Genomic DNA, 71,051 nt, shown 5'->3' on the forward strand with positions numbered 1-71,051 from the left:
TCTCGAAAGCTAGTGGACCTTTGAGCCTCTCTCCTTGTGGCTGTGTGGACACAAGCAGGACTCTTCTGCAGATACGAATGCAAAATGCTGGGGAGGAAAGAAATGGGAGCCTGAGTGTGCTAAGGGAACCCCTGCAGGTTGTCTTCCAGACTCAGACGGAAAAAGTGGGTAGCAACACTGCAAGGCCAGCCCAGAGTTTTTGGAGACATTGGATGCCCCCATTGGAAGTAGAGGGAGAGAAGTTTTGTCTTTCCTGACCAGCTGGGAGATGAATGAGGTCCACAGCAGAGAGTGAAACGAGGCGGGGATGGACTCAGAACAGGAATTGCTCTTTCAGCTACCTCCATTCCGCCAAACCCGGCCGTCCAAGCTGGTCTGCAGCCTGGTTCTTTCTGAGGGCTTACTGCCTCCAAAATGAGAACAGAAAAGTTGTCCTGTGTTGTCCATTGGCCACCCCACAGAGGGGCATTTCCCCCTGCAGGTTCAAGGAGAAAGCAATGCAGCCCCCAAGTATTATTTAATGCTCTTTATAGTATGCCCACAATCCAACATTTTTCTCTCTTAAAGGAAAAGGAGTATAATTTATTTTTTCTCTCAATGAGATCTGGCAGACATTAATGCCATGAGTTTTAGCTCCTGGCTTTTCTCCTCCCACTTTGGAGACTTTTTCCAGGCAGGAGAAACCGTTGCCTGGACGGACGCGCGGGGAGCCTCAGGTGCCATGGGGGTGGGCAGTATGCGTGAAGAGAACCCCCTGGGATTCCTCAAGACCCAGGTCCCTAGCTGAGATGTGCCGGATGCGGGCTCGGATGAAAGTAACCCACCCGCTGCGTGAGCGCATGTCTCGGAGGTCATCATTCGCCATTCAAAGTGGGGGCTTTTGCTGGAGACCCGAACCTACCCAGCAGAAGTTCTACTAAATCTCGATTTTTCTCCCCCCGTTTATAAAAAGAGGGGAGTTTTTTCAATCCCTGCCGTGTTGAGCCCACTGAAGAGGCTCTGGGAAGCCAAGGGCGAAGCACGGAAGCGCCTTGCAGGCCTCAGGGCGCGCGGCAAAAGTGCGCGGCGATTGTCCTCCGGGCGCCCGGTGGTTGAGAGGTCGAGGGGACTCCAGGGTTGCCATGGCGACCAGGAAACCCAGGGCCCTTGTGGAAACAATTGCCGGGAACTTTTCCACCGTGAACCTCTGTCAGTTGCACCCCACGGCCAGCCTCTGTCGGTTTCACCCCAGTGTTTTCCGGGTGTGATTACGGCTGTATCGGAGGAGCAAGGCGTTTGGGGTCCCCGTTTCCGGAACCTTCTGTCGCTGTCGAGGCTGTCTCCAAAGGCCAGAAACCCAGTACAAGGAGCCCAGAGGCGACCCGCTGGGGCGCTCTCGGCCCGAGCTGAAAGGGAAGAAAAATTAGAGGTCTCGACCAAGCAATCGTTTTGGTGATAGATCCTTCCAGTTTGGGGTTTGGCCGCCCTCGTCATCCATGCCCCCACCCATCTCCCTTCACCTCCTCGAGGTCATTACTAGAGTTTTCCCTCGCAGCTCCAGGCAGGGTGGCCTCCTCCATCCTCCACCCCGCACCGGTGCAGAACTCCTTTCCGGCAAGTTTCTCCCAGAAAGAAACGAGGAAGGGATGAGAGGTTTAGCCCTGCAGATGAATCTGCCTCTTCCCGCGTCTACAAAACAGCCTCTAAGGTTCTCTTAAAACAGACAGGCCCAAAGCCTGATCAGACCTTAGGGTTTTCCAAAATCACTGGCCTGGCTCACCCCGGCCATAGGGTGAGTGTTACCTGAATCACTGGGCTGACGGGGAGATAGCAAGCTGAACTTTCTTAAAGGAGGTCAATATTCTCACAACTGCCATCTTCTGTATTTTCTTTGCTGTTACGTGTTCTGCCTCTCCGCAGGTAGACGGAGAGAAACCATGCCCCTTCCCCCTTAAATAAAACGCTTTGTGAAACATCGGATCGAATTGTCTCCGGTGGGGATGCCATGCTCCGTGAGACCCGGGCTGTCTGGAAAGAGGCCCGCGGGCAGCCAGAACTGGAAGAATCCGAGTTTCGTCTCCGTTTTGAATTCTGCCCTTTGAGCAAAGCTTAACACGTGTGGATTTAATTTCCCTTTCTTTCTTGCTTTCTTCCCCCCAGCCCGCCGCCCCACCTTGCGAGGAAACAAGAAAAATAGTCTGCCGTGTCGACAGCGCGACACCGTTCCCTTTGCCAAAGAAAATTTGTCTTTCCAGAGCCCCGGAGAGCAGCAGGCTCCCAAGTTTCCACCGCACCCTCCAGCTGAGGGAGGGAGTGTCCAGACAGCCACCTCCCGCCCCCCATCCCGCCTGCATCCCAGACCTGGAGGTATTAGCCTAAATCTCTATCTTTCCAGGGTCAGAGCCCTGGAATGTAGTCTCTTCCCCACCCCCCACTCCTTTCGGGGCTGTGGGGACATTGTGACCCTGCAGACATGGTGACTAAATGAGGAGGCCTTTCTACAGGTTCTAGGCTGCGGGTACGATTGGAGTTCTCAGGCTCAGAGCAGCCTACGGAATCGGGAGGGGGGGGTGTGATCCAGGTTTTCTCAGCTCAAGACCCTCGCCCTTCTCTTCCACTGGGGACTTGCCAAGGTGGACGGAGCAGCAACAGGGGCTCCTTTGCCTCCAAGTGTGGTACTGCCTTCTCTGTTCTTCTGCAGATCTCCGGCGCTGAGATGCTCCAGGCTGAGCCTCTCGAATGAAGTTCCCGCCCGTAGCCATTTCTTATTTCATTAACCTGACTGGGGTGGTGGTGGCCGTGGGGGAAATCTCGTCCACCAAACTTGGGGAAGTGGAGGGAGGGGAATATTTCCAAAGCACAGGGGGCAACCTCAACATGCCTGCTCAGTAAAGTAAGTAACAAAACTAATTCTTGGTGGAAATATTGGAGAATAGTGGATATTGAAATAATCATAACCGCCAGTATTCCCGGATACTTCTGGTCAAAAGGGAGGAAACCAGGAACGGAGTAAAACATTGGGAAGGAAGATACTGCAGTCCTGGAAAAAAATACAACAGAGCCATATTTAACTAGGCAGCAGGGAAAGTGACCGCCTGAGAAACGAGGGAATTTCCCACCCTCAGTCTGACCCTCTCTTCTGCAAAACGAGTTGGTCGAAGTTTGCTTTCGCCATCATTTCTACTGTTGTTATAATTCTTATTAATTTTCCCAGTCCCATCTGCACTTCTACCTACTTTTTGCCTTCGATAGAGATCCGAGTCAGGCGGGGACACATCTCGGAGAAAAACGGAAATGGGGTGAATTCTTAAGCGAGTTCTCTTTTGGGAGGAAAGAAATACGGTGGTTTGGAATGCGACTTTCTTTTTCTTTTCTTTTCTTTTCTTTTTTTGCGGTACACGGGCCTCTCACTGCTGTGGCCTCTCCCGTTGCGGAGCACAGGCTCCGGACACGCAGGCTCAGCGGCCATGGCTCACGGGCCCAGCCGCTCCGCGGCATGTGGGATCCTCCCGGACCGGGGCACGAACCCGCGTCCCCTGCATCGGCAGGCGGACTCTCAACCACTGCGCCACCAGGGAAGCCCCAGAATGCGACTTTCTTAAAAGTAGAAGGCAAGAGTGAAGGAAAAAGATCAACAGCGGTCGCCCTTGCTTTTATTGTTTTCGATTTTTAACATAGGAACTTCTGCTTTCCTATCCACTGCAATATTAAAAAGAAGGCAGGAATTTTGCAAAATGAGGAAAATACATTTCGGGAGAAAACCGAGCGCGGGTGGGGGTGGAGATGGGGGTAGGAATGGGGGTGGCAGTTCGGGGAAAGCATCGGTCCTCCGAAAGAAGGAAGGGAGGTTGAAGATCGAAGCCTCTCTTTCAAGTTAACCGTCCGATGACTGGGGAAATAATGGAGATTCTCAAACCTAGTTGAGGTCTTCAGTTTATTCTACCAGTGGTGCGGCCTCCGGACCCTCTGGGATAGCGGAGCATACGGAATCCTTTGTGAGTCGGTCCGGGTCGTTGCGGGGCCCGCGCCAGGGATGCGAGAGAAAGGAGCGAAACGGAAAAGAGCTCGCCCCGCTCGGAGTTTCGCTTTCCCCTTCCAGTCTCGGCGGGGCCCAGGCCTCCGTTTCCGGCCCACCTCGGCCCAGAGGTCAAATAGAAACCCATCTCCAGGTTCTGGGCGAAGGATTTGGGGTTGCGCTCTCGGGCATCTGGGAACAAACGCTGCACCCAAAGGGCCTCGGAGTGGGTAAAAGATAACTATTAATAATTTGGGAAATGAAAGCGAAGCTCGGGAAAGTCACTGCGGCCCGGCCGAGAGGAGAGACACGGGTTCTGCTTGCTGGAAGCAGCAGAGTCTGCCGCCCGACTGGCCCGGGCGCCCGCGTCCGGCGCTGGAAACCACTGCCAGGTCTCCCCGCGGGCCAGACCTTAGCTCCAGAGGCTGCCCGGTCGACTGCGTTCCTGCACTTTTTGTTGCTGCTCCAGCCCCAGACAGACGCGGCCTGGGGCCAAGCCGTGCTTCGGAAAGCCCGGGGGGTGGGGTGGGGCTGGGGGCACGCGCGCAACCCAGGCTCGAACCCCGAAGCTGCGGGCAAGTCCAGAGTCCGATGTCCGGCTCCTTCGGGGCCCCTAGGAGGGGAACTTACCCTTTCCAGAAGGCCGGGCGCTCGCTCGCTCGCTCCGTGCTGGGTAGGCCTAGCTCTCCTTTCAGCGCCGCCAGGGGCGTCTATGCGGTACGTTTCGCAACTGAACCTAGTGTGTTTCCAGTTGCGCGCAAAAGCTTGTGCGCATCCGCCACGCGGCTGCTTAGAAGGTATGCCCCCTGACGAGACTAATATTAATAATAATAATCGTCATTACAAAACAAAATAGAGCGCCTCGTCCCTCTGCAGGACCCGGCACTACAATTTTTCTCTGCACAAATCACCCTCCCGCACCCCGCCCCCGCCGGGCCACGCTGGGACCAGTTGCATCCCCCGACCTAGCAAAAGGAGGATTCGCAGAATGGACTTCTTCTAAGCGAGAAACGCTGCGGACGACTCTCTCTTGCTCCAAACGTCTCTGTGTCTTTTCCCCTCCGCGATTAACCCAGTAATTACTTCTATGCACGCCGGCAAGCGGGCAGTGAGTTATCGCGTCCCAAACTTAATCAGCTAGAGAGGCGCCTCAATAGTCATATGCCGAGAGCTCCTCCTGGGAAAAAATTGTTTTTAAATAATGAGAAGACTCTTACCTCCTGCGAGAGACCTCGATTCCAACCCCCCCCCCCAGCCCCCGCCAACTCGGTTTTTTTCCAATCCATGGGCTGATGTGGGCTCCCACCTCCCTTCGCCAAAAGACCCCCTCCCTCTCCCTAAGCAAATCGATCTTGTCTCTATTTGTGGCTGATGTCCGCCACCCCCATTTCCCCAGAGAGCGTTGGATTTGTTTATTTCTTTATTTATTCCCGTGGCCCAGGCGTCTGAGACTTGTGGCTGCGCAGACCCGGGCGGGAGTGATAGGCGAAGACGGAGAGGACGCAACGTCCCGCCGCTGCCCCCCAGTCGAGCGTGACAGCGCGCGGGCCGGTTGCGTGACTCGTGACGTCTCCAAGTCTTATAGGTGCAGCGGCTGGTGAGATAGTCGGTATCGCCTGGTTGCCTCTTTATTTTATTGGGGTATGCCTGGTAATAAACAGTAATATTTAATTTGTCGAAGACCACAAACCAACTTCGAGCTGGGAGGTACACACTACTCTTGAAAGACGCTGGAAGAAGGCTTGGCCTAAAAGGGGTCTCTTTTGGGGGGTCCTTTCCAAACTCTTCATCTGAACACACCCCTCCCAGCGAGGCGTTACTCTCGGCATCTGCGCAGGAAAGAAGAGGTAGGATTTTTGGAGGTGAGTGTCGCCCTGGAGAGCTCTGGGGTGGGGGGTAGAGGATTCTCTTAGCACTGGCCTGCCCACGGCCCCTTGGCTTCCCTCCCCAGCTCGGCCCTGATGAATCCACTCCACTCCCAGCCTTGCTTCTTTTTTTCACCGTGGAAATAAGAATGCACTCTCTTGCTCGCGAGAGTGTCACCTGGCAAGAATAGATTCGCCCTTGAGATGTCAAAATCCCAATTTAACTTGGTGGCCCGCAGAATCTGCACTTCACAAACTAAGTGAATCTGGGCCAGGCAATTACTTGGGGGAGTACAGATTCTCCCTCTCGGGAGGGACCTGCAGATTATTTATGGGACTTTATTTTATCCGCAAATCTCTGAGAATGTAAAGGGATTGGAGAGCTCTTTCTGGATTTCCCCTTCCTTTTTGCCAGAGATGCGGAGATGCAGGTTTTTCCTGAAGCCATGTTTGTTTTCCGTCGTTGGCCGGGGGTCGACCCCTGAGCAAGCCCAAAGTCCTCTGAGCTGACATTTTGGAAGGGTGAGGGTGTTTTCACAAATAAATAAACTGTCTCAGCAAAAGGCTGTTTGAAAACAAACCTGGAAGGTGGAGTGAGAACTCTAGAGAATGCTTGGGTTGGTTTTCTCCCCAGTTGCCCCACTTTTAGGGTTGGACAATCCACTTAGGAATTTTGCAGCGATGCATCAGGCCTGCGCTGGGATTTTAGTTCCCGGGGCCATAGAGGATGGCACTGAGGCAGCCTCAGATCTCCCTAGCGGTTCTCCTCCCTCCATCCCTCTCCCCAGACCTTGGCCTGCAGGCTTGAATCTCTAGACAGAGGCTGAGAAAAGAACAGGGTGACAGAGACATGGGTGAGAAACAACAACGGGGACCCTGACGTTTGTTCCAAGCACTAATTCTTGACTTTCCAAGCTGGGTCTGCTCAGGCTAAGACCTACTGACTGTGTTTACGCTTCTATTGACCTCTTCAACTCGACCCTCAAAATAATACATTTCAGATAGGGAGAGGGCAGGGAGAGGAGGCGAGTGGAGATGAAAACCCCAGCCAGCCCCCAGTGACTGTTTGATTATTTTAATAAAACTGGGCACGGGAGGTCTGGTGGCCCTGAGGGGGTGGGAGCGCAGGGCGATTTCTGGGCATCTTTGATCTTGGCCCCCATCCCCACGCACCTTCACCCTGCCTTCACCCCAGAGTCTCTCAGAGTCGGGGTGATGAGTGGGGATGGGGGGAGATATCAGGGCGGCTAGCGGCGGCAGGCTGGGCCAGGCGGGGTCAGGCAGTTCTCCGTCTTGAGGTCAGCGGTGGAGAGAGAACGCGGGCGAGGCTGCAGAGGAGGCTCCCAGCGCGTGTGTGCACGCCTCGTGCGTTCCTACTCCGTTCTCTGCACAGCCGCGTCACCCAGATTACTTCCCGGGCAGAAGCCGAGCGGGTTTGCGATGATTTGTGCAGGATTTTTTGCAGCCTCCGAGCCGCGCTCAGAGAAGCAGAGATGGATGGAGGTTGGAGAGCGGGTGGAGAGGAGGGGGTGATCTCGAGGTCTGGGTTTGAGAGTCGTGTTGTGATTTGAGTGTTCGGGAAATCTAATGGAAAAGGTGGTTGGGGGAGGGAGTGGGAAGGGAGAGGGAGGAGGGAGGAGGGGAGGGGGAGAGAGAGAGACAGACAGAGGCAGGCGGCGTGCAGTGGGAGCTAGTTGGTTAGGCAATTTCAGTACTTTGTAAGCATCAAGGCAGCCCAACGTCACCGAGCTCAGCTGAGTCGGCTTGTATTTCTGAGAGAGAGAGAGAGAGACAGAGAGAGACAGAGAGAGAGAGAGGGAGAGAGACCGACTCTTACCTCGGATTCCGGAACTTTAACCCTGGAAGCTGCGCTCAGAAAGGACGTCGACCATTCCCAGGCTCCCTCTTGTCTCCCAGTTTTCCCTCCCTGTGGGCACAAGGGAGAAGCAGAGCACTGAGATTATATTATTGGAGGTGCTCCCGGAGGCTGCTTGTTTTGCTTCCTTCGGAGCCCTTCTGGCGCCTGACGACTTGGAAGTCTTTAGGGAGCGCGAGCGCAAGCGGAGGAGGTGTGTGTTGAATTGTGGGCAGTCACTGCCGAGGCTCCCGCGGTGGGTCCTCCTTTGTAGGCAGCGGTAGCCGCTGGTCTGGGGAAGCAGTCCCCCCCCATACACCCCGGAGCCACCATGCCCGCGCCCCCGCCTCGCCGCCGGCTTCCCTGCTAGGAGCCAGAAGGGATGCAGTGAATGCACCGGCTTCACCGAGCGAGGTAACAGTTCCGCAGATGGCCCGGGAGGCTGGGGAGGCAGCCCGCCGGCCGAGCGGCTCAGGGAGGCGCGGAACGCGGCACTCGAAGCCTGGCCTCGGATTTTGCAGGGCCCGGCTCGCGGAGATTTTGCGCGGCCCGGAGCTGCCCGGCGTGTGGAGCCAAGGAGGCGGCCGGGGCTGGGGGAGAGGCGTTGAGGTTTGCAGGACGCGCGGCCCGGTTCTGTCAAGCCGCATCTCGTTCGGCCCCGCCAGCCCCGAGCTCCCCGGGACCCCGGCCAGGGCTCGCGGTGGGATTGTCCCTGCGGCCGGCGGTGAAATGGAAGCGCACGTGGGGCACGCCAGCCCCACTTTCTTTTGTTATGAGCAGGCTTCGGGGGCTCCTATCACCGCCTCTCCCAAACCCCAAGGGCGTGGTGCAAGAGGCAGCTTGGGTGGGAGTCGGGCCTCAGAAGCTTGTCTTCTCCTTGGCACCATTTCTGGGTCTCCGGCCACTGCAGACCCGGGGTGGGATCCAGCCTTTTGCCCAAGCGACTGCTAAGATTTGGGGGAGGGGGGATGCATTTCTTGCGCCTCCTTCCCAGTCTTCCCGGCTTTTGAGGGAGGAAATCCCTACTTGGGAACGTAGAGGATGTTGGAAGGAGATCAGAGCAGGAGGCAGGCTCCTCCAGGCTTGAACCGTTCTGCAGCTGTTATTTTGTGTGTTCCAACCTCACATGCCTGTAACCCCGGGCCATTCTGCAAGTTGTGTCGGACCTCAGTGGCCGGTTCAACGCCGGAAGCCCAGGATTTATCCGGGCACCACTCCAGCGTCGCCAACCCCGAGCTTGGGCCTGCAGTTCCAGCGAGCCAGGCCCGACGGAAGCTCGGAGAAGCTCCTCTCGGCCAGGCCGCTCGACAAAATGCCCGTCTCGGGCTGGAGAGCCGAGAAAACGAGGAGAACGCGCCCCCAGCGCTGGCCTCCGGCACCCAGCCGCGCGCCGCCCTCCGAACCGCTGCGCCGCCGCTTTCCTGCCCTTTCTGTTTGGCTCCTTTCTACTTTTCATGTTGCTTACGGTTGGGGAAAAGGGGAGGACTCAATGTTAAAGGACTTTTCATTTCAAGGCCTGTGACTGATAGAAGATGAACGTGAATTCTCAGGACCTGGTTTCTGGATCTCCAGCTCTTTCCTTTCCTATGTTTTTGGTTTTTGCGAGAGGCGGGTTCTTTCAGGCATTCTGCCTGCTGCAGAAAAATATTCCTCTTGTGAGTTTTCATAAACGGGGCTCTGCTGGCCTCTTGTAATTTGATGAAGAAAAAAAAAAATCTCAGAAGGGCACCGGGTTTGTGTTTTGTTTTGTTTTTGGTTCGTACCCAATGGCTTCCAAAAATACCCAGGCCTTATCTTTATTGGCTCTCCCAGAAGTCCAGACAAATTTGATGGGCAGCTCGCTTATCGCGGGGGAGCCTGCGAAGGGGAGATGCGGGCCTCGCCTCCTCCCGCTGTGACGCGGGTCTTTCGCAAGAGGCTGTGCGTGGTCTTAAAGTAATAGTAATGATAATCATAACGGGACCTTCTGCAGCTTCCTTCAGCTGGGGACGGAGGCGCTGGTAGCTGGAAACTGCGGGTGGCAGCCTAGTCACTGCCCCCTCCTGTCACCAGAACTGTGCTTCCAACCTTCTCTTTTTCTTCCTCTGCGCCCCCGCCCCCCGTCCCCCGCCATCTGTCTTTCTCTTTCCTTCTCGTCCTCAGAGCAGGACCCCGAGCGGTCACAGGGCCCCGGGCTCACCATGGCCGACGCAGACGAGGGCTTTGGCCTGGCTCACACACCCCTGGAACCAGACTCCAAGGATCTACCCTGTGACTCAAAACCCGAGAGCGCGCTAGGGGCCCCCAGCAAGTCCCCGTCGTCCCCGCAGGCCGCCTTCACCCAGCAGGTAAGAAGGGCCTCGGGGCCCTTTGCAGGAACCAAAGCCCCTCTTTCGAGTGTTTGGGCAAGGGGGGCGGGCAGTGCCCATGATCTGCCCCTTTTCTTTTCATCCTTGCTCAATTCCACCCTTCTCTGCCGTGCCTCCCTAAATGCCAGTATAGTCCCATCCACTTTATTGTGACGATTATCTTTACGGCCAGAGGATTTTTGAAATACATTGAAGTTGTTAGGGGAGCCTCAAAGATCCGGCTGTTTGGGGCCAGCGAACAATGGCCCAGATCATTTCTTTCCTGCTGCACTAGGTGTAAACTCGGCTTGAACGCCTCACTAAGGGTCGGGTCAGCGGCCGCTTCAGGCCGGCATGAGCGATGGCTTGACCCCTCTTCAGATCTTTCGTAGCCTTCGCCTCCTCCCGCCTCCTCCGCGCCACCGCGCAACCTCGCGCGCTGCACCGTTTGTCTGGCGGCCGGGGCCTGGTGGGCTGGCTCCGCGGGGCCGGCGGCGGGGAGCACGCACGGCTGGGCCGGGAGGGCGCGGGGAGCCCGGGCTCGCCTGGCTGGAAGCTGGGCCCGAGCCGAGCGTGAAGCCTCGCCTCTCGCCCTGTGCCCTTCACCCCCGGCGCCCTGGGCGCTCAAGGCGTCGTCCGCAGACCTTGATGGTTTTGGAATGGGGTGTCAGAGGGCTGGAAGCGGGGTGTCTTGACCAGAAAAGATATTTGCACACAGCTAAAACCCTTCTTTGGAATTTAGATGTCCTTCCTGGCTTTTTCATTGTCTCTCTCCTTTGCCCTTCACATCTCAGGAAGATGCGCGTATATCTGTAGTGAGACAGTGGGCACGCGTTTTCAGAAACTTAAGAGGTTTTCTTTCAGGGGAAAACAAATGTACTTGTTAGACGTTTACAGATTATTGCGAAACGAAGACTTTGTATGTAATTTTTTGGGTATGGGTTTTGTAAAATAACTTGTAGTTGAAGGTAGAAATGTTAAATCGCTTTGCCCATAATCCAAACAACTTGAAATGAACGAAGCTGGATGCGAGGAAGGCCTAGGACGTATGCTAATAGAGACATTTGAGAATTAATTTTTGTTTGGGATTGTGGAAACCTATTATATAAATATTTAAAATTTTATATTTCACCTGTGTCTACCTATGCACTGCCATGGTGAGAATAAACACGCATATATACAGTGCACGTCTGTCTCTTTTCGTGTGGACATCTGGGTGTCTGCATAAGAATATCCTGGGTGGGTTTTTCAGGATTGAGGTTGGGTTTCTTTTTTTCCTTTTAGCTGCCCCTTGGCTAAAGCGGATGGGGATTGGTCCCATTTTTTTCTCAGCCCCGTCCTCCCCATGCACATACTGGAACACTCTGATGGCTGGGTTTTTTTTCGCTAGCCTTGTGTTGGTGGCATTAGAAGGAGACAGCTCTGCACTGTGGGGTTAAGACCTGCCCGGGAGAGAGCATACACAGGGCAGGGGCTGCTCCGGAGCCCAGACAGTGCTGCCGTGGGTTGGGGGCCGTTTTCAGCCTATGAGCCCACTGGCTCGAGGGGGAAGGAAGAGAAAGCTCTTTGTTTTGGGGGAGTTTGGGGAGGGAAGGCTCATTGACTTTTCCTCTCCTTCTTCTAGGGCATGGAAGGGATTAAGGTGTTTCTCCATGAAAGAGAACTGTGGCTGAAATTCCACGAAGTGGGCACGGAAATGATCATAACCAAGGCTGGCAGGTGAGATGGTCACCTCTGTGGAGAAGGTACAGGAAACTTGTGGGAGAGACTAAGAAAGGTGTGGGAGACCAGTAAAAGGGGAGAATAGAACCAGAGGTGGGGGGGAGAGACAGAGCGAGAGCGAGCGAATATGAATATATTTCATTTGACCCTATTCTGGTTAAAGAGGAGAACGGTGAATTCCTCCAGTGATCTCCCATTGTGAGGGGAAAAGCCTGAAAGATTCAACTCAGGGACTTGGGCGTTTCTTCCACCTCGTATATAGAAGCAAGAGCTTGGGAGGCTGTGCTCTCTGGATGGATTAGTAATAAGAGAAGGAGGGATGAGGTGGGAGAGCCAACGGGAGAACAGAGAGTTGCAGAGACACACAGAGATGAGACGGGGTTTGGGTTTCATGGGATCTCAGACTTGATTCCTGGCCCAGACCCTCCTTCCCACCCTCCCTGACCTTGGAGCGGTTCCAGAGTCCCACCCGATCGCCAAACTCGGAATCGTTGAATGTATTCGCTACCTCTTTCATTGTTTATAGAAAGCAGGCGAAGCCTTTGAAAGGGAACCGGGCTACGCCGGGCTCTATATACAGACACCGATAAACACGGCCGTTTCATCAAGACACTCACCCCGGAGTTCCTCTTAAAAGCTCACAGTTTTAGCTAGAAATGCGAGACTTCTGCGGGAGGGGGTAGGAGGGTCGTGCAACTCGGTATCTCGGCGTCTGAGTGCGCCCGGGTGCGGGGACAACCCCGCCACGTCCCTACCGGTGCTGGTCTGGCCCTCCGCGTCCCTGAGGGCAGAAAGTCCCAGTCTGCGCACAGCAGGCGTGTGAAGCCGAGCATCCGGTAGGCCGAAGCCACCGAGTGTGTGAAAGGGGCGGGTGGAGCCGCCTCGCCAGACGCCCACCGCTTCTGCAGCCCAAGCCTCTCGCAATAAACTGACAACAGTGACATTTATTATTATTTGAAATTAAACAATGTGTGCTCCCCCGCTCGGCCCGAGCGAACAGGAGGCGCGTTCTGTTTATACCAAAGAACTCAGGTCCTCTTCCCATTCCGCCGAGGAAGGAAAGGGCGGCCGGGGCCTCCTTTTTCCCTCCCAAGCCTGAGCCAACGGGATTTAACTATAAAAGGCCTGCGAAGCCTCCGGCGCCTCCGCCTCCAGGCGCGCTCGCTCGGGCAGATAAACACCGCGAGGCGAGGCTCCAAGGCCAGAGGGAGAGGTCTCCACTCAGCCACCCCTTCCCGCCATCCCTGAGCGAGCCAGGTTCCAGCAACAGGTCCTTGCGCCCCGGGCGGCCTTGGGAAGGCTTGCTTTCCGGGGCGCCCTCCTCCCGAGGCCGGATGGAGACGGGGAGTGCGCCTGTGCGCGGAGAGGGAGACGGGCGCGGCACACGCGGGGCGGCGGAACCTCCTTCCAAGCACCAGATCCTCGCGCACGGCCCGGTTCCTTCCGAAACTAAATTTCTTTGAGGAGGGCCAAAGCGTTTGGACTCTCTAAGGAGGAGTGCCAGGCGCCTCGGAGATGCGGTGGGGGCATTTAGGGAGAAATTCCTGCGCGACACTCGTGTCAGAGGTAACGCACCGAGCTGTATCCTGGGGGCGGAGTGAAGCCGGGACGTGCCGTGGGCACCCACGCGCGGGCAGCCCCAGGGAGCACCCACTTGGGTGCCCACGTGACGCGCAGCGCTGCTCAGAGCGGCCAAAGCACCTGGCTGGGCGGAGGAAGCCAACTTTTTTCTTTTCCTTTTTTTTTTTTTTTTAACAAGCCTTTTCCTGACCCCAAATTTAAAAAGTAGGTGTCTGGTTCTGAAAAGAGTCTTTAGCAAGAGTTGAAATGAGGGGTCCCTTTCAGGGCTTCCTCGAAACCAGTCTGTAGAAGTCCTCGCCTTCTGCTTTCTATTTCCTCTTGTAGATGGTATAGTCCCAGCCTGCTTTCTCATCTCTTGGCCTTTCTCCTCCCCATAACTTGGAGGGAAACCTGGGATGGATCTTGGCAAGAGCGGAGCAGGGGCCGCGTTTCTCGTCCACGATCGATTCTTCCATTAAAATTTGTGGACGCGCTCTTCAGAATGTTTGCATTAATTCCCTCTGCCTCTGTGTCTCCTCCTCGTCTGTCCTAGGCGGATGTTTCCCAGTTACAAAGTGAAGGTGACCGGCCTTAATCCCAAAACGAAGTACATTCTTCTTATGGACATCGTTCCCGCCGACGACCACAGATACAAGTTCGCAGATAATAAATGGTAGGCACCGTAGCGGCTGGCGGGGAAGGCAGGGAGGACCGTGCAGACCAAACTTCCCTCTCCCCACTGAACCAATAAACATTGTTTTGAGCTCCTACTGTGTGCTAGAGGTTTTTGCTGCCCCTTCCGCTGCATCCTCCTGACCTCACCCTGAGAAAAAAAAGAGCAGCCATTAGCCCCCATTTTATAAACGAGAAAACTGAGGATCAGAGGAAGTAAAGTGCCGATGTCTGTTGCTGCACCGGAGGGTTGTGGATTTTTAAAAAGGGTATTGTTACCAAGCGTTGGAGCTATTTCTGGGGGCATAAACCATTAACAGTTATTTTTTATGAGTTACCTGCTTTGAACATGCCTTTTTTATGAAATTGCAAAATCAGTCCGGGGTATTTGAGTTAAACAGGCAAGAGAGGAGAGGCGCATTCCTTGGGTACGTTGCTCCCGCGGCTGCCAAGAGTGCAGAGGCTTGAAGACGAAGCCCCTTTGGAAAGCCCTCAAGGAGTGTTCCCGAGACTTTTTTGCACATCCAGGCTTCCAGTACCCGCCAGTTGTTCGTGGGCAGAGAGACGCTGCGAGGCTCCCCACGGCGCCCTTGGTGCTGGGGGAGGAATTAGGTGGAAGGAGAAAGAGCCGGGCGGCGGTGGTGGTGGGAGCGCTCGCCTGGACACCAGCTCCAGGCTTTCTGCGCGTCTGGCATTGCAGATGCCCAAGCAAGACCTGAGGGTCAGGCCATTTCCAGATCATTCTCGTAGTCGGCAGCCGTTGCTTTGCTCAAGAACCAGCCGGCACCACGGTGCACTAAGTCTAGGCGGGGTGGCGCCTCTCCTTGGTCTAGGTCTGTGACGGGCAAAGCGGAGCCCGCCATGCCGGGCCGCCTCTACGTGCACCCGGACTCGCCGGCCACTGGGGCGCATTGGATGCGGCAGCTCGTCTCCTTCCAGAAACTCAAGCTCACCAACAACCACCTGGACCCATTTGGGCATGTGAGTACCTCGTGCAGCTCTTCCTCGTATCTTCAGGTTCACACCTTCTCTTCCTCGCCTGACTCTCCTCTCCCTCTTCTCCAGGACTGTCTCTCTCTTCTTCGTTCCTCACGCCCACCCATGCTTCTTTCTTTGCTCCACTTCACCTGCCTTGGTCTTTTACTCTCTCTCCCTTCTTGACCTGGCCTTCCTTTCTCTTCCCCTTTCTCTCCTCTTTCCTTTTCTCTTATTTCTCACACCTTCTAATTCTTCCTGGCTCTCTCCACCTCTCTCCTACCCAGACATCTCCCCTTTGCAGTCCTCCCTGTGGTCCACTAGTCCACGCTCTGGGTGTGTCTTTCCTGGGTGGCTGGCGATCGAGCCCCCTAGGTCTCCTGGCCTGGGGCTCTCACCCTGCATCCCTGCTACCAGTACCCCACCCACCTGCCTTTGCTGAGGGACAGGGGTCATGGGGTGACTAAGGCAGCTCATTCTGGGCCTGGAATTCCTATTCGTTCAGCCCCATCTGTGATTAGGGGTGGGGAGTAGTGTTTCAGTCCTGCAGAAAACATGGGCCCTCTAGCTCGGCAGGTACTCAGCACAGACTGCAGAGGCTGGACCACGATGGGAGCTGTATACCTTACCTACCTCCTTGCAAATCCTGCCATATTATGGGGATGTTCCGGCTGAAAGGGAGACCTGAGGCCCCCTGCTTCCTCTTTTACAGATGGGGAAACCAACCCACCAGAGGCGAACTCCGGTACTCCTGCCCCTTTTAGCTCGACGCTCTTGGGTTTATCTGTTTTTTTCCCAACTTCCAGCTTTCCCCCCTCCTCCCACCATGCCCAGAGTGGGCAGACCAAGATCAGGGTCCTACACCTGGAGTCTGGACTGGCCCCGAGAGAGAGGGGCCTGATGAGCTCCCTGAAACTGCAGGATCTTGAGTGTGCAGTCCCCCACCCTCCAAGAGAATGTGTAGCTTCTAGTAGATTCTCTATAGGGTATCATCCTCTCTTCCCCCAAAGAAAAACAAATGAACAGAACACTGATTTGAGGGAAAATGTCCCTAAATCTCTTCATTGGAAATAATCACCGGGACAGAACGCAGTCTCTGAATTCAGAGTTTGCAACCCTTAGTTTGATGATTCCTCCAAACAAGGAGGCCGGTTCGTCTTAGGGCATTTGATCCTCATAGCAGCCTAGAGAGGAGGGTGGAAATACACAGCCTTTATATGGAGTCCGGGGGAGGGGAGGTTACCTGCCTGAGGTCACACAGCTTGTATTTGGGAACAGGGATTTGAGGCCAGGTCTCTCTAATTGCAGAAGTGACCTGCGTCCTGCCACTTTGGAGAATCAACACACAGGGTTCCCAGTTTGGGGACGTGAGGGGACGGGGTACAAATGCATTTGATCCGGAGGGAGGACAGTTTGTGAAGGTCCAAATGAGAAATCCGTTCTTGTGGGGCCTTAGGGCTGAAGCACTGAGTCTGTGGTGGGAAGGAGACCAGGGCCCTCCACTGATGCGCTCAATGCCACTGTACACGTGGTTGGTGTGAGGTCGGACTGTTGACCACTGGAGAAGAGAGAAGGAAGGCCTATTCCCCTTCTACGCTGTAGGAAGGGAGAGGAAAGGGGCTGGGCGGGGTGCGTTTCTAGGCAAAATGCCGGGCCTCCTTTGCGTTTCAACCACGGTGTTTTGCCTGCAGCGGCCAGCTCGGGGTGCATCCCAGCGCAGACGTGACCTCCACCTTGCGTGGGTGTTGGCTGGCTGACGGTGTACCTGCTGTCCCTGCGGATGCTTTAGGTTAAGCGCTGGGGAGAGAAGGGACCATTTTGTAAAGGTCCTGCGTGCATCTCCCAGGACCGCGTCCTTCTGGAGGCTGGGCCTCCGTGGCACCTTGGTCTGGGCTTCTTAACTTTCCCTCTGCAGCCCGGGTGTGCCTTTGGGGTGGACCCCCGGGGAAGGCGCGCGCACGGTCCCGAGCCCTGGGCGCCCCTGTGAGTTTCAAGTCCTTCCAGTTCCGCGGAGGAAGGCGCGGTGCTCTGAGCCGCTCCGGACTACCCAGTTGCCACGCATTCCCACCCCAAACTCCGGACTTTGAGTCCAGAGCCGCCCTAATGAAATTAAGGGCCATTTAGATCGCCCTCGCGCTGATGTCTCCACACTGTCCCCAGCCGTCAAAGCAATTTGGCTAAGCCGGGATGGTGGCCGCGCCGGCCCGCAGGGCCCCGCTGCGTCTCTCTGTCGCCACGCCGCCCCGGCCGGCGTCGCTATCGGTCAGGGAGGCGGCCGGGCCGCGGCGGCCGGAGATTAGAGCCGCGCGGCCCGGGGTCGGGGAGCCGCGGGGTCCCGAGCTTTTCGCCCCTCCCCCGGCCTAGTCGGGCCGCGCTCCCCTCCCCCTCCTCCAGGTCGGTTTCAAGGGTTGGCCCGAGAACCCTGCCCCAGGGTCATCCAATCAAAGACACTGAGACTACCTCCGCCGCTCAGTTTGCGGTCCTGGGGTAAAAGCAGGCCAGATTTTTCAGCTCGTGAAACGCGGCAGTTCGCCCATTCGGTGGGTATAGATCAGAACGTTTTGAGAGATATTAGCGTTACCAGCTTCCCGGGAGCATCAAAAGCACGGCGCCAAAAGAACAACAAACTCAGTTGTTTTTAGTAAAGATGCGCATCTTCTCCGAAAGTTCCGCTCCAGCAAGAGTGTGGTGACTGCACACCCCCTCCTGATATTCACAATGGTGTCTGTAAGAAGAGCTGCAACCGTGAGACCCCCCACTAGCCCCTGGGACCCCCCCCCAAAGACATGGAGAAGATAGAAAGGAAGGAGAGAAATATTCCCCCCAAAGCAGATGCCACAGTGCTGTCTGGGGCCAGGTCTGGGGATAATTCCGGTGGCGGACCCTGAAATACTGTGAAGATGGAGACAGGGAATCTCAAGGGCAACCAGACCCCTGTTTGATGTTAGGGGTGGGGTGGGTGCTTCCCTCCCACCCAACTCACACCCTAGAGTCTCCCCCTTCCCACCATTTTCCTCTCTTTTTCCTCTGATATTTCTTCCAGTTCTGCAAATTCTTGGTCTCTTCCTTTGCATCTCTTTGAGCCTTTTTTTCTTGGGCAGGGCTAGTTATTTGTATATATATATATGTTTGTGTATTTGTTTCTGCTGTCCTTTCATTCCAAAATTTTTGCCCAGGCTTCCTCGAGGCGGGCACCAATTCCTTGCCCCAAACTTGCATCACTCCCTCTGGGGGGGACATGCCCTACGCAGGGAGTTAATTTATTAAACTAACTTTATTAAGCATTCTGATTTACTGCTGTGTGTGCTCTGGGTAGATTCCTGGAATATTACCCTGGCTCTTTCATATGGAAATTGTCATTTTTGAAATGTTTCTTTTTAATGAAATCACTGGCTTCTTTTCAAAAACAGGAGAAAAAAATGGGACCTTTTCTCCGAGAGCCTATATAAGGAACGTAATTTTGGGGTGGAGAGTGGGGCTTTATGGAAACAAAGGGGTTTGATTTTTCTTACAATCTCATTTTCTTTATTATTTTTAGATTATTCTAAATTCCATGCACAAATACCAACCAAGATTACACATCGTGAAAGCGGACGAAAATAATGGATTTGGCTCAAAAAATACTGCGTTCTGTACCCATGTCTTTCCTGAGACGGCGTTTATTGCGGTGACTTCCTACCAGAACCACAAGGTGAGCCCAGTACCCAGGAACCGGTGGGCCTGGGGCCGCCCGCTTTTTGGCATGAATCGCAGTGGCTTTATGGGCACCTTTATTCCTCCGCACGGTGGGCACCAACTTCTGCTTCAGTGGGCTGGGGCAGGGACAGAGCTGCAGACTAAGGATCACAGCTGTTTGTACTACATTCATGCGGTTGGCACGAAAGTCACACATACACACACACACACACAGCCCAGATAGAAACGAAATGATCAAACCATAGATGACCGCGTGGTTATCAATGCTCGGGACTCAAATGTAACAAGGAGGCATCTCGCTGCAGTCGTGAAGTGATCAGTGAGAAGAAAGGTCCCCGTATTGGCCGGCTCCGTGCTCTTGGGTGGGGACGTGGTGCTACCCTTCCTGGGACCACTTTTTCTGTGGGGGGTCAGTCTCCTTCCCTCCTCCACTCTGCCCTTTGGATGCATTTCAGTTCCAATCGGGGCAGGTGGCAAAGTTGCCGGAAACCTTGAGTTTGGGTTTCCCCAGATGCTTCCTTAATTGTTTCAGCGATCACTGACCCTGGACCACATACTAAAGCAAGGTTGGCATTGCTTAAAACAAAAGCAAAAACTGAGTAACCTGTGTCACCAGCTGCCTGGATCAAAGCTCTGGGGACTTAAATATGATCCTGCAAAAATACAGCTTGGCGAGGGGAGGCATGCACGCGACCAATGCATCATTTGGTGGCTGTAGTGTGGTATAGAGGTGGGATGTCGCAGGTGGATTGTGTCACTGTCAGACCTCCACGCCGTTCGAAATCCAGGCCCCGATTTGGGCCATTCAAGGCTTGACCATGATGTTGGAACAGGGAGCCCCATCACTGCAGGTTGGGGGGGAGTATTGCCCAGGAGAAAGGGCTTGTCTTGACTCGTCATGGTTCATGTCTGTTCTTTAGAAACCTGAGTGCACGTGGATTCATTTTATTGGGGGGGGAGGGCAGGACTGAATGATTCCTAAGCCTCATTACGGAAAGATCTGGAATCAGGAAAGGCAAGATATAGGGGCTGGGGAGAGGCCGCTGCCGCTGTGGGATTGTGGACGGTTGGGAGTATTATGAAGTGACTTGGGGTTAGAGGGCTGTGGGAGGGGAAAGTAGGGGGTCCACATGGGATCAGTGAGGGCGGGCCATGTGGATGACTTACCCAGACGGACGTGGGGATAGGGGCCCCTCCCCCTCCACAGCTCCTATCCCTCCCCAACCTGCAAGGGAAAAGTGGGGTGGAGGGAAGTTATATGGACTGTGGAGCCAGGCAGGAGAGGCCAGGGTAGGGTGAGAGATGGGCTTAGCACCCTAAAGCCTCCAGTCACCTCTTGAAGGTCATTTCATGCAGTCTGTGTGTTGGTTAATCCCCGCCCCCCGCCCCCTGCCCCCATGAAGCAAGGGCAGTAATGAAATGCTGTGGGTAAATCTCCAAATTCAGATTGTCAGTGACCAAGGCAAGCTGTGATGGATGGTCACGTCCAGGCCACACGGCCTGTCTGGGATCCCAGGCCTTGAGAGAAGAGCTTCCTTTCAGCAGAAAACTCACTCCCCCCCTCCCCCCACGCCACGCAATTACTTTTTACAGGGAAAGAAGGATTCTTTTTTTTTTTCTAAGTTCTTCCCACTCGTTGAACCAATAAGAGCGGAAAAGTAAGGTCAAGTGTCCTGAAAGTTCCAGCACTGTTTCAGGCTAATTTGAGATTGGCTGCTAGAAACCTGTTTCCTCCATGGCTGTTGTAAACCTATGTTTAGCTTTGTGGTGATGGCCACAGGGCGGAAAAAAAAAAAAAAAAGGAAAACATAGCAACCAGGATGCTCAGTTCCTCATATATATGTACGCTTAGAGCCTGCTAGTCCCGACAGGGGGTCCAAAAATCTGTGGGATTTTTTTTTTTTTCTGCCAAGGAAACCCATGTTCATCCACAGAGGACAGGAAGTGATAGACACATGAAAGTGATCTGTAAAGGAAACACGTGGGTGTTCAGGTCTTTTGGGGGAAATTCCTAAGTTCTATGTAGTAAAGATCTTAGGGGTCCATCAGGAGTGGGTAGATCTGGGGGACCACGCATGCTTTCTCTGTTTATAGCTTTATTGAGGCATAACTCTCATACAGTAAACGGCACTATTTGATGTATTCGATTCGCTAAGCTTGACATATGTGTATACCCATGAAACTATCACTGTAGCCACTTAGGAACATACTCCACATCCCCTAGATTTCTATATTAAAAAAAAAATCTTCTCCAGTGAATATATTTGGTGATCTGTGTGTGTGGAGTGCCTGTCCAATGGGGTGTGTATGTGTGAGTTTTGAACACAATCTAGGAGATTGTGTATCTAAACACTCATGGGTCTCAAAACGTGGGTCTCCAAGTATGTATTTGGATATATGTATTTTGTTTTTGTTTTTTTCCCAGTTTTATTGGGGTATAATTGACATACGTACTGTTTGAGTTTCAGGTATATAGCATCATGCTTTGACTTACCTATATCATGAAATGATGACCATGGTCAGTTGAGTGATGGATATAGCTGTATTTGAGGATCACACAGGAATTACTGATTTTCTTCATTGGTTGGGCCAGGGAGCCTGGTTGTGCTGTACATATAGGTCTTTTTAGCCAGCCTGACATCCAGAAGAGGGATTTCATAGGAGAGCACTTTCAATCACTGTCCCCAATATGAGGTTTTCCCCAGTATTTAGTTATTGAATACCAAAGACACCTATTTTCTTTGTCAGGAGGAAGTCTAAAGCAATGGATTTTTCCAGTAGAATCCAGGCCCTTGCAGACATTCCTCTCATGGATATGTGATGTGTGACTTAAATAAGCGGGTCAGGTTGAGTGTGGTTTGTGGACTCTGTTTTGTTACTTTATTGTCCCACCTGGATGGGATGTTGAGACTCCTGGCTTCACGGGTAGAAGCCACCTGAGCTGTTCCTCACTCTCCTGTAGGGTTAGGATGAGAATCTGCAGGCAGACTGCCTGGGTTCAAACCCATTTGACTTGGGCAAATGATTTAACTCAGTTTTCCTCGTCTGTAAAATGGGGATAAGAAGAGAAGTTATTTTTTGTTTTTTTGTTATTGTCTTTGTGGGGATTAAAATGAGATAATCCGTGGAATGTGTTTTGTGCAGAACCTGGTACAGAATCAGCACAGTGTTAGTGATGATTCCATTGATCGACTACTTAGCTGATCAGTTTATTAACGGGGCAACTCCATCCAAAACACACGTGTTGGAAAACTCTTTGCCTACCCTATTTTAGAATCTGAAAGACAGATTTTGAAATAACTTCTTATTACTGTGGTTGAAACACAGCTACAAATGTTAGTCTTTGTGGTTTAGTTGCTTCATTCCGTGGTTGCATTTTCAATCCAAGGACTCTTTGCCCAGCGTTACGCTTTGGATAATTGCGCAGGGAAAGAAAAGCAGTCTATGAGATTAAATTGCCAGGACAATTTGGAAAAATACGAGCCACCCATTTTGGGTCCAAAGGGCTTAGTGCCTCCAGACTGATTTGGAGGCAGGTACCAGGTACCAGGTGGAGGCAGGTACGTGACCGGGTTCATTTCTTACACTGCTGTCACACACCCTGTATACCACGGGGTTCCAATGACACGACATATTTCCTGAGCCCAGATGGGATCCCAAGCTGGATTTGGAAGTTATTCCCTCAGATGGTTGACAGCTTGAAAAAGATACTTAAACGCTCGACTCTTCCCCAGCGACTGTTCACTCTGTGAAACATGTTTTTGGAAGGTTTGCGCTGCAGTTGTCAGCAGCTCCCAGAGCAATCCCTAGAAATATTTAGGTGTTACAAAAAGATCACATGGGCATTTCATTTCACTGCTTTTGCAACAATGGCTTTGTATGCAAGCATGTCTCTCCCCCGATATTAACTTACTTTGCCATTAAAAGGTATTTTCCTCCTGCTTAAATCATTGTGTATGGAGCCTGTATTTATGAGGTACGAGCCTTCTGCTTGGGACCAGGAAATGAACCCCTAAGAGAGAGACATAATTAAGACTTTTGGCCCTCGAGAGGGTTTTTTTTTTTTTTCAAAAGTGAAAATTCACAACAATTATTCTCATTAATTTTTACAACCTCTGTCTCACTGGTTGGAGCTGGCTTTTATATTTGTTTCCCCCCCCATGCCCTTCCCCCGGATATCCGGTTTTATGCTGATTTTGGAGGGAGTACATTTGTATGACGAATGGAAGTCAATTTCAGTGGAGCCTTTGGGTAGAACTCAGACATCCAGGTGTATCGGTTTATGTGCCCGTGAGTGACTAGCTCTGTGTTAGGAAGGGAATATCATTGACAGGGTTATGGTAAGTGAGGGGACAAGTGTGAAATAAGTATGAAATCAGATGGACATTTTTACCTGCACCTAAGCTTGCATGTTAACTTTTCTCAGAGGTAATTCTTATGTCCAATAGGCATCTACACTAAGACATAGGTAAGACCCACACACCTAAGTGTATATCTAGCAAACTGTGCGTATCCTTTGCCATCGTATTTTTGGAAGCTATGGTGATAAGAGCAAGAATTAGGTAGTAGTTAATCTGTTTGAGGTGCAAGGAATGGGTTTGAGCAGAAAATTTTTGCTGATAAAATACCAAAGCCACCCTTTTCTTTTCTTTCTCAGGGTAATTTTTTTATCCTGAGCTCTTGGTGGAACAGTGACGTCATGGAATAGGCATTAATTCAGCCCTGATGCCACACCCTCATTGTCTTACTGTCCTCAGTATGTTCAGGGGATGCCTTCTGTCACTGGGTGGGTGGGAGGTACAGAAGGCGGGATAAGGATTCCCTCCACCCCTTTTCAAAATGATCTAATTTTTACTTAACTTTTTGAGAATTCCCCTCTCCCCCTTTAAAAAATGATTTATGGTCAATTGGGTTGCATTTTATTGTCATAAAACCGGAGTGAGAAAGAAATCCCCACTAGGTGATGGGCTTTTGGACTCAGAACTGGCTTGAGGAGTACACATGTTCAAGACTGTTTTCCAAAGAGATTTTTTATTTTTTATTGCAATATCATTGATCTACAGTATTGTGCCAATCTCTGCTGTTTTCCAAAGAGATTTTACAGACGTTTCTACTCATTCTGAAGAGTTAATTCAAAATCAGAAAGTTGCAGGAATGGGTACAGTTAAAAAAAATGAAGGAGGAGGGAATGTATATACATAGAAATACCCAGACATATTTAAAAAGTTTTACAATTGATTTTATTTTTTGGAGCAGTTTAAGGTTCATAGTAAAGTTGAGTGGAAAGTACAGAGAGTTCCTGTATACCCTCTGTCCCCCTGCATGTACAGCTTCTCCTGCTCCCAGCATCGCCCCCCAGAGTGGGACATTTATTACCGTTGTTGAACCTACATTGACACATCATCACCCAGAGTTCGTAGTTTGCGTCAGGGTTCACTCTTGGAGTTGTAGACTCTGAGTTGTTTTTTTTTTGACTGTGCCATGCAGCTTGTGGGATCTTATTTCCCTGACTAGGGATGGAACCCGTGCCCCCTGCAGTGGAAGCGTGGTGCAGTGGAAGCGTGGAGTCCTAAGCACTGGACCGCCAGGGCAGTCCCTAGACTCTGTGGGTGTAGATAAATGCATAATGACACGTCTTCACCATGATGTATCCTACATCATGAATCGTTCCACTGCCCTAAAAATCCTCTGCGCTTCTCTCGTTCATCCTTCCCTTCCTCCTAACCCCTGGCAACCACTGATCTTTACGCTGTTGCCATAGTTTTGCCTTTTCCAAGATGTCATATGGTTGGAATCACATAACATTTAAAAAATGTTAATTTTACATATATATTTTACTGTGAACACACACACATATGTAGTAATTTTATGTTCATGGTAGAGTCTTGGAGTTAGAAGGAAACTTTATAATACTACCTCTTCCAGAAAACTGAACAGACCAGAATGCTTGCCCCCAAATGGACAAATTATGGGTGCGTTCATCGAGTAAGCCTAGTTTTGCAAAGCAACTACTTGGTTTCTCAAAGTCTGTAACGATACTACTGGGGATAGACGAGATGCTTTTGTGGGTACTTGAAGATGATGGAATCACAAAGAAAATTGTTCTTATTCCAATGATCTTTCTATTCATTTATCAGAGAAGAGTCTTGTTTCAATACCAGTTTATGATAAATACTTCTCTAAAAGTGTCGAATTTCCCCTTGCAACAAAGAGAAGGCAGGCCTTAGGCTTGGAACTTTCCGGGGGTACCAGTAGAGGGAATTTTTTAAAAAAATTAATTAATTAATTAATTTTTGGCTGCATTCGGTCTTAGTTGCGGCATGTGGGATCTTTCGTTGCAGCGCGCGGGCTCTCTAGTTGTGGTGTGCGGGCTTAGTTGCCCCGTGGCACGTGGGATCTTAGTTCCTTGACCAGCGATCGAGCTAGTTCCCCGACCAGGGATCGAACCTGTGTCCCCTGCATTGGAAGGTGGATTCTTAACCACTGGACCACCAGGGAAGTCCCAGTAGAGGGAATTTGATATACTTATTTTCTTTTTATTGACTAGCAAGTGATTCCACTTTGACGTATAGAGAAGTGATATAATTATTTTTATAATATAAATTTAAATCAAAAGTGGTTTGATTTAAATAAAAACATTAAGCAGACCAGTGAACAGGGACTGTATAGATACGATAATGATGGTGAAGGTGACCTTGGAATGACTGGCCTCTGAAGAATGCTGCCCTGGTTTCCATGAAGTGATTATATATATAAAAATTCAGTTCACACACAGTTTTTAGGAAATACTTCTGGCAAACTCCATAGGGATGCACTCTTTTACCTAGACCTGCTACCATACGCTCACACTAACAGAATATGTGTTGATGGTTTCCATGAAGGTTCTGGACCTTGAACCAAAGACCCTGTTCTATCACTAAGTTTTGTATAGTGCAACAAAAATTTCCAAGAAGAGGGCTCTCTCTTCCTTACCTAAGCAATGTTTTTTTTTTTTGCGCTTACCGTGCGACATGCAGGATCTTAGTTCCCCGACCGGGGATCGAACCCCACTGCCCCCTGCAGTGGAAGCGCGGAGACTTAACCACTGGACCGCTGGGGAAGTCCCCCTACCTAGACAATTAAAGAGTTTTGAAGCTGTTTGGTAGCTATCATATACGTTATAATTTTATATGTTGGTCTTTATTTAATTAGACACCATTTTCCACCTGAGCTAGCAAACTGTATCTGTGAAACTATGAAATGAACGTGAAATGAGGCATAGGAGGATTTTGAGAGCAATCATCAAGACCTTCCCAATGGAGACTGCCACGCTGCAGGAAGTTGACACCGTGTCAACATGGTACAATTTTCCAGGGAGCAGGGGGTGTACCAAGTGTTGAGGCCAAGATTGTGTTTGAAACACAAAATGCTACGATTTAGAAAAAAAAAAAAAAGCCACTCCAGCCGGAATGATGCAGAGTAGGACTTCAATTAATGGGCAAACTGAAACCAGGTTTTCTTCCCCTTTTCAATACAATCTGATCTAGGACATTTTCCTCCTTTCGAATGAAGTGATGGGTCCTGTTGATGTGACGGGCTTCACTTGCTTCTTTGGGTTGCCAGAAGGTTGCGTTTCCATGACACTTATTATTAGCCGGGTCCCGAGGTAGTCTTATAACAGTCAAGTGAAAACGGAACTCTCTCTCTCTCTCTCTCTCTCTCCCCCCCCTTCCTTCAGATCACCCAGTTAAAGATTGAAAATAATCCCTTTGCCAAAGGATTCCGGGGCAGCGATGACATGGAGCTGCATAGAATGTCGAGAATGCAAAGGTAAGAAAATGGTGTCCTCTGCTCCCCGCCTCTGCACTCCCCACCCCCACTAATAACACAGGTGAGCCGACAACACCAGAAGTGCAGGCACAGAGAAATGGGGTCCTCTTTGCCATCCAGAAAAAGGAGAAAGAGCCTCTTCAATCCCACTTTCTGGTAACCCTCCAGAAAGGTGGTTTCCTCTATCAGGCAACGTGGAGTGCGTAGCTTTAGGGGAGAGCACGTCGGAGGGAATGTGATGGTCTCCATCTGCCTCGGGAACACAAGCTACAATCTTGTCCTCTTTCTCTGTTGTCTCTCTCCCTCAAGTGAAGTCCGCTCTCTCTTTCTTCCCGTAAGTCACAGCCGATGAATGATGTTCTTTTAGGCAACAGCTCTTGATAAATGAAAGGGAAGTTAATGGCTTGAGTTCCTGGGGGTGATATACAGACAAAGTTGACACCACGTGGTGTCCCAGGCATGGGGGATTGGAAGCTGGTGATAAAAATTGCTTGGTGTTTTTACATATCCTGTGGTCACGGTCGCTGATATGATGAATAGAAGGGGCTGTGGAGAATGGGAATTTGGTCTGATTTGAAAGGATTGTACAAGCGTTGCCAATTTTGTTAAATATTCTCTCTACCTCTTGGTAGAGTTCCAAAATAACTTACCATATGGCAAGAGAATTAGAAATACATCTTGATCCCTTTGACCAAGAAAGTTTTCTTCCTCTCTTTTTGGTGGGTTTAGTATTTCAAAATAAAATGAGGTCATTTAGGAAGCTTTTCCTCATCCCTTCTGGAAGACACAAAAAGGGAGAGTTGGGCAAATGGACAGATGTAGCCATTCAAAGGAGGACAAGAGACCTAAGAAAGAGAAAGAGAGAAAGGCCGCAGCTTTGTGGTTTGAACATTGGGTTTAGAAATGCATGCCGTGGAAATTGTTTTCAGATAGCGGGCTCACCAGACCTAATTTTGCATGCTTTTAAAAAATAAATATGCCATTATCCTCAGATGGGGCATGTACACCACACTCATGAATTCCTGCATTCATAACTGGTTTCCTTCACAATTGTGGATTTGTAAGACGCTTTTTGTGGCGAAAATAACCAAGTTCTTAAATGATCATTTAGAAACATTTTTGGCTTTATGTGTCTACATTTGAGAACTGGAGTTGGGTTTAATCTATGGCCGTTGGAAGAGTTGACAACAAATACCACGTAAAGGTGAAAGAGGCCAAACTATTTTCAGCCGTAGGCTCAGGATGCCAAGTTTTTATTTCTATGGCGTCTAAACCCCCATCCTATCCTCATGGTCGTCTGTCATCACAGCAGCTTTGCCGTTGATGGACAGTCTCATCTTGGTCCTCCTGCAGGTAGGGGTCCAGGCTGTGCAGGTAGGGACTGGTTCCAACCTGCAACTGAATACCTTCTTCCCTCCCCCACTTCCTCCTTCCTTTCCACAAGGTCAAGAGCAGGTGGGATCATGGGTTTAAGGTGCTCGAATCGCCCCCTCAATCTTACCCAGTCACCAGGTCCTGTTGATGCTACCTTCTTATCATATCTCTCAAGTCGCCTCCTTTCTCCATCCAGGCTGCCTATTCCAGCCACCACCGACCTCGCCTGCTGCAGCCTCCTAACCTCTTTAGACCTGACGTCAGCTCTGTTCCCCTCCCGGGGGACGTGCTCCAGGCAGCTGCCAGAGACATCTTTGTACCACGCAAATCAGACACGCTTCCTGCACAGCCTAGAACACTCCCAGGCCTCCTATTGCTCTCAGCGTCAGGTCCAGACTCCTTGGTGTGGTTGACCACGCCCTTCCCATCCAGCCTTGCCACGCCCCCTAGCTTTGTTCCTCACCAGCGTCCCCTCTCCCTTTCAATCATGCTGAAGGAGCTGCTCCAAGTCTGTCTTCTTTCCATTATTTTTGGCCCTTTGAACACCACAGTTGGTCTGGCTCTGTCTTTCTCTCCTCCTTTTCCATCTCCTGCCCATCACTAAAACCTCCCTGTAGCTATTTCTTCCTCCAAGAAGCTTCCCCTGGCCACAGACTGCGTAGTCAGGGTGTGTCTGTTCCCAAGAGCCCTCACTGCTTTCCTTTATCAGGCCGGGGCCCCTGTGCTCTGGAAGCTGATTGGGCAGATGATGGACATCAGAGGAAAGGCAGGTGGGGAGGGACAGGTGTTTGAGAGCTCACATGTCAGCGATCCTGGGGACTCTCTGTTACAGCTCTGAACAACACGGCTGGTTAGATATTTAGGCAGATGACTATACTTTGGTCTGAACGGGCTGCCCTAACCGTCCCCTAGTTACTGCAGATTGGCTGAGGAGTCCTTTCCGGGTAGGCCCTTGGAGATGGAAGGAAGGCAAGGCGGTTGGTCCTCAGAAGTCAGTGATTGACGTGTTGGATCGAAACTCTCAGCCTCCGAGCCACGTGTGTCTTTGTGGCCGCATTAGGAGTTGTGCTGGGGAACAGGGAGTGGACAGCGTCATGTGCCCAGTTCTCTAGAGATGGCCCCTGGGGAGGAGAGGGAGCAGAGAGGTTCCAATAGGCTTTGGAGTCAGACAAACCTGGGTTCAATCCTTGCTCTGCGTTTATCGGCATGTGACCTCAGGCAAGCAGTTTCACCCCACGGAGCCTCAGTATCCTCATCTGTAAAATGGGCATAAATAAATATAGCTTCCCCTTTCTGGGGTTCTTGCGAGAATTATGTGAGAAAATGCCTGAAGAGTGCTTGGTTCCTAGACCACGCTCCAAAAAATGATCCAAGCTGGGGAAAACTCCTCATGACTCCCAGTTTTACCCTTGTTCAGAATTTATTCTGGGCTGTGGTCCCAACTCCCAGCTCGCAGTAGGTAGTGACAAGTGGGGAAGATGGCTCTCCGGAGACGGCTGTGATAACAGCCTGGCTGGAACGGCAGGCTCACTGTTGATCTTGTAATCCTGTTTCCTGTCCCCCACACACCCGGTGACAGCTGGCTCAGGGAGCAAAGCGGGAGGAATGAAATTTCCTCTAATTCCAACAATCGGACGAAGGGAGAAGGGTGGGGTTAAGGAGGGTTGAGCCTTCACTCGCAGTGATCCCACATAAATAACATTGGGATTAGCTTGGCCAATGTCTGGGCACTCACCGCCCTCTCCTCTCTCTTCACCCAGCAGTCTGTGTTTGGAACACGCAGAGGGTGTCTTAGTTTTCCAACATTGAGGTGCGGTTTCTAGTTACAGAAGTAGTAACTGCTTATTCTGAAAATGGGGGCGCGAAGGGAAAGCACAAAGAAGAGAATAAAATCATTCCACAAATCCTGCCTCTAGCCGGCTGATTAAAATACATGCCAAGGTTATTTTGAAAGGTTAGTCTGCGGCTTACAAACTTCTTAGCCCTAAAAACCAATATTTCCCAAATTGCAGTGCCCCCTCCCCTGGTGAGAGATGAGATGATTTTAGAAGGTGCCCACAGACACACAGTTGCATCAGGCTGATTTCATAGACAGTATTGTTTAGAATGCGACTAAGTTGGGTTTTTTTTGGCTACGCCGTGAGGCATGTAGGATCTTAGTTGCCCGATCAGGGATTGAACCTGCGCCCACTAAGCGCAGAGTCTTAACCACTGGACTGCCAGCGAAGTCCCCGAGACTAAGTTCTAAGGAAGGAAGGGAAGAAGGAAAGGAAAGAGGAAGGGAGGGAGGGAGGGAGGAAGGAAGGAGAGTTAAGGCTGATTATTTAAGGAAAATGTTAACTAAATGGCAGGACAGCTGGTGGACGTTGTCAAGGTGATATGCACATCGCAGACATCTGGGAGTTGCACCTAAATAAATGCTCACCTTAATGAGAAAGTGTGGGAGCTTCACTGTCAAAGGTGAACAGGAACTTCCTTGGCCTATGGGGCCGAGGCCAGGGCCCTGGGGTTGGGGAGGGCACCTTTATGGAGAGGATGGGGTCCAGGCATTGCCCCAGCAATGGGATTTGAAACTGTTGGGAGGAAGGGTTTTCTGCATTGGATCAGGGAAGGAATGCACAGGGATCTACCTGTCTTGGGCTCTGGAGGAGGCGTCAGACTCTGAAGATCTCTGGAAGCCGGCTGGCGTGGCACTATGTCAGGGAACACTGTTCCTTAGAAGCGTGGGGTTCTAGAGGTAGAAGGGATCCCGGGAGGTGTCATCTGGTCCAACCTTCTTCCTTTTGCGGAAGGGGAAACTGTGGCCCAGATACTCTTTTATTCAGTTTTTGATCTGTTGCTTGCTTCTTCAGCTAACACACATTCGTTCAGGGCTTACTCTATGCCAGGTCCCGGGGATGCAAAGGTGAATCCGTGCATTGAGGGGCAGGGTCCACTGATGGAAAAGCAGGCTCTGGAGCTGGGGTCCAGGCTACCACGCTGATTAGCCCCGGGGCTCCCCTACTCCATGGGGCTTCTATCTCCTCATCTGTAAAATGGGAGATAATTATAGAACCTACCTCCACAGCTGTTGCAAGGATGAGACGAGGTAATGCGGGTGTCCTAATTACTATTGCTACGAAACGAATTACTGCTAAATTTCACATGGACCGGCTGCGAAGCCTTGCGCTCTGAGCTGTGCCGTCAGCTGTGTGTGTGTGAGACTAAATCCGGGACAGCCAGAGCTGTAGCACTTAGCTTCCGACGCCTCCGCAGCCCACTCAAGGGGAGGAGGTACAGGCAGCCTCGGTCCTTCCATGGGGAGCTCAGAGGCCATCACAGCGCTCCAGATTTCATCCGCTTGCAACCTGCTAGCCCTCAGGAATGCTCCCTCAGTGCTACTTATGGCGGAAAGACCAGGCATCGCTCGCTGTCCCTGTGCATGAGGTGAAGCAGGAAGTCCCAGGGAAACACTTGGGTTTAGTTCAGGATTTGTGGGTCGGGAATTTGGGAAGGATGCCTCTGGGCGGTTGTTGCTTGCTGTCCGGTGTTGGTGGGGACGGCAGGTATCTGAAGGCCAGACAAGGCTGGACGTCCCAGATGACACACCCCACGACCAGCAATTGACTCTGCCTTTCGGCTGGGAGCCCACCTGGGTTGTCCACTGGAGTGTGTGCGTGTGACCTGTCCGGCATGGTGCTCTCAGGGGAGTTAGGCTCCCTCCGTGGTGTCAGGCTGCCCCTGGAGAACCACAGCGTCTTTGCTCACCAGACCTTGGGAAGCTGTAGTGTCTTTTCTGCTGCGTTCTGTTGGTTGAACGGGACTCAATGAGATGGGCCCAGATTCCAGGAGGAAGGGCAGGGATCCTTCCTCTCGATAGAAGGAGGGTCAAGGAGTGTGCGCACATGTTTTAACACTGCCCCAGTGTGCCCAGGAGTGCCTGGCACGGTCCCTGGCCTGGAGTGACCCTGGGTCATGTTAGATGCTGAGATGGGGTCCTTCCCCTCGTGAAACCAGAGGCCAGGTTGACTGCCAGTTAAGGTGCAGAGGCCTGGCCATGAGCTTTGTTTCTTTCGGATGGAGAGAATGCCCCCTCCGCCCTGCCAGGCCGCCACTGGTCTTTTTGGAACGACAAGCCCCAGAATCTGAACAAGCGGCAGCAAAGTGCTTCCTTGGGCACTTCCTGCTTTAATGCCCACAGAGTGGCCGTGAGCAGCGCCTGGTCTCTGCAGCATACACAGCATTTACTGAGTGTTACTGGGAGGCTAGCAGAGTGCAGCAGTGGTGGCTTCAGAGCTCTTCGTGGGAGAATTGCGGTTGCCTCTACTTCCTCAGGTTTTTACTGGACTGCCGATACCTTGGCAGGAAGTCATCTCCAGAGCTGGGGTACTTGGAGTCTCTGTTTGGCTGGCCTGGATTTTGAGCCCCTCAACCAGAGAGCGGATAGAAAAGCTTAGAGCCCAGGATGTCCCAGGTAGAGCCAATAGGTTGGTTTTGTCAGCCCCAGGCCGTCGACGTCTCTCCACTGTTGTGGGAAATCCACCACTGTCCCCCACCTCTGCACCGCATGTCACCTCCTCCTCTCCTACCTTTAGGGCGGGGCTTCTTAATCAGAATCTAAGATCCCGTTGGAAAATCCAATTAGCAAGGAACGCTGAAAAACTCAAAATATATAAATAGAAAAAAATGTCAAAGAATTTCAAGGGATTCATGGGGTCCGGGATCCTTCAAAAGTTAAAATCCTTCTACTGGAGCCGTCCCTCCTTTTCCAGCCCTTCCTTCCTGATTTCAAATGAATGTTCAGCTCCCTAACCTCAGACGGCCTTTTTCAAATGAAAGGCTCAGCGCTCTTGTATCCTCATGCTTGTGGTTAAAGGTGATGGGGAAGTCCAATTAATGAGGCGTGATTTCCAAGACAGCGTCCTGGAGATGGCGTTAAATCCCCACTTCTTGCTGTACTTTTGGCTAGGCACGTGGCTTCTCTCAGGAAATTGTGAAGTTATGTAAAACAAGAGGGGGGTTATGTTTGGGAGGCCAAGCCAGCCTAACCTGTGAATGGAGGTTTGTCCCAAGGGGTCCCATCCTGAGTCCTGGTTGTCCATCATGTCCACCATCGTTTAAGGTTTCCCATTCGTCTGCAACACTGTACCCACCCCTGTCCTCCCCAGCTCCTGCCCCAGCGAACCTGCTCTTCAGGGATAGTGTCTAAGGGCAAACCACACTGAAGCCGTGTTTCTCAAACTTTTGGCAGACGTCGCTTTAGCTGGGGGTGGGGAGGCTCGTGAAACATGCAGATTTCTGGGTCTCACCTCAGAGGTTCCGAATCAGTGGCTCTAGGGAAGGGGTCCGAAACTGCCCTGTAACAAGTTATCTGTGGAAGGGTCCCCTGGTCACACCTGGGTAATTTGTTTTGGCCCTACAGAATGAGCAAAGACATGCAGGTAATGTGTGATCTTATTTTCTGGAAATAGAGCTCTTGTGCTGGGCTGTTTTATAAAAAAGAACCCTTTTCTCTACTTGGTGGTCAACTTTGGCTGACTATTAGGAGTTCCTGGAGTGCGTCCCAGTGTTTCATTATGAAACACGTAAGACATATAGAAAACATGGAAGAATTGTACGGTGACCACCCATATGCCCACTGATTAGGGTCTGCAATTAGCATTTTGCTATATGTTTGCTCTATCACACATCCATCCACCAATCTGTCCATTTGTCTATCCATCCATACACCTACCAATCTATCCATTTATCAATTCATACGTACATTTATTCTTCCACCAATCTATCCATTCACCAATCCATCCATCCATCCATCCATATTATTTGTTTTTTGGATGCATTTCAAACTCAGTTGCAGACCTGAGTACCTTCCACCCTTGTGTACTTCAGCGTGCATACCATTAACTAGGATTCAGTTTTTGTTTGTGATTGTCTATTTCAGGTAAAATTTACATACTGCGAAATGCACAACTAAGTGCGCCATTCACATCCTGACAAATAGCCATACCTGTGAAACCCAAGCCCGTATCATGATATAGAACATTCCTTCACCCCAGAAAGTTTCCTCAGGCCCTTCCCCTGTTAATTCCTCCTCCACTCTCCCACCAGAAACAGTTGATATTCTGATTTTTTTAAACTGTAGGTTAGGTTTGTCTGTGATCGAATTTTATATAAAAGGAATCATACAGTGTTTACCCTTTTGCTTAAGGCTTTTTCCTCCTGGGTAGCTTTTTAAAACTCCCAATGTCCAGGCTGCACAGCAGAGCAATGACATCAGTATTTAAAACAACATTCCCCAGGTGACTGCAGGGTACAGCCACGTTTGAAACTCACTTCTCTGGAGAGATTTCCCTATCTCTACCCATCCCCACCTTAAGCCCTGTCTCTCACCTGTCCCATCATAGTGGTTAACGTTCTCACATTAGGAATTTGTTTTCCTAGAGACCCATTCCCCCGTAGGTGTTTTTTGGTTGGTTGGTCTTTTTTTACGGGGGAGAGGCAGACTTTTTTTTTTTTTTAACATCTTTATTGGGGTATAATTGCTTTACAATGGTGTGTTAGTTTCTGCTTTATAACAAAGTGAATCCGTTATACATATACATGTGTTCCCATATCTCTTCCCTCTTGCGTCTCCCTCCCTCCCACACTCCCTATCCCACCCCTCTAGGTGGACACAAAGCACTGAGCTGATCTCCCTGCGCTATGCGGCTGCTTCCCACTAGCTATCTACCTTATGTTTGGTAGTGTATATAAGTCCATGCCTCTCTCTCGCTTTGTCACAGCTTACCCTTCCCCTTCCCCATATCCTCAAGTCCATGCTCTAGTAGGTCTGTGTCTTTATTCCCATCTTACCCCTAGGTTCTTCATGACCTTTTTTTTTTTTTCTTAGATTCCATATACATGTGTTAGCAAGAGGCAGACTTTTATATTAGTCCACAGAACATTTAGTATTCCTGCAGAAGTGGCTGCTTTGGGGTGACTTTAAGGTCATCATTTCACTGACGGTCATTCTGCAAATGACCAAGGGGCCCCCGTGCTTCCTTTCGGAACACAGGAGGCCTTAACACAACCCCTTGAGTACAGGAAGCAGTTTCAGAAAGGTCCCTGTCCCAGGTTAGTCCCAGTCCCTCTGCACTCTGGCTTCCAGAAGCACCGAGGCCCAGCCTCAGAAGGCATCCCTCTACCTTCTCATCCTCCCTCCAAAGTCATTAAAAACAAAACAAAACTAAACTAAAACTAAAATCGGTAAAGTATTAAGCTCTTCAACTTAGTACTAGATACCTGGGAATACTATCTCATGTACTATTACTAAGAGCCCGCCACAGGTTCAGTTTGCTTTGATCTTTCATGACTGTAGCTTCACATCCACCTTTTACCTTGGGACTCGCAACTCAACTGTGACGGGGGCCTTGTTATCCCCATCTGCAAAGGGAGAAACTGAGGCAGAGGGAGATATCCTGAATCACCCACATAACTGGTCCAGCACTTTTCTCTCGATTCTGGGGCTGCTTCTGTAGTGTTACTCAAAACATTTTTGTGAATCTCAGACCCCTTCAGAGTAACCGATGCAAGTATGGACCTCTCCCTAGAAAAACTGACAAGCTCTACTCATCTGCTATTAGGGGTTGGGGGGGGCGATTCATAGATCAGTTGAAGCCCTTGCAAGGTAAGAACTTCTGCTTCAAAACATAATTGTGTGGTTTATAAGCTCGTGTTCATTGAGCAGTGTGTCTGAAATATATGCTAAGCCTTTCCAAACGTTGTATCATTTGCCCATCCTGAGAGGCGGTGAATCTGATACTCCCATTTTACAGACGAGAGACTGAGGCTCAGAGAAAGGAAGAATTTAGCCAGCCCCACAGTGGCCAAGTTGGTGGCTGGGTACCAAAGGAAGGTACACCCACACAACCTAACTTCAGAGCTGCAACTTGAAATGACCACCCTGGTATGAACTTATATATATGAGATTTAAGAGGTTGCCAACCAAAGTTGTCATAAATGGTGGGTGCTCATGGCTAGAGAGGGCAGTGTCTTTGAGTCTCTTTTTTTTGACGCGGCATGTGGCATGCAGGATCTTAGTGCCCCCTGCAGTGGAAGCTCAGAGTCTTAACCACTGGACCGCCAGGGAAGTCCCAGTCTTTGATTTTCTTGCTGTCGCTTACATCAGACAACCCTGGTTGAATCAATGGTGGGAAATTCCCTTTACTTCTTTGTGTCCCCATGGCCTCGCCAGCGAGTTGGAGCAGCGTCCACCGTGCTTTTCTCCAGCTCAGTGGTGTGGTGAGATCCGAGTCATAAAGCGGTCGTGAAGCACTTTGTAGACGAGGAGGGAGCGATTCGTTATTTGCAGAGCAAAAACCCACTTGGGGTGAGCTGCCTCCTGTCCCTTGAGTGTCCACACACGTTAGATCAGAAGCGCTTCCCCAAGCGTATCAGAAAGTTAATAAACCGGGAAGACTCTCATGGGACTTTGGGGCCCCCCTTTTCATTTTAATAGCAGATTGAAGTGCTAGCGAGAGGAGAAATTTGCTCTTCGAGAACAGAGATTTCACAGTCCCCAGCCTCGCCCCAGTGCGCTGCTTTAGTCGTTTGAGAAAGGCTGCCAGAAACTGGGTAAGCATCGCCAGGGGAAAACAACAGAAACCTCCCAGCACCCCAGAACCTCTGCCACCTGCTCCCGTGAAAAGGCCAATTCAGTCGGCTGCAGTGGAAAACATTCTCGGGGCCGTTCGTTAGCAGGCTGCGTCGCCGTTTGGCCTTGGATTTCAATATTCCCTTGTAACGTTTTACAACCCAGACCCGGCGACAATGGTGTCATTCATGGCATCCGCTCACGTGGAACAGAATGTGGGAGGGAGGCGGAGCTGGGGAGAAGCTGGTCTGCAGCCCTGACACCCAGAGTGAGCTGAGGGACTCAGGACCCTGGTTGGTGTCCAGACTGGGCAGAGCGCGTCTGTGTCTGCAGGAGACAGCGGAGAGCAGTGGGATTTGACATTTGGTAAAGCAGGATTGATTGACAGTTTGACCGGTAAAGGTTGATGGTGCCTGGTGTAGCCAATATCTAACTCTGGCATCACAGAGGAGGATACTCTATGTAACAGAATGGTTGTGTCATCCCAGCAGTGATGGGAAGGCAGCAATTCCCTATTATCAGGTATAAGTTGGCAAGAGCTTTGGAATAGCCCTGACCTGGAGCACAGCTCGGCTTTACCTCTTCTTAGCTGGGTGATCCGGAGCAAGTTGCTTAGCCGTTCTGAGCCTCATTTTCTCTATCTCTAAAGTAAAGCTAATCGTAGTGATGAAATGGGATTCTTGCCAGGATCAAATGAAGGAAAGCATGTAAGTCAACCAGTACAGTAGCTGGGACATTAGGACGCACAGAGAGAACAACGTGGACGTTGAAGAGGAAGACGAGGATGAGGGTGGTGGAAAAACAGTCCCCAGTTGCTGCCCTCTTCCCAGACGCACGAGGGCTTTTCAACTTTCACTTTAATTCTCTGGTGTCCTGGATTCTTCAATGATGCTCTCAAACTGTGGAGGAAGATAGTTTATCTTCTCGTCATAGGGACGTTAGAGGCTTCTGCTGTGTTGCTACTCACTGAGTTCCTTTGATTGGTCCATTGATGAGTCCAGGAAAAACAATCCCGGGAATTCCCTGGCGGTCCAGTGGTTAGCACTCGGCGCTTTCAATGCCGAGGGCATGGGTTCGATTCCTGGTCAGGGAACTGAGATCCCGAAAGCATTGTGGCCAAAAAAAAAAAAAAAAAAGATGCCAGTGTTGTTTGTTGGTACCATTTTCTCCTCTTTGCCTCTGTAGCCCCATCCTGATTGAGAAGTCACTCTACTCTTCCATACCTCAATCTTGACACCTGTCAGATGGATTTGGGGATGTTGCATTTCAGGCATCAAGAAAGATGTGCGTGATTGATGGTGGGAATGATGTTTCAAGTTCTTCAGAGAGGAACAAACTGAGAGGGACAAGTGGTTATTGGGATAATATGCCTTTCCCACTTCTGTGAGTGTTAGTAATCAAAAGCAGAATTTGGCCTTTCCAGGGAGTAATTTTGCAATTTGGCAGTGCTGGAAGGGAGAATTCCACGGAGTCCATTGATACATTCTCTTGTAAATTCCCTCAGCCAACATTTTTTAAGAGTTATTTTCTTTAATTAAAAAAATAACGGTCTCCATTAAGAATATCAAATGAAAAGAGATTCCCCCCTTCCTGTTGGATCTCTGACAGTCCAGTACTTGAACTAAGCAAGACCTAAATAGAATTGCCAGTGAGATTTGACAACTTTTATGTTTTATTATTATTATAATTTTTCTTTCTTTTCTTCTTTTTTTTTTTCTTTCCATTACGTAGCTTCAGCAATCAAGGGAGAACTGTAAAGCTAATTTCATTCCTTTCAGCCTCCTGGCCCCAGGAGGAGAGCCTGAGCAGTGACGCTGCTCAGGATGGCGCCATCTTTAGTTCTGAGATGACACAGGCCACGGGAAAGCTGGGCTAGGAGACCCCTGGGTGTCGTGAGGGTGTCTGTAGCCTCATGGAAACTTGGCACATACTCCATTGTCCCCTGCCTGGTTACTCTGATGTACTTTCAGATGACAAAGGCAGGGGCCCAGGATGGAGATGGTCATCCCCCTGAGGGATGGGAGAAGTGAGAGAGGAATCTTGGGCCCCAAACACCCGCACCCCCAAAAGCATATTATGTTTTAAAATGGAAAGAAGTCAGTAGGAGATTGGCCAGAAGTAATTCGGGGACAGCTGGGTTAGAAATCTGGTGGTGTCTCTTTGTAGCTCTGTGATCCTGGGCAAGTTATTTAATCTGCCTGGGCCTCAGTTTTCTAATCTGTAAAATGGGGACTAAAGCAGTACCCACTTCACAGGGTCATGGAGAGGACGAAGTGGGCGGATGCAGCATTCTTCAAAATGTGCTAGGTGTAGTGCTCTTCGTACGCAAGATGATTTCAGGTGTACCTTTTTTTTTTTTTTATTTTGCGGTACGCGGCCTCTCACTGTTGTGGCCTCTCCTGTTGCGGAGCACAGGCTCCGGACGCGCAGGCTCAGCGGCCATGGCTCACGGGCCCAGCCGCTCCGTGGCATGTGGGATCCTCCCGGACCGGGCCACGAACCTGTGTCCCCTGCATCGGCAGGCGGACTCTCAACCACTGCGCCACCAGGGAAGCCCCAGGTGTACCTTTTGATTTGAATAGGTATTTACTTTAAATTGCATTAGAGAAACTGTAACTAGTACCCAACCCCCCTCATTGCATGTATATTACTACTCAGAGTGAGGCAAAACATATTTAGATAAAGAATTCATTTTAAAAATGGAATAAGTTAAAGTATAGTCGGTTCATGGCAAAAATCACAGCTAAGTTCGCGATTTCCTGATACATATTTCTTCTAGAGAGGCGTCCTTCCTCTGTTTCAGGCCGGGGGCCTCTCTGGCAGTCTAGTGAAGCTTAGGTATCACTTCTTAGATTAATCTGATTAAATGTGTAAAATAAGTTGCATTGATTGCCAAGGAAGCCAGTTATATTAAAATATAGTTGTCAAACTCTTTTCTAAATGGTGATATAGTCATATGCGCACTTTACGAACGTCTTAAGTAACAGGATCTAGTGGCAGGTCAAAAACGACTGTATTTTTGTAGTCATCATGAGCATAAATGGTGTCTGGAGACACATACAGCTGCAACGGGATGTGAAGCTATTTTGCTTCTGTTGATGACAGTCGCTAGGGCTGCTAACTGAACTGTGGCTTGTTGCTGACACCCAAACAGAAAGAAATACTAAATTCCAATTCAAGATTAGTGAAAACAAAGACATCATTTTGAAAATCTTAAGTTTACACCCCTAAGTTTTTCCCCAAAGTTAAGATCTCCAAGTTCAGGAGACAGACAGGCTTATGGCACTGCTCCCTCCCGAGAAATTTTATGGGCTGAAAGCACGAGTCATTTTGTAACGGCAGTCACGATAGTTTCTACTATGTGCCAGACATTTTCTAGAGTGTATTGTTGGGTAATTTCAACAATCTTGAGAGGTAACTGATGGTAATAGTAATGATTGTTTTCAACATGGAAGTATTCATCTAAACTTCGTAAGCGCTCACTGTAAAAAGAGCCAAGCCGTGCAGACGTACAGAAAGTAATAAGTTGATCTAAAAAGTCTCCCGGGGCTTCCCTGGTGGCACAGTGGTTGAGAGTCTGCCTGCCGATGCAGGGGACACGGGTTTGGGCCCCGGTCCTGGAAGATCCCACATGCTGTGGAGCAGCTGGGACCGTGAGCCATGGCCACTGAGCCTGTGCGTCCGGAGCCTGTGCTCCGCAACGGGAGAGGCCACAACAGTGAGAGGCCCGCGTACTGCAAAAAAATAAAAAATAAAAAAAATAAAAAAATAAAAAGTCTCCCGTAACCCCAACTTCTGGAGGGAACCTCTGGGATTCATTTCATAATCTAGACCATGTTGTTTCTCCCTTCTTTAACTTAATTCAGCTCACACAGATTTCTGAATTTGTGCATATCCAGCCTTCTCATCCTTTTCAAGGCTGCATAATATTCCATCGTTTAGCTCTATCAAAGCTGACGCTACCATTAATGAGGACATTTAGGTTATTTCTGGTTTTTCCCTTGTTACAGACAGTGCTGCAGAGAAAATTCTCATACTTACATCTTTGGATACTGACCTGATGGCTTCTTGGGAAAATCCTTCGTAATGGGATTGTATATTATTATTATTATTATTGTTACTGTTGTTGTTGTTTTGGCCACGCCTTATGGCAAACGGGATCTTAGTTTCTTGACCAGGGATGGAACCCGTGCCCCCTGCATTGGGAGCGTGGAGTTTTAACCACTGGACCACCAGGGAAGTCCCTGTATATTTTTAAAAATGGATGCTCTCAGGAATTCCCTGGTGGTCCAGTGGTTAGGACTCGGGGATTTCACCACCATGGTCCCAGGTTCAATCCCTGGTCGGGGAACTAAGATCCCACAAGCCATGTGGCGTGACCAAAAAAAAAAAAAAAAAGGGTGATATCATATTGCCTTCCAGAATAGATGGGCAAATCACCCTTCCATCAGCCTACACACTGTACTAGTTATTCTCCTGAACAAGGTTTCCTTCCCCCATCCCAAACGTTGGCAGCCCCCTCCTCTTTGTGCATGTGGGAATATTATGGGTTGGGCCGTTCTCTTCTTATACACCCCGGATGTTTCTCTCAATTCTACCTGTACCTTTGAGCTGTCCCTCCTCTCAGCTCCTTTGCAAACTCTCACTCTGATCCCTCCCCCACCCACCTGGCTTCCTTTGGGACTCTTGTGATGCTCAGCACCTCTTTCTTCCTTTCCAGGAGAGGTTTCTGTTGAATTTCCCAAACTCTTATGTGGAAAAAAATGGTCTGAAAGCTGAAGGGAAGGGAATGTGGAGGACGGATCCTATGAGTGTGAGGGACCAGATTTTGAGCACTTTGGAGGAGGCTGTACCTATGGCGTCATAAACTGAGGCTCAGAAAGGTTGTGGCCCAGAAGCCTGTGAGTGGTGGAGGTGGGACCTGAATTTGGATCTGCCTGGTCTTAGTCTCCATGCTCTTTTCTCTATCTCCTTTGTCCTCCTTTTTCTTCTCCTTTTCCTTCCCCCTCTCTCTCTCCCTCTACTCTGCCTCCAAAACTGTGACAGTCCTGCCGATGGCTACCATCTGTTGTGCCAAACACTGTTTTAAGCCTCTCACGTGTATTAACTAATTTCCTCTCTCAATAACCCTTTGAACCTGGGGTTTTTCATTATCCCTTTTTTACAGATGGGAAAAACAAGGCACGGAGAAGTTAAGTGTTATGTCATTGGCGACAAGTACGGCAACTCAAAAGGAAAGTCTAAGGCACGAGGAGCAAACTATTCAGATTAGGGTCACCTAGGTTCTTACGTGGCCACCCCAGGTGGTCAGCTACCATTCTTTACTAATGTTGGGCAAAGGCCACAGCCCCATTTTAAAGATGGAGACCCAGAAGTTAAGTCTCAGTGAGCTCTCAGCTCTTTAGCTTTTGAATTAGGGAATTCAAAGACGTCTAGAATAGGTTGAAATATTTCAACTGCCATGTGTGTTTATTGATTGTTGAGAGGGGTCTCAACTGGGGGTGCTCATTTATCTTTCTGCATATGTATAGAACTATTCATAAATCTACTCGCCTAATGTATAAGACATGAAAAGTGGTGACTAAATATATATGTATAGGATAGGATGCATTGGATGCACTTGAGTATAACTGGATTATTCATTCATCAAAGATCCCTTTGTTTCTTATTCTGTGAGTTTTCTGGTAGAGTCTTTGACCCTGTGGTTCAGCCAGTGGGAGGATCTCTATCAGGCCACTGATCAGTGATACTTCACATCTTCTCTCTTTCAGTAAAGAATATCCTGTGGTTCCCAGGAGCACAGTGAGACAGAAAGTGGCCTCCAACCACAGTCCTTTCAGCAGTGAGCCTCGAGCTCTCTCCGCCTCGTCCAACTTGGGATCCCAGTACCAGTGTGAGAATGGTGTGTCTGGCCCCTCCCAGGACCTCCTACCCCCACCCAACCCGTACCCGCTGCCCCAGGAGCATGGCCAGATTTACCACTGCACCAAGAGGAAAGGTGAGTGTGACAGCCCTGCCGTCCTGGCCACTGTCTGTACTTCTTCCTTCTTTTCCTTGAAAAAATAAGTACACATAACTACGTGTATTTATTTTTAAAATGTAAGCAATACAAAACTACAAAGAGATTGCAAGAAATTCAAACCATTCAAGTAAAGCTAAAGATTCCTTTGATGCGTCCCCCCGCTTCCTTGGGGAAAACTTATTTGAAATGTTCAGACCCATTTATTTATTTACACTTGCACACACCCACAAATACAAAGAGTTTTGCTTTTAGTTTTAACAGTTGATATCATACTGCATCTGTTTTGCAATTTGCATTTTTTTAAACTTTAGAATGCATCGTAGATACCTTTTCGTGAACTTAGAGTGGCCTCATTCTTTTTAGAAGCTGAAGAGGAAGTATTGCCCCAAAAGGATAAAGCTGAGTTTATGTTGCCACTAGTCGTCAGGGAGTGTGCTTCCAGGGAACCTCCTTGGAATTGGATGTGCCCTTTAGTTCACATGCAGGGTTTCTCCCAAGTGGATTCTGAGCTCTTCTTTCCTTTCCAGATCAAATCAATACCGAAAAAGGCAGGGAGGGAGAGAACAAAATCACAATAGATTTTTCTCTCCTGTGCATCCCCTCTTTAAATCTACTAGGCTGCGGTCTGAGACACAACCTCGTTTCCTTTGCTAAATGAGAAATGGATGATTTTTTTCCCTAAGTTATCTGAGTCCAGAGTGGAGGTTAAGGAAGGAAATTTCTGACAGTTTTTCGAGGCAGAATCGAAATTTCTGACAGTTTTTCGAGGCAGAATTGAAGGCGTTGATGCGGGCAGTGGGACCAGAGAAACAGATTTGAGTCTCAACTCTGCCCCCAGCTTCCTGTGTGACCTCAGGCAGGCGTCCTAGCCCTGCTGTGTGTCACTTTCTCCCTTTGTAAGTGATGCTCAGTTCCCTAGAGCAGTTGGTACTTGGTAAGCTGGGTGACAGCTATGAAGGAATAAGTGGCAGGTATCCCTGCAGAAAGTGAGTCCTGGGAGGAAGTGAAGAGAAGGCTGCTTATCTAGGTGAAGGTCTGGGATAACAGACATAAGGGGAGGGGGCCATGTAGCCTCGTGCTTATGCCTGTGGTCTTCAGAGTCAGAAAAGCAAGATGAATCCTACCTTTGCCATTTTCAAATGTTTATGATTAGGTGCGAGTTACTTAGCAAACATCACTAAAAGTTACTCTAAACATCACTAAAAGTCATCTATAGGTTCGGGCCCGTGATTGGACCTGTCTCATAGACTCGGTGTGAAGATGACATGAAATCATGCTTGTCCTGTGTTCAGCACAGGGTTGACTTAATAAACCGGCCCTGTTTCGCTCCAGCAGGCCCACGGCTCCATCTTTAGAGTGGCCCTGTTGGGCCTCACAGCCCTAGCAGCCAACACGACGCCTGTCAAAGCCCAGTGCCTGGTGCCTGGACCCTTTTTTTTTTTCTCTTTCTTTTTGGGCTGTGCTCATGGCATGTGGGACCTTACTTCCCCAGCCAGGGATCGAACCCGCACCCCCTGCAGTGGAAGCACGGAGTCTTAACAACCGGACCGCCAGGGCAGTCCCCCATGGGTTTTCTTTAAAAAAACAAACAAACAAAACCCAACAACTCACTAACCAGAACCAATAGAAAAGGATGCTTTTGCAGCTTTCTCTGGAACGGGGGTGACGTCAGGAAAGGATCACGGTTTGGTGATTTGACATTTACTGAAATCACGTTTTGAAAGAGGGAAGAGCTATCATGGCTCCAAGCCTGGGGCTGGGGAGCTGACTTGGGTGAGACTGAGCTTCCCAGACTTACCTGAAGCCCATCCAAGCTCCTTGGATCTGGAAGTCCTGCGCAATATCACCCCATCAGGCCCCCTGGCCCAACTCCCAGCACCACCGCTGCCAGATGGGCTGGAGACCAGATGCCTGCAAACATGCCTCTTCAGGCACAAGCAGGGGTTAAGAATGTCCCATGAAACACAGGTCCCTGCACAGAGATTCTGTTTTATATTATATTTAAGGGTGCCCTGCCTAGGTTCCAGACCACAGCCTTTTCAAGAACGTTATTAAGTAGGTACTCTTATTAACCCACTTTATAAACGGGGAAACTGAGGCCCACAGAGGGAAAATTGTGAGCTCATGGTTCTTGAAGGCAGCATTTGAACCCAAGCCTGGTCTGCAGACTCTGCCTGGGCCCTGAACCACCGCCCTATCTGCCTCCATTACCTTTGCTTATGGGCTACGGTCTCCAAATTTCATCGTCCACCAGAGATCTGCTCTTGAGGCTGGGTCGAACACGCTGATTAAGAGCTCACCAGGTTTGAATTAAAGAGTTCTTTCGATTAAATTAATGCCAGACCAGCAGAAGAGAAGGAAGTTACAAAGAATCAGGGCGCTGTTTTGAGTTCAGCATTTACAGCAGCATCCTTGTAAACGCACTCCTGGAGGATGCAGGGTGGAGGCTTTGAACGCAAGCCTGACGGACCCTCTTTGGGTGATGTGAGGACTTGGTTTGCGTGGGGGTGTTGTGCGGGATCCTCGAGTGAACTTGGGATCCACTTGAGGCGGCCCCTGGGGAAGCTAGAGTCAGTGGCTGGTCCGTTGCCGTATGTTCCAGCGGCTGACACTTCGCAGCAGTGTGACCGTGGGTCAGTTGCTTCTCAGCTTTCTCAACAACCTTTTCTGCAGAATGGGGATGACGGTAGCACCTACCCCGCAGGATCGTTAGCAGATGAAATGAGATGATCCAGGTAGAGCACCTAAAAGAGTGCCTGGTACCTGTAAGTCCTCTATTGAACGTGAGCTAGCCCTGCCCTTGGGAAACTCACACGGTTGCAGGCAGCTCACACATTCAATGACTTATTATAGATTTGTTTGATGACAGTGGCGATCGAATGCTCGAATGCTATAACGGAGACACGGAAAGTGTTAACAAAATGCCGAGTGGGGTATCGATTGGACTAGGCTAGGGCATCAGGGGAGAATTTCAGCTGAGGTCTGCGGAGAGTGGGAGTTGGATAGGAGATTGGGGTGCCGAATGGGTGTCCAGGCGTTGAGAAGAGCACGCGTGCAGCCCCTCGGAAGATGGGGAGCCCGCTCCCACTGGGGCAGTGGATGGGAGGCCAGGGTGGCTGGAGCGCAGAGCAGGGGAAAGTGACGGGAGGGGAGGTTGCCAAGTAAGGCAGGGGCTAGCACGACGCCAGCCCTTGTGAGCCATTTTGGGGGGTTCGGATTTTAGCCTAACACCGATGGGCGGCCATTGGAGGGGTCTGAACCCCTGAGTGGCAGGATTCAGGTTGTGCTTTGAGGCGGTCACTTTGCTGTGATAGAACTGATGCCAGGGCCCCGTTCAGAGGCTGTTGCAGGCTCTGAGGTGTGAGATGACGGTGGCTCAGGCCGGGGTGTGTGGAGAAGAGCTGGCGATGTCGGGAGAGTCAGGACCTCGTGACTGGTTGAAGATAACAGGGTGAAGAATTGCCCCTCGTTCACGGACGCGTACACTGGGGCTCAGAGAGATTGAGAAACTTGCCCAGAGTCACCCAGCTAGTGAGCCGCTCCGCCCCAAATTCATACATACTGAGGTCTGTGCACTCGGGGTGCCAGGCTCTTTTCACCTCTGCAGAAACCTCTGCCCTTCTCACCTCCCTCCACCCCCCAAAAGGGAGCTCCCAGAGACAGAGAACATTCCAGCCAAGCTCGGTCTGTCCTGCCTGCCTGCCTCGGAGACGACAAAAAGCAATTCATCATCAACCTCCATTGTAAAGTGATAAGGAATCAGCCGAGGTTTCCTTCCAGTTTGGGACTCCCGTTAAGTGATAACTCCATGGGTGGCTTCCCCCGACCCGGCCCCTGACTGCCCCACTATCTGACTTCCCCTCATTGTCTGTCTCCTTTCCAACCAGCCCAGGAGGCAGCCCCAATGAAATGTCAAAGGGCCAGGCCGGCCAGAGGGCCCCTTGTGTTTGGACCCGGCTGTCTCCAAACTATCTCTCTCGATGGTTGGAGCCAAAAAAGCTGGGAAGGTCTTTTATCAATGCCACTCAATCAAATCCAGGACCCCAGGGCCTGGGAGAGCACTTGTCTGTCTTTCTTTCCCCCTCCCACCCTGACTACCCTCCCCACAGTTAGAAACCAAAGGCAACCCAAATAAAGATTTCAGCAAAGCCATTTTCTGCGCTGGTACGGAGAGGGAATCGGAGAGAGTAAAGGGCTTTGCATCTTCTCAGTCTCCGTAGTTTGTAGAGCGATTCTACCTCCTTTTCTTTACTGGGTCTTCACTGCAGTCTTTGAGCCGTGGGAGATGCCCTCCCATCCCCATTTTGCAGGGGGGAAAATAGAGGACTAAGAGCTTGGATTCCCAAGGTTATGTGGCTGGTGAGTGGCCGATCCGGGATGCGTTCATCAAGTAGATATTAACAGTACACTTACGTTGTACTGGGCACTGTGCTGTGTGCTGAAGACAAGGGGAGAGCACGATGGAAAAGGTCCCTGATCCCAGGAAACTTGTATTCTCGCTGTGGGAGACAGAGAGTAAGCAAGTCAGTACATTTCATGGCTTCAGATAGTGGCTGAGATCTGAACTGGAGTCTTTTGATTCCCAATCTAGGATCTGCCCACAATACCATCCTAGTTCTTTGCACTTTAAAGTTAAGAGCTAACAGCGTGGGGACAAACGCACACACAAATCCATCCATCCATCCTTAAGTGTCAAGGTTACCACCTTGTCATACTCTCTGAACACAGTGGGTTGCATGAAGGCTGAAAGGTTGGGGCCATCTAGCCGAAGGAGCACTGTTTGAGGAGTCCAAAGGCCTGAATTAGAGTCCTACTTCTGACTTGCTGAAGGTCACTCAGCTGAGGAGTGGCTGCTCACTGCTCTACCTCCAGGGTCTGTCTGTGAAGACTCCACCACGGTCTTTCATCTGAATGAACTCCAGCAGCAAGGGAAATGACCCATTTGGGAATGGTGACAGTATTTACTCAATGGCATCAGTGATTTGCACGCAGCTCTGTGAGTTTTCTAGCTCTGGAAGCCACCCGAACACCTTCAAGTATTGGATGACCTTCACAGAGCCATCTGTCCGATCTTCCAAGGGGGAAAACAGAGTCGACCCACATTACTTGGGCAGATAAGATTTGAATACTTACTTTAGGTACGAGGAAGATAGAAACTAGACTGCACTGTTATTATCTCAATTCCTACATGAAATGTAGGTATTATCCCCACGTACAAACAAGAACTGAGACTGGAATGGTCCAATGGTTCGCCCAAGGTCACGTAGCCAGTGAGTCAGAGACGTAACTGTGCCCTAAGATCTGTGTTCTGGATTCATCATTAAAGTCACTTTATCCAGAATCGACAACATCCAGAAACACGCAAGGCACCAGGGTTTTTCACACTGCCGTGTGGTGATCCGTGGTCAGAATCACGAAGAGGTTTACTATTGTCCAAGAGACTCCTCTGGGCTCGGGACATTATATCAGTATAATTGACCACCCTTACGCAACTTTCTGAAACCAAGCCGTGGACTCATCTGATTGAGGACTTGACCCTTGACTGCAGCCATTCCCCAACCGTGGAAGAGAAACAGGACTCGTCTGGGACAGAGGTCTTTGCCGTTGATCAGTTATCAGGCTCCCAATAAAAAGATAGAAACCAAACCGTCACGAAAATAAACACAGAGATTACATCCCAAGCATTTATCACGATCGACGTGAAATTTGGATCCTGGCTTTGGAATTTCTTTACAGTGAGATGAGAACCAAGAGGCACTGGAGAATGCTCACGTCCTGTTTCCATCAATAAGCCAGCATTGAGTTTTTCTTAGGACTCTGCATCAGATCTTTGGGGTATTAAGGATTGGAATGTGTAATTTTACGATTTTCCAAAATGTGCTCTGGCCTTTTTCATATTATTCTTCCTTCTTTACTTGTAACCAGTCTGGAAGGGGATCAGAAACTCGGGAATGGTTCGTTTGCCTTGTTTTTTTTTTTTTTTTCCTCTTGCCAGGGTACCCTGCAGCTGTACTTTCTATTATTGAAGAGAGGAACGCCCTGGTTAAATGGAAAACCCAAAGGTTATGATTCCAGCAACAATGGAAACATTCAGATTTATGGACCTTAGGGGGTGGGTGGAAGGAAGAATAGAGGGAAGGGATCAAGGGAGGAGGTGGCCAGGACAAGAAAAGAAATAAGTCAAGAGAAGCAGTGTCTTTAAGACGCCCTCAAAACGCCCGGTTGAAAAGTGAAAAAACGTGGACGCTTGCTCATCTGAATGTCTTCAAACATCGGGATGGTTGGCACCATGTGGCTAGAACACCTGGAAGAGTGAGGACTGCATTTTTCACTTTTTTTTTAGACCGATGTTTGGGCATCCTACGGGTCCCAGATGTGTCGCAGAAAGAGTCTAGTTAAAAATAAGTTTGCTTGCTGTTAGGTGGGTACAACGTTTGTGTAGATATGTGTTATTTGGGGAGATTTTTGACTTACCTGGGGGTATCACTCGGAGAATGATGCGAGTAGAGGGGTTTGGTGGAACCCACACCTGTTGGTTTATAGTCCAGGGTGAAGCCGTAGGACTTCCTGTGGGGAGAATGACTGACTTGGAGCTTTACATCCAAGGAGCACCTGCTCTTCACACAGTGTCAGCCTCCTGCCCTTACAGGTCCTGCCCTCATGCAGGGGAGGATGGAGAGGGGCCAAGGATGTGTGCGGAGCAGGACCACAGCTACCAGTTGACCAGCACCTGGCACTCGGTAACGGCTCAGTCAGTATCTGTTGGATGACTTGAGTGAGTGGCGTTGCGTAGTAGAAATCGAGAGAGCTTGGAGGCAAGTTGTGGTCGGCAAGGTGAAGCAGACCCAGCTTTGATTCCAGCCTCTGCCCCTTCCCAGCTTCGTGGCCTTGAGCAAGTCACTTCTCTGAGCTTCAGTTTTTGCCTCTAAGAGATGAGAACGAGAGCAGCCGCCTTGAGGAACGACTCTAGGAGATTAGAGTCAGGTCACTTAGTAGGTGCTTAATAAATCATGGCTCTTCTTTCTTTCCTTACTTAGTCCTGCGTCCTGCCCACATGCCATCAACCATCACAGTGGTGACAGTTGTGGGAGTGTCCCAGTGTTTCATTTTTCTTTATACTTGCCAAACTCAGGCATATTTCTTTTCTTTTCTTTTTTTTTAAATAAATTTATTTATTTTAGGCTGCGTTGGGTCTTCGTTGCTGCACACGAGCTTTCTCTAGTTGCGGCAAGCGGGGGCTACTCTTCATTGCGGTGTACGGGCTGCTCATTGCGGTGGCTTCTCTTGGTGTGGAGCACGGGCTCTAGGCACGTGGGCTTCAGTAGTTGTGGCTCGCGGGCTCTAGAGCGCAGGCTCAGTAGTTGTGGCGCACAGGCTTAGTTGCTCTGCGGCATGTGGGATCTTCCCGGACCAGGGCTCGAACCCGTGTCCCCTGCATTGGCATGTGGATTCTTAACCACTGCGCCACCAGGGAAGCCCAACCAGGCATATTTCTTAACGTTATTCATTAGAAAGAGATTGGAAGCGAGGAAAGAAAAATCTCCAGTTTGGGGAGTAAAATTCCAGCCAAGGAATGAATCTGTATGAGGTTTACATCTTGGTAGAAACCCCCAAGCATTGCTTCCCTTGAAGGAAACACCTGGAGGTGTGTTATTACAGACGAGGTCTGCCATGACACAGGTGGTGTTACCCTGGTAACAAGAGCTGCCCTTGGTGATGGGTATCAGGAGATTTACATGCTCGATTTTATTCCTTAGCTGCCCAGTGAGGTAAGTATTGCTAACTCTGATTCAAAGGTGATAAAAATGAGTCTCAGAGATGGCAGATGCCTTGCTAGTGTCACACCGACATTAAGTACAAGAGCTGGATTCAGACTCACGCATGTCTAAGTTTCTTAACCTGAGGTCTGCATTTTAGGGAGTCCTTGAGCCCCTGAAGTTGTGTGCATCACTTTGGTCTATACATACAGTTCTCAAAACTTCGTGTTTCAGTTTATTTTTCTGGGACAGAAAAGAGCCCAGCTCTTTTGTTAGTCCCCAGAGGGGTCAGTGACCCCAAAGTGGTTAAGGAAGACCCTCTTTCAGAGACAGAACTCTCTCTACTGCTCTCCACTAGGGATTAATTAGCGCTTACAGAAGGGAAGTGACTTGTTCAGTGATGAAACAGTGACACGTGAATTGGTACCAACTCAACAGATCATGACTGGGTCCTTGTTCACATAAGGCATCAGGAAAGGATTTGGGGATTCATTCGGGCTCCCGTCCATTTATCCACTTTTCCATCCACTGTTCCATCCATTGCACAAGTATTTGCTGCGTGTCTTTCTGTCTAGCATGGCATGGAAGAACAGGAATTTTGTCACGAGATTCCTAGGATTCTAATCTTAGCTCCACTGTTTATCAGCCATATAAGACCTTGGACACGTTTCCTGACCTCTGTGTGTCTCCCTTCATCTGTAAAATGAGGAGACTGAGAGAACCCACCTCATGGGGTTGTTGAGAAGATTAAACGGGTGACCTCGTGGAGAGTACTCAGAAGAGTGCCAGGCAGAGTAAATGCTGTATGTGTTGTTACTGTTACTGTTGATGCTGTTGTTATTATTTTTGTCACTAGGTACGTCCCAGGTTCTGGGAATACAGTGATGGGTAATCCAGACCATGTCTTGCCTTCATGAAGTTCACATGCTGGGGAGGATGGAAGATAATAATTGTTATTTACTGAGTGTTCCCTTGTACCAAGCTCTGGACTAAGTACTTAATCTATATGTTCCCATTTCATTGTCAACACTTCCCTTTCTAGGAGGTGCTGTCATGACCCTTTCCATTTTACAGATGAAGAAACTGAGCTCAATTTCCCCAGTTTACTAGAAACTATACAAAGCATCTTTTCTAATGATTGCATTAATGTTCTATTGAGGGAATACACTGAAAATTATTAAAAAAAAAAAAAAAAAGGAAACTGAGCTTGGAAAGGTCAAACTGTTTGCTTAGAACTCCGTAGCCCAAAGTCTTAGCCGTGACAGTCCACCCTCTTTTTATCAGAATGGAGGTTGGAGCCAACCATCTTCCGGACTTAATTCTTCTGTCCTTGGGCCAGATGGCTGTCTCTGCCTTGAGCTATGGGGTAGCTGATCTGGCCTCACGGGTGTCTGTCCTCCTGTCTCAGCAGATGAAGAATGTTCCACCACAGACCATCCCTATAAGAAGCCCTACATGGAGACGTCGCCCAGTGAAGAGGACCCTTTCTACCGCTCCGGCTACCCCCAGCAGCAGGGCCTGGGTGCCTCCTATAGGACAGAGTCAGCCCAGCGGCAGGCCTGCATGTATGCCAGCTCCGTGCCGCCCAGCGAGCCCGTGCCCAGCCTGGAGGACATTAGCTGCAACGCCTGGCCCAGCATGTCCTCGTACAGCAGCTGCACGGTCACCACCGTGCAGCCCATGGACAGGCTACCCTATCAGCACTTCTCTGCTCACTTCACCTCGGGGCCCCTGGTCCCCCGGCTGGCTGGCATGGCGAACCATGGCTCCCCGCAGCTCGGAGAGGGAATGTTCCAACACCAGACCTCCATGGCCCACCAGCCTGTGGTCAGGCAGTGCGGGCCTCAGACTGGCCTCCAGTCCCCCGGCAGCCTTCAAGCGTCAGAGTTCCTGTACCCTCACGGCGTGCCAAGGACCCTGTCCCCGCATCAGTACCACTCGGCCGTGCACGGAGTCGGCATGGTTCCAGAGTGGAATGACAGCAGCTAAGGCGAGGCCTACTCCTTCACTGCCATTTCCAGAGGGAGGGGAGAGAGGGAGAGGGACAGTCGCAGGGAGAACCCCAAGGACGAGATGTCTCATTTCACCCCATGTTCACGTCTGCACTTGAGAACCCCCCACCCTGCCCCAACACTGATGTAATCAGTCGCTTGAAACCACAATTCAAAAAATGTGACTTTGTTTTGTCTCAAGACTTAAAAAACCGCCAAGAGGAGATGAGTCTTTGCCTCCCCCCGCCCCTCCCCCCCACCACACTCATCAACCGGCCACATTCACACCACCTCCAGATGCCCTCCTTGATTTCTTTTCTTTTGGTCTCCAGAAAGTCCTGCCTCCTGGAGTGTTTGATCCTCATGCGTAGTTAGAGTCCTTCCCTGTCTTGGTGTTAATGTTGACGTTGTTATATAATAAATAATAATATATTTTTTTTCTTTCCATTTTCTTAACGGGACCCAGTCCCTTATTTTGGGGGAGGTCTGAGGCAAGTATGTTTCAAAATATGTATTTGTGCAGTTGCCCTCAAATACTCCTCCACCCCCAAACCTAAATCCGCAACCCTCCGCCTTGACTAAGAAATTACCTACCTCTGCCATGTGGTGTCTCCGATTTTGTCCTCCCTTCCCCATCCTCACGAAGTCCAGTTTCGCCTGCTACCAACCAGTGGAGTCAGGGTAACACCAGACTCCATCTGGCATCCTATCTTACTCGACCCTCCCTGTGTTCCCGGCTCCGTGTTTTTCCCGCCCGCTAAAACGTGGCCTATAGCTTCCCGACCGGAAAGCTTGCTTTGAAAAACTTAAAAAGCCCCGGTTTACATGCGGGCAGAACTGTGATAAGCAAGGCGCAAGCTCTGTGCTGACAAGAGTTGTGAAAAAGCCAAAATAAATATTCGTCCTGATAAAAAAAACAAAGCCAGCCCCCAGCTTCCAAACCTCCATCACTGACGACCCAATCTGGATACAAAGGCAAAAGCCACCATCCTAAAGAAGCAGCCAGACGTGCTCACTGAGGAACGTTCTCCAAAGACATCACACCAGCACCAAATGCAGGCCCAAACTGTGGTTACTGAAGGCAGAAAACAGAATGAAAAAAAGTGTGTAAGTAAAATGTTATTGCAGGGTTCTTCAGATGTAATAGTTTACTGGTACTATTTATTTATAAATAGGAGGTCTAATTAAGTAATAACCTGAAATGAAATCCAGCATGGGATCTGGCCCAAAGCTTTTAATTTTATGGATACTCAAAACCAAGTTTGCGTTGTTTTTGTTTTTTTTTTCCTTTCAAATGTGCTTTGCTTTCTTGATTAAAAAAGTGTTGTTTTGTGTTTTTTTTAACTGACCCTAATAAAGAGAACAGGGTAATACGTGAGACTGCGTATGTTCAAGTACGTGAGAGTGTGTGTCTGTTTGTCACGTGAGTGTCTTTATGCGATGATGTCTTTTTATGTTGCTAAGGCGGGGGGCGGGTGAGAATTAAGTACTCGTTTCGTATATTTGTGTGCCAGTTAAAGCCTAATAAATGCCATGTGCTTAAAAAAGTACAGGGACTTGAACACCCATTTTTTCTCCCCTGTTCTTTCGATGGACTGATTTGAGAGGAAATGTGGTGGAGGAAACTGCGCTCTCCGGTTGTTCTCAGGGGTATTTGGAATCCTGTACTTGAGCGTAATGGAGCTGAGTGTGTTCACCACTGGTTTAGGTCTCTGGAATGCAGATATTTGTTTTAACTGAATTTGGGTCGGCATCGGAAAGGAAAAATCATCAGGAATCCCAGCTGATCAAAAAATGATATCGGCCATACTGTACATAACACCTAATCCTTGGTTTTCTGAAGGATCTCCCTCTTTGAGTTAATTTACTGCCAGCAAGGGTTTTGGAGGTCCCGATACAGGCAACTTTACAGACCTTCAATGGATATTTACTTCAAACCCACGAATTTAGGCTGTGTGAGTTTGTCCTATCTAACACGTGGAGGGCAGAACAGAGCAGCAAATTGATAAGTAAATCAGTGCTGCAGTTTCTTTCCTATTTTTATAATTTCAGCTCCCACACCTTTCAAATGATCTAGAACCATTGAATATGTCACATCCCCTTAAAACAGGAACAACTGGCTTGTTAATTCCAAATTGTTCACTTCATCAGGTCCCTCTGGACTTTTCCTAGGCAAAGAACTCCCAGGAAGTGTGAATTAATTATACAGAAATGACAATTCAGCTTCTTTCAAGTACAATGGAGAAACTAGGTCAATGGCCTTCCTGTCCCCACAGAGAATGAATGAGGAAAGTTTCACTGGATAAGTTCTGACTGTCTAAACAGATACATACTTTGAGGGGTTAAAAAAAATCTTTGAAAAAATTACCTTCTAAACTAATTTACCAACTATACAAGATAGGCAGTCTTACTCTTTCTCTTTCTGTCGTAAGAATAAGGAATTCATGTCCCCATCCCCAGCACTCAAACAATTGCCCCATAGGAAAAATCATTAAAAGCAAGTCCAGGGCTTCCCTGGTGGCGCAGTGGTTGAGAGTCCGCCTGCCGATGCAGGGGATGCGGGTTCGTGCCCTGGTCCGGGAAGATCCCACATGCCATGGAGCAGCTGGGCCCGTGAGCCATGGCCGCTGAGCCTGCACATCCGGAGCCTGTGCTCCGCAACGGGAGAGGCCACAACAGTGAGAGGCCCGCGTACCGCAAAAAAAAAAAAAAAAAAAGCATGTCCACAGCAAGTTTCATAAATCAAAAAAGGGACACTGTCCTCCCATAACAGATGCAGGTTGACCTCTTTGTGCTCCAGACAGTGGTAATAAAGGAGATTTTCAGGGAACTGGTAGGTTTAAGGATGTCATATCCAAAGATTCATGTGGTTTTCTCGTCGTTTCGATGTCAAAAGACACAACACAAATTACTGTATTTCTATAATATGTTTAGTGGATGTTTGCTCTGGACTGGACATGTGATAATTACTGAGGACACAGGGATAGAGGTTGTGTCCTCCTGGACCTTATGGTTTACTGAGAAAAACAGCCCTTAGGTAATCATCTGCGTAAGTAAAGGATTGCAGAGGCGGGGAGAACTATGAAAGCAGCGTTCATGATGTCATAAAGAGATAAGACATGGAGTCCTAACCTGGGTTAGAGGAGCCGAGTCCTGAGTGATGAATAGGAATTAGCCAGGTGAAAAGTTGGGAGGGAAACATCTCAGGCAGAGGCAACAGTTTGTGCAAAGATGCCGAGGCAGAAATGGTGATGGAGAAATGAGAAAACAGATTCATGAATGGGTAGTAATCACTGAGTCTGCATTCATTCATTTGTTCAACAAGCATGTGTTGGAGTCCCAGCCTGTGTGACAGATAGACACCCTTACTTGCTGAGGACCTACTAATGGTGTTGAGGTCTTTCCCAGTTTGTTCCCACTGCTGCATATGGCGGACTGGATTTGTGAACCAGTAGGCTTCTTTGTATAATACCTGGGAGAGGAGTGTTATAGCATTCTTCTGGCTGCCTTGCCCAACACTGAGCACTCAAGTGCGGGACTCAAAATTATGGGGCAGAGGATCACCAGAGCCATCAGAGACTCTGATCATTAGTATTCTTGAGCTCAGAGAGGTTGGGAACACCCATAACATCACACAGCTGATGTGTGGCAGAGCTCAGCATGGAACCTAAGTTTGTCCAAGCCTTAGCTTCCTTGGTTACTAAAAGGAGCTATTTTACCTGCTTCCAAGGACTGTCATGAGGTTTAAATGAGAGAATATCTCTGGAAATGTCCAGTTAAGTACCTAACACAGTACGTGCTCAATAAACACTTAAAAAGAAAGACTTTGATCCATGAAATGCAAGTTACGTAAAACTTTTTATTCATTGATTTAGCAAATCCATATTTAAGAAATAATAATACAGGGAATTCCCTGGCGGTCCAGTGGTTAGGACATGGAGCTTTCCCTGCCGAGGGCCCAGGTTCAATCCCTGGTCGGGGAACTAGTATCCCACAAGCTGCCTGCCATGGCCAAAAAAAAAGAATAATACATGTTGCTAATGCGGAAATAGGAAATTTCATAAACTCCTGGCTGGAATGAAGATAGATAAACTCTTTGGGAGGAGACTTTAGCAAAACAGATGAAAAGCCTTAAAAAGGTGCCAATCATTTAATTGGACTATTCTGCTTTAAGGAATTGGTCCTAAGGTCATAATCTGAGGTGTGCATAAATATTTATTTTCTGGGATGTTCATCATGATTTTTTTATCATGCTTTTTTAATCATACAAAACTGGAGACAGCCTTATTATACAATATGGAGTTGGGGTAAATAATTTAATGTCTGCCCAGACAGTGTAATATCACTTTGCCATTAAAAACCACATTTGTGGGCTTCCCTGGTGGCGCAGTGGTTGAGAGTCCGCCTGCCGATGCAGGGGACACGGGTTCGTGCCCCGGTCCAGGAAGATCCCACATGCCGTGGAGCGGCTGGGCCCGTGAGCCATGGCTGCTGAGCCTGCGCGTCCGGAGCCTGTGCTTCGCAACGGGAGAGGCCACAACAGTGAGAGGCCCATGTACCGCAAAAAAAACAAAACAAAACAAAAAACCACATTTGTGAAGACGATTTGAAAATGTCAAGATCCATTGCGAGTGAAAGAACGGGTTACAAGAAGCATGCCCACCAGCATCTCAGTTTTATTAAATACAACAGCATTCATTCATGCTCAGAGGAAAAAAAAACCCAGGATGTGTAACACAATAATAACAGTGGTGGGAATTGTGAGCGTTTAAAATTTCTTTGTGTGTTTGAATATTTTCCATCTTTCTGTGATGAAGATGAATTCTCTTTATAATTAGGAATAGCATTAGTAAAATCTAGTTTATTTTTTGTTTGTTGACCAAATCGAGTTTGTGAGGAAGGTGAGGCACCGGTGTCTGCTTTGAGGATGAAAGTTTGGAGACTCCATCGGGGGTGATATTGGCCTTGGCAGTGACAGAGCTGGGTACCAGTCGGCCGCCTGCTCGGCGTGGAATGTTCTCCTTCAGAAACAAGGAGGCATCTGGATGTATCTCTGGCTCTGTTTTCTGGGATTGATTTTTGCAGGCTTGGTCCTCTTATTGGGTTAAACTATTGTCCTGGGAAAACTGTCCTTCTCTTGTTAACAAATACACACCCACACATACACCCACCCACACAAACACACAAGCATACACACACGTACATACATACACACACAAGCACACACACACACACACATGTATGTTGAATCAGGCAGTTGTAAGAATCTCACCTTTGTTCTCTACCTGACCCGGCTTATAAAATTCACCTTATCACTTAGTGCTTCTGTGACCTTGGGCAAGTCACTTAACCTCTTAGACCCTCCATTTAATCATCTATGAATCAACGACGATAAGAGTACTTACCCAAAAGAGTTGTTCTTGTAAGGATTCAATGAGACATGAGTGTAAAATGCTGAGCACAGTACCTGGTGTAGAGGAAATACTCAATAACTTTTAGCTAATAAGAGTATTAATTATTATTATCATCATGGTTAGGAGTCCTTCTCCTCCGCCCCTTCTTCCTCCTCTTGCTGGGAAATCTACCCCTATGTTCTTCTATTTTTATAGTAGACTTAAGCTCACAGGAGTTAGGAAGGCATCATCACCACCATCACCATCATCACCATCATCGCCTTCAACAATAATTAAAACATAGCTTTCCCGAGCAGGCTCCATATTGAAGACTATCTAAATAGCTGGCTTTGTAAGTGGTTATCAACCCTGAACCTTCTATGGCAACAAAGAAGGAACAGAAGTTTCTACATCTTAGAAGGCTGACAAGCCAGCACCTTTTCTGACCTCAGAATGCGTTCTTATACCTCTTCAGAAAGCAGTCAGGCATGTTAATCCTACCGAATTTAAGAATGCTTGGTCCCTGTTCCTGGAACTGTAAGGGCTGAGGGTGAGAGAGAGCCTGGAGAGTAGATTGAGGGTTATTCCTGACAGAATTTTAATATCAGACTGACACCCCTGCTGCTGTTGATACTAGTACCAGCAATAGTAAGAGTGGCTTTCATTTATTGACCATATAGTATGTGTCAGTCCCTGTACCAAGCAGCATACCTATATGGTCCCATAACTGGGATTGTAGGGGCCAATCTGATTCCTGTTTTACAGATGAGAAAGCACCTTAGCAGAGACTTCAGGTGACATGTCCAAGGTCACTCCGCTTACGAGTGACCGTTGCATGCTGCCAGAGTCCCTTATGTGATGGTTGGATCCAAGCCACCTCTGCAGGACCTGCAGGAACAGGAGAAGTTGGGCAGCTGGAGTGTGCCAGGGCGTGTGTGCCTTCAGATGGCGTGTCCTTGGAGCCTTCAACCTCAGGGAAAGTAAAGGAGGTTTTGTGACTTGGTGGCTTCCTGGTCTCGGATGCCCAGCTAACCCTCTGGTTTGTGAGCAAGTTGTACTCACTTCCCCAAGCCTCAGTCTACAGCTCTGTAAAATGGGGGCAATCAGATCTGCCTCCAGGCTTGGGGTAGGGGTTAAATGAGAGAGTTTAATGTGTTTGTAGGAGAGACACACTAGGAGAGACTTCTTTCTTTAACTTTCATCACAGTTTACCCTTCTTCCTTCGTTCACTGCAGGCTTTCTCTCCTGGGGTCAGGAGAGCTTTGTGAGGGCAGGAATATTCCAGTCTCGTCTGATTGTATTTTCGTTGAGAAGGTGTTCGTCGTCTATGTCCTGAGTGAATTAATGAATGACTCAACAGATGTGCATCTCGGAGGACAGCACGTCAAGGTGGTGATTCTCGTGCCCGCTTTTGCATCCTCCCTGCCCACCTCAAGTTGCCGATGCAGTGAAGGGGGACAGCTGAGCACACGCTGACAGTGTGCCACCTCAGACATCCCCTGAGGTCTTTAGCCACAATCAAGGAAGCAGGACAATCGGCCACAAAACCTCAGAGGCATGTGTGGAAAAACATTTATTTTCACTCATGAACTAAGTGAGCGACTGAGTTGTTCTGTTGAATCAGCTGAGCGGTTCTGTGGATCATGGCCAAGTTCCGCTAGTCTTGCCTGGGCTTGTGTGCCGTGATCAGCCGATGGGTCGGCGGAGGGCAGGTTGGTCTAGGGTGTCCTTGGATGGGTGACTCGGTTCTGCTCCAAAGCCAGGAGCGTGTATGCTGTGCCTTAAGTCAGTTACAGGTCTCCCCTTAATAGTTCTATAGCCGGGCTTCAACCAGAGAGGCAGAACCAGTAAGAGATGTACAGATATGTATTAAGAACCTTATTGAAAGGAATTGGCTCGCGTTTGTGGAAGCTGGTAGGTAAGTCTGAAATCCATAGGGCAGGCCATTAGGAAGGGCAGTGTATTAGTCTGCTCAGGCTGCTGTAACTGAGTGGCTTAAATGACAGAAATTTATTTTCTCACGCTTCTGGTGGCTGGGAAGACCAAGAACATGGTGTGCTTTGTATTATAACCCCAGCTCACTACCCGGAGAACCCCATTTAAAAAATCTTATTTATTTATTTTTAATTGAAGTAGAGTTGGTTTACAATGTTGTGTTAGTTTCAGGTGTACAGCAAAGTGATTCCATATATATAGACTATATATTCTCTCTATATAATCATATATATATATGTATATTTTTTTCATATTCTTTTCCAGAGGAACCCCATTTTTTTTTAACATCTTTTCTGGAGTATAATTGCTTTACAATGGTGTGTTAGTTTCTGCTTTATAACAAAGTGAATCAGTTATATGTATACATATGTTCCCATATCTCTTCCCTCTTGCATCTCCCTCCCTCCCTCCCACCCTCCCTATCCCACCCCTCTAGGTGGTCACAAAGCACCGAGCTGATCTCCCTGTGCTATGCGGCTGCTTCCTACTAGCTATCTATTTTACGTTTGGTAGTGTATATATGTCCATGCCACTCTTTCACTTCGTCCCAGCTTACCCTTCCCCCTCCCTGTGTCCTCAAGTCCATTCTCTATGTCTGTGTCTTTACTCCTGTCCTGCCCCTGGGTTCTTCAGAACCATTTTTTTTAAAACATCTTTATTGGTGTATAATTGCTTTACAATGGTGTGTTAGTTTCTGCTGTATGACAAAGTGAATCAGCTATACATATACATATATCCCCATATCTCCTCCCTCTTGTGTCTCCCTCCCACACCCCCCATCCCACCCCCGCTAGGTGGTCACAAAGCACCGAGGAGCCCCATTTTTACCCTGAGTTTTAGGGTCCTGGAAATGTGAGATATTAATATCCTACAGACCTTTAGAGAAGAGGAAAGTGAGGCGTTGGTAACTCCAAAGTGGAGGCGGTGACTTGCTGGAGGCCGGGAGGCTCCTTAATGGCGAAGACGGGGCAGCACCTGGACAAAGCCGCATGTGTTCTGGATTCCTTGTGTGATGAGTATTTGGTATTCTGTGACCTTCCTGCATCGCTCTTCCTTCTTTGGGAGATAGCACCCTGGTTCTTTGGGATGGTTTACATCATTCTCGTTGTGTGTGGGCCCAGCAGATGCTGTCAGGGCCCAGCCCTGTCTCCTGGGCCCATCCTCCGGGTCACCTGCAGCTTGGGTGAATGGTTCCCAGACACCAGTGACTGTCTGTTTCCTGCCTCGGGGTCTCTTTGCTTGATGTCTTTCTCTGGCCTTAGGTATGTGCTTGGCCAGGGAATTAAGTAATGAGGGACCAGAGTATCAACTTGTAAATATCCCAGCTTTCTGTCCCCTTGGCGGGACTCTTTTGAGTATGTTCTGCAGTCTCTTACGGGGTCCCTAGCAGGACTGAGTCCCAGTGGCTCACAGAGGTGACCTGCTCGTTACCACGCCCTTCATTGGTTTCCTTTCCTGCTTTATCTCGCTTCTCACTCCCTCACTCAAATAGACCACTGCACTCAAATCCTTTTTTTAGGGTCTGCTTGGAGAAAACTTACCCTAGGAGAGGAACACTTTAATCCAGAGCTCTCCCTGGCCTTAGACAAGAGGGTGGGAGCCCTTGACCCAAGCAAGTCTTATTGCCTCTCTCTCTCTCTCCTTCTCCCAGAAAGAGAATCTTGAGTGGAGAAATAAACAGACTGAAACTACTAGCGTACACTCAGTTTAGTCCCTAACAAAACTCTTTTTTAGTTCTTTCCACCTTGATCCCCCAGATTGTCCCTTTATTACAATTATGATTTTCCAATATTCCCTTCACCTCTGTTAGTTCCCTTTCAAAGCTGCCACCCACTCTTGTAAAGATTGATCAGGGAACACCCCTCAGAGCACGTCATTCATGTTGATAGTCTAGCCAAATGGGGCCACTTGAAGTTGTGCAGTGCACACCTGCCCAACTGTTCATGGCGGCCCTGTACCACTGATACTTTCAATACATGCTTTTCTTTAATATTGTACCATAGTGGATAAAACCTTGATATGGAAGTAGCCTTCTGTCTTCAGGTAAATGAATGTCTAAACTATGGGCATGAGATAGTTGAAACAGCATTCAGGTATTCTTCAGGCTAAAGTTTGTCTCTAAAACAAGAGTCCAGAGGAGAAAGAACCAGGTATCACAAGGGAAACTGGGGATAGAAGATTTGACTTTGCTTTCCCAATACCAACTGTATTCAGGGAGTGAGCCTTATTTCTGTTACTTTCGTGAAGTTGAAATAACCAGCCCGAAGCCCAGCTGTTGCCAGCAGCCTTTCCCAACTCTGCCTGGTATCTACTTCCTTTCTCTGGAAAAAACATTTGTAGGAAAAGAAGGGGAGACAGAGAGAATGACAGAGAGACAGAGAGACAGACAGAGACAGAGAGAGATAAAGGAACCTGAGAAAAGTTTTTATATTACTCTAATTTCTGAAACATAAAAACTATTCTTTTAGAGTAAATCCTTTTTTTTCCCTGCGGCATTGAGGATAGAGAAATTCCTGGGAAAATAATTTGTCAAGTCGCGACTGATCAAAGATACATATGAAAGGAGCTCACCTTTTCTCCTTCCCAAGGAAAAAACCAGCCCCATCTAAGCTCAGAATGAATTGGCAATTCATTTACTGACTGTCAGATAAGTAGCACAATCTCCATCACATCTTTAACCGGGACAGGACCAGAAGGAAGCAATTCTGTGCCCACCGAATGAACAAGCTGGGGGTATGTTAGTGATTAAGGACTCCTGGCCTAGGGGGAGGCAGAGAGATATGACTCAGATTCGAAAATGCACCATAAATCTCTCTCTTTTATTCAAAATGTGTGTTTTATAGTCGTTTCCTGGCCAATTGCTGCCTTGAATAAATATATAACATATCTGGATTTAGCTTTTAGGCCCAGAGCTGGGTTTGTCTTGAGGGCCAAGTATTCTCGATATTTCCAAGAACTTAGCAAAGAGCAAATAATGAAGCTCTCCTTTCTTTCTGACTCACCAGCCACATCCTACATGGAAAATAAAAATGAGAGGTCGGTGCTAATTGGGCAGAGAGAGAGAAAGCAACACCTGGTCAGCTGGGCTAATTTCCTGTATTCTCCAAACAGGCTGCCACCTTACCCTCTCCCCCGACGCTTCTCAGCCAGGTACACCCCCAGTGAAGTTACCAGCTCCGAGCCATTGACAGCATTTCGTTAGATCGACACATACTAACTCAGACGTTTGGTCGAAAACTTTGGTTTGGAGGATTAAGGTTTATAAAAAGGTTTTTAGGAGATTTCCATTTGATTTCGTCCATTCTCTTGTTCCCTCTTGATATCAACTTCAGTTGAGTTTGGCGTTCAAGCCCTAGCGTGCTTTACAGTCCCAATTATTGAGGGTTCGTTATATGCTAAGCATTTTATATGATTCTCGTGCATAGGGTCCAAACTTGCTATGGAGTGTTTTAGAAGTCAAGGCCAAAAGGGAGACCTACTCAGTTACAAGATTCCCGATATAGCCCTGGGAGGTGTGCAGGGACCATTCTTAGTCCCATTTTACAGGTGAACAAATAGAGGCTCAGAGGGGCTGTCACTCGCCCAAGTTTTCATAGCTGGACTAGACAAACACTTCTACTTCCTCCAGCCCCGATGCCAGGCTCTTGCAGTGTACCTACTGCAAAGCCCAAATGGCACAGTCCCTGCCCCTCAAGAGATCTCAGTCGAGTGTGACATGAAATGTCTCGTGCCTAGATTCCTGAGAGTTAGCTCAGAGCCTGGCAAGAAGTGGGTGCTTAGACTTCCTGCCAAATTCCCCAATTCCCGACAGCCTGGCTGATCTAACTTGGAGAGAATGTTAATCTTGATATATATGCAGAAGTCGTTGAATACTCTCTTATTTCTCAGAGAAAGCTGCACTTGAGAACGCTCGGTGGTCAGAGGAGACATTTGAGGGAGGACAGAGCTGAATCTTGTCGAGCCTTCATGCTACAATACCATGTCAGGATCTTGGTGTGCGATGAGGTTCAAAAGGCTGAGAATGGAGGCACGTGGGGGGACTCTACCTGCGACAGCTGAGTCAGACTGCCCGGAATGGAGCCCCACCTCTGCCACTTCTCCACCATGCCAGATCTGGTAAACCTCTTTAATTTCCTGCGCTCTGGCTTCTCTACTTGTAAAATATTGACAAGAGGATTGTTTGTGAATTAAAGCAGTGCAGGTATAAGGAAGGATCTATTGACACGGCTCTCGGCATAGAACAAACACTCAGAAAATGGCATTGGTGACAGGCATTGTCTATCTCCTGCCTATTTCCATCAAGAATCTTTGACTGCAAAAATGCACGCGATCCACAGGTGGCAAATAATAAAATAACGAGGCCAAGAGTGATGAGTATATGTCAGTGAATTCCATTTGGTCGCGTGTGATAGACTGTATTTTCCAAAAGTGGCCACCACAATAGTTTTGTCCCACGCTGTCTTCCAGGGCCATGATGCTTCTCCCGTCAAGAGATGGAGTCTGGGCTGATGCATTTTGTTGTGCAGTGGAGGCTAACACACATTCTAAGGCAACCATACTCCAATAAAAATTAATTTTAAAAAAAAAGAGATGGAGTCTGATTCTCCCCTTGACTTTGGGCTGGACTTACTTCTGGCAATAGAATGTGATGGTGGTGGGGTAATGTTCCCCAGCACTAAGGACTGAGCTAAACACAGGCCAGGCCCAGGGTAGGCGACAGGTGATGACCCCTTCAGTTGGAAGACCTCCCAAGGCTAGGTCATAAAAGGTGATACAATTTCTGCCTAACTTGCCCCTGCACTGGGACACTCACTCTTGAAACCCAGCTGCCATGCTGTGAGGAAGCCCAAATGAGCTTATCGGGAGAGCCCACGAGGAGGAGCCCACGAGGAGAAGCCCACGTGGAGAAGAGCTGACGCCCCAAGCCTACGGCCAGCACCCAGTCCCAGACGTGCGAGCGAAGAGCCTTCAGATCATTCTGCCCTCAGCTCCCAGCATCGCGGTACCGAGACTGCCCTGTGCCATGCCCTGTCTGAATCACTGACCCACGGGATCCAGGAATGTAAGCAAAGGTTGTTTTACATCACTACGTTTTAGGATATGTCGCTTCTCAGCCTTCGGAACTGGAACATCCTGTGTAGTTAATAGAAATATATTTGGCACTGAGTTTTCAAGCTGCCAAAACGAGGAGAGAATTATAGTTAGTTACGAGAGCCCTAAGAGTTCATAAAAGACAAATACATCGAGATGTTTGCTAAACACAAGGAGGGAGATGTTCCTTGGGTTCTCAGAAAGATGATGTAGCGCTGTGTAGTTTTGTGATTTTCTTGAGGGTACCATCGCGTTAATGAAGCCCAGTAGCAAATATTACAGGACTGTCTCTCTTGGGTCCCCTGGATGTGCTGCCACCCTAAATCACTGTTTGACGAAATCAAGTGGTACAGAGGCCAAAATGATAAAAATCTGGTTATTAAGGTCTCTGCAGGTCTGGCTTAATGTAGAGGGATATGCTGTAGAGATCAGTAAGCCCTTGGGGTCAGGTCTTTATTGTCAGTACCCAGAATCTGGCACCTAGGCGATAAAAGTGTTTGTTGAATGAATAGAGAACAAATCCTTCATCCAGAGGCGTTGCAGGAAATACCCTGGTTCAAGAGGTAAGACGTCAGCTTTGGAGCCGAGAGAAATCCACGTTCAAATTCCCCCGACACCTCTGATTAGCGGTGTGGCCCTCGGTGAGTTACTTAATGTCTCTGAGCCTGGCTTCCTTATCTCTGAGACAGGGAGAATCATAGTCCCCATTTCACGGGCAGTAAGAGCCACAGCTGGCTGTTAAAGGATCATGGGGCCGGATGGCTGAGGTCCCTTTGAACAGCAGCAAAAAGGCTTTCTCTTCTGCTCACTCTCTCTTACCTGGATTTCACACTCTCCCCCAGCCACTTGAGAAAGACAAGTTTCAGTTTCAAGTGGTTCCCCTGGGAACGGGGCCCAGGTAGGGAGCCAGTGCTGAGCTAAAAACAGGCCTGGCCTGGGGTGGGGTGACCTTCCCCCTCTGCAAGCTGTGTGTTGCTCTTCGGGGAAGCTGGCCGCCAGGGTGCCCGGTCCTAAATGCCTCACTCACGTCCTCCCCTCCCCCAGCATCGCCTGGTTAGCACTCCTCTCCAGGAGGGGCTGTAAGTACTTTAGACAACGGGCTGATAGTGTCCAGGAGATAGATGGGGCTGCCGCTTATCTTGCTTAAAGAGACACAGCTGGCTGCGTCTGTTGCTTCTCCCCTTCCTCTTCCTCCCCAGCCTGTGAATTTAATTTTCTTACACGCACACGCACACACGCATGCACACACAGGCAAGCACATGCAAGCGCACATGCACACAGCCTCTGGGAATCTTCTTTCTGTTTCTTAGGACCGCTTACCTTGTCTTCCTCCCTCTCGTCCATCCTTTTCATGACCTATAAAACTCAGAGAGCCACCCGGACACAGACCGTGGTCTTCAAAAGCCTGAAAAGTGTAGGCTGGAAATTTGAGGTGGGCACGGGGATGAGAGAAGTATCCTCCCCTCCCCTCAGCAGAACTTCCTTAAAAGAGAAAAGGAGGGGCTTCCCTGGTGGCGCAGTGGTTGGGAGTCCGCCTGCCGATGCAGGGGACGCGGGTTCGTGCCCCGGTCTGGGAAGATCCCACATGCCGCGGAGCGGCTGGGCCCGTGAGCCATGGCCGCTGAGCCTGCGCATCCGGAGCCTGTGCTCCGCAATGGGAGAGACCACAACAGTGAGAGGCCCGCGTACCGCAAAAACCCCCAAAAAACAATAAAAGAGAAAAGGAGAAGGAAGGAGGGAAGGAGGGAGGAAGGAAGGAGGGAAGGAAGGAGGAAGGAAAGATATACAGAAAATAAAGAAATCGGTTCCTTCTCACCCTTATCTGATAGTCCCTTCTACTCCAGACCTCTAGGCTCATATTCTAGATTCTAGAATTGTGTTCCAAACATGATAGGATTTCGGGGCTGCAGGAGGTATTTGAAGGGAGACATGCTCAGGGTTCAAGCCCAAATTCTAAGTCCAGACTCACAGAGACAAAGGGGCAGGCTGTTGGCTGGCAGGATATTCCTGGAAATTGTGAATTAGTGCCGGAACTTTAGAGCCATGTGGACTCCAAGAAAAAGTATATATCCTCTGTAACCCTTCCCTTCTGGGTTCTCAGCCAGGGGCGATCTGGCTCCCCAAGGGATATTTAGCAATATCTGGAGACGTTTTTGATCGGCGTGATGTCCTGGTGTCTAGGGGGTGGGGGCCAGGGATGTCGCTCAACATCCTACAGTGCACAGGACAGCATCCCACCCCAACCAAGAATTACCCAGCCCAAATGTCAACCGTTCTGAGAAACGCTGTCCTGGAAAAATACCAGCACAGATGCGTAAGAGAGGATGTACAAAGAAGCGCCCAGAAGGCTTTTTTTTTTTTTTTTTTTAAATCAGTAAAGGGCTTGGAAATAGCTTAAATATGCATGAATAGGGGACCAGCTAAATGAATCAATCTTGACTCTGGTTTGCAAGTTAAAATCGCTGGAATTGTAACATTCTGATACCTAGTTCCTGCCTTTACATCTCATTCAATTTGTCTGGGGTGGGGCCCGGGCATTCCTAATATAAAAGACTCCCCCCAACACACACACCTTGGTATTTTAACATGCAGCTAGCGTTGAATAAACTAGGTTCTCTCCACCTTCAGGAGTGCTGTGCAGCAGTGAAAAAGAGTGAGGTTGATGTGTTTGCAGCTCTGTGGCAACATTCCCAGACACGTCACTAAATGAAAAAAAAAACCAGTTAGAGAATCGCAGGTTCAACGTGCTGTCCTTCAGAAAAAAACAAAACACAGCAAATCAACACACCCCACTGGAAAAGTCTACATACCAGTAATATATACACATGCAAACTAAGGCTACCTACTGTATGACGTACAGGGTATAACAAGCATCAAATGAGTTTTAGAAAGATACATACATCCTGAAATGCGGTCCGAGGTTACTTCCTGGGAGATGCTGAATGGACCAAGATGAGGTGAGGTCCACGTGACCTGATCTGCAAGGTGAACTTTTTTCAACAAGGAGAACGTATTCATGATTGTGTAAGTAAAACTTCATTAATAATAGGAAATCAGAGGAGAGAATTGGGTTTATAGTCACTTAAGACCATCGAAATCCAGAGAGGTCCAATATTGCCAAGGGCATCGGGCCTTTCTCAGTTGTGGCCTGGGCTTATTTACGTATTTGATATCTGGAGGCAGCGGCTTCTCCCCAGCTCCCCTTCCTCTATCCCCAGCTTTGCAGCTGCCCTGAGCCTCCGCATCTGCCCCAAGCAACGGACAGCTGATTGGAGCAGAGGCTGAGAGCTGCTCATTTTATTAATAAGTCATGTCCAGGGAGCTTAAATTGCTGGATTTCTCTCTCTCTCTCTCTCTCTCTCTCTTCCTAGAAGGCACCTGTCAGCGATCAAAGCTGTTCTGCCTCTCTGGGCAAAGTGAGAAAGATCAGAGGGGGCTGGGGAGGCTGCCCTACCGCAAGGAGTGGAAGAGCTCCACCTGGATTCGAGAAGGAAGAAGGGAAGGGCTTGAAACGGCAGTGGCAGGCAGTGGGGATGACTAGGAATTTCTTGCACACCTACTAAGCGCCAGGTCCCGTGCAGAGTGATGAAGATTAAAAAAATGAAAAGGCATATAATCACCTCTGCCTTTTGGGAGATGAATAAACATCCATTTCTCTCCTTAACAAGTATTTGTTGTGCACCTACTATGTGCCAGCCTTTGCTAGGTACTGGGGATCCACATTCCCATTACTCTAATAGCAATACTCATATTACACAATGCTTAATACACAATATGCCAGGCACTGTGCTCAGCTTTTAATATATGTTATCATTTAATCTTTAGGACAACCTTATGAAGCAGATTTTATTCTTATCCTTATATACGTGAAGAAAAGGAGGCACAGAGAGGTTAAGGAACTTGCTCAAGTTCGCACAGCTGATATGTGGAAGAGCTGTGATTTAAATCCATGTAGCTTGGCTCTTCACTCCATTATGATTTTGGTAAGGAATGTGGACACCATCCCTGGCCCTCTTGGAGCTAAAAGACAAGTGTATGTGTGCTGGGAAGTGGGAAAGTTAGACAGACTCAGATTAACCACCTGGAAAAAAGGTTAATTTACGTCATGGTGTGGGGATAGGAGCAAAGGCTGCTCTGAGGAAGTTTGTTCAGCTGCAATCTGAAAGGTAAGTAGGAGTTAACTAGCAAAATCGGGGGACAATTGTTCTCTAGGCAGAGGGAACAACAGCATGTGCAAAGGTCCTGAGGTGGGACTGAGCTTAATCAATTCTTGGAACAGGAAGAAAAAGTCAGTGCAGCTGGAGTACAGGGGGCCTGGAGGCAGGGTAAGGAATTTGGTCTTTACTCTTCAGAACATGGAGAAACATGGCAGGATTTCCAGCAGGGGAGCTTTATGAAAAGCTCACTGTGGGTCTAGTGAGGAGGGCATGGGGCATTTCAGTACAGTAAATGAGAAGGCAGCTACAGAAGGAGGGGACCCTTCACCCATCGGGGTCTCCTGCTCCTTCCTTTCCAGCTGCCACCTCTGACTCCCCCCCACCCCATTCCCCAAATACTGCTGGAATATCTACACCCACTCAGCACTCAGGTGTTCTGTTTTTGCCCTGTTTACTGATATGTGCCCACATGTGGCCTCAAATTGTTTCATGCATGGCAGCCTTGTCTCACTGGATACCCACCTTTGAGGCCTCTCAGGCAAACACTGTCATTCCTTGCCTTTTTTTTTTTTTTTTTTTTTTACCGTGATCAAGGAGCAATATGCCCATGGCAATCCCATTCTTTTTTTGCTCAAGTACTAGCTTTCCCAGCTTCCCTTGCAGCAAGAAGTGGCCATGTGATTCAGTCCTGGCCAAAAAATCGTGGAGGAATCCTGTTGGGGGCGCTGCTAGGGAAAAATGTCCTTCTTTTTAAAAGGAAACACTTTGCTGTTGGCCCGTTCCTCTCTGAGTCAGACACTGGAGTGAAGTGTGATGTTTGGTGCTCTGGCAGCTATCACGTGACCGTGAGACAACAAGGATGAGATTGAAAGCCAACATGTTAAATATGGTGAAGAGAAAGGATTGAAAAAGTCTGTAGCTTTGATAAAATTATTGAGCAGCTACAACAGCTCTGGAAATTTTTACCTTCAGATTTCTTGTTAAGTGACATTGTAATATACAGTATATTTTAATGCTGTTATGGTTTATTTGTCTGTTACTTGCAGCTGAACATATCCCGAATGACAGAGCATGATAGGAAGGATAGGAGCCTCAGAGATCGTCTCATTCAATTCTCATCTTGGACACAGGAGAAAACTCAGGTTCAGAGAGGGGGAGGGGCTGGTATAGGTCGCATAGCAAATCACTGGCAGAGCTGAAGGCCAGAACTTCTGCCTCACGGGTCCAAAAGGAAACCTAAGATATCCCAGCCTGGCACTCTTGTTTGTGATTCCATGGGAAGGTCTCAGTGGCTGACAGGAACACTCAGGAAATGTACGTTCTCACTCCATCTCCCATGTACAGAGACGTCGGGTACATTAGGGAAGAAACCAGAGGTGTCTCAGGTTTCTTGCTGTCATTGACATAGGGGAAATAAAAAGTCTTTAAAACAACCATGTATATTAGCTTAAGTCTATGGGCCAGGGTTTGAGGAACATCAGATCTGGGTGTAAAGGCATCACGCAGGAAGGAAGGAAGTGTTGTCAATCATCTATCTAACTAGATACACATTCGTCCATGCCTCCAATGAAGTTCTAAGAAAGGTTCAGCAAAGTCAGTGGGGAGTCTGTGAATGAAAGCCATTCATCAGAGGAATCCCACATCTCCCAGGAACACATCTGCCTTAGTATCTCCGCTGTGCTCAGTCCTTGGAAAAGCAGCTCAAGGGAATTGTCGCTTTGGTGCAAATCTGGTGATGGATTTCAAAGTGCAGCAGCTGGAACCCTTGGTCAATTACTCTCCCTGTAGTTTGGGGGTATGTGAGGTATATTCTCATGGCTACCACAGCATCATTTCATTCAGTTCTCCAATGCCCCCTCTGCAGTGGCAACCTAAACTGATTTAGTTAGAATGCATTAGACTGTCCTAAAGAAAACCTGTCCCATAGCAGTCTCAAGGCAGGGCAGCACCGGGGTTGATTAACTCAGTGACGTCAATCCAATCTAGGATCCATTGTGGGTGCCGGCTGACTTCGGCAGTTACAGTTTCTACAATGAGTTAACAATGTCCAGGGTAAGCAGAGCAGGAGCTGCCCCTCCTGTGTCTCTTTCCTAGAAGCCCTGACACACACCTCAAATCTCACTGGTCAGAATTGGCTCAGGAGTCTCTTCCTAAAAGGATCACTGGCAAGAAGAGGATTTTCACA

At 49.1% G+C, this 71,051-nt stretch overlaps 1 protein-coding gene across 1 annotated transcript; it reads left to right on the forward strand.

The window, feature by feature from the left end:
• Positions 1-9,856: 9,856 nt before the first annotated feature.
• TBX5 (T-box transcription factor 5) lies at positions 9,857-52,498 on the forward strand. Its single transcript, XM_082667236.1, has 8 exons — positions 9,857-10,041; positions 11,666-11,760; positions 13,877-13,996; positions 14,829-14,976; positions 18,509-18,661; positions 26,384-26,475; positions 42,232-42,458; positions 51,651-52,498. The coding sequence occupies exons 1-8, from the start codon at positions 9,895-9,897 to the stop codon at positions 52,226-52,228; spliced, it is 1,560 nt and encodes a 519-aa protein (XP_082523362.1). The 5' UTR covers positions 9,857-9,894; the 3' UTR covers positions 52,229-52,498.
• The last annotated feature ends 18,553 nt before the right edge of the window (positions 52,499-71,051 follow it).

Source organism: Grampus griseus (assembly GCF_964374135.1).
Source record: "Grampus griseus genome assembly, chromosome: 12".
Classification (NCBI taxonomy): Eukaryota; Metazoa; Chordata; class Mammalia; order Artiodactyla; family Delphinidae; genus Grampus; species Grampus griseus.

Bases quoted from the DNA above. Each gene is read 5' to 3' on its own strand.
- TBX5 (XM_082667236.1), top strand. From the start codon at position 9,895: ATGGCCGACGCAGACGAGGGCTTTGGCCTGGCTCACACACCCCTGGAA. The intron at 13,997-14,828 runs GTAGGCACCGTA...TCCTTGGTCTAG, and splicing joins AAGTTCGCAGATAATAAATG to GTCTGTGACGGGCAAAGCGG. The intron at 18,662-26,383 runs GTGAGCCCAGTA...CCCTTCCTTCAG, and splicing joins CTTCCTACCAGAACCACAAG to ATCACCCAGTTAAAGATTGA.